At 40.8% G+C, this 72089-nt stretch overlaps 3 protein-coding genes and 1 long non-coding RNA gene across 4 annotated transcripts in view; 2 read left to right on the forward strand and 2 right to left on the reverse strand.

Annotated features, from left to right (window-relative positions):
* plekho1a (pleckstrin homology domain containing, family O member 1a) overlaps positions 1-1117 on the reverse strand; it is a 16147-nt gene extending 15030 nt beyond the window's left edge. Inside the window, exons 1-2 of the mRNA XM_061908532.1 lie at positions 1008-1117; positions 365-514 (exon numbers count right to left, since the gene is read on the reverse strand). Coding sequence (XP_061764516.1) covers positions 365-514; positions 1008-1034 — 177 coding nt within the window. The 5' untranslated portion in view covers positions 1035-1117. The remainder of the gene's footprint in view (positions 1-364; positions 515-1007) is intronic.
* The window catches only part of LOC133557774 (uncharacterized), a 33773-nt gene extending 12542 nt beyond the window's left edge, over positions 1-21231 (forward strand). Inside the window, exon 3 of the long non-coding RNA XR_009807845.1 lies at positions 19892-21231. This is a non-coding gene — a long non-coding RNA (uncharacterized LOC133557774). The remainder of the gene's footprint in view (positions 1-19891) is intronic.
* A 6797-nt stretch (positions 21232-28028) lies between these two features.
* Positions 28029-37777, reverse strand: vps45 (vacuolar protein sorting 45 homolog). The gene is made up of 15 exons (XM_061908534.1): positions 37535-37777; positions 37269-37403; positions 37108-37168; positions 35620-35699; positions 35471-35539; positions 35269-35406; positions 35085-35195; positions 34869-35003; positions 33594-33707; positions 31073-31240; positions 30837-30995; positions 30600-30707; positions 30368-30489; positions 30162-30293; positions 28029-30096 (listed from the first exon to the last, which is right to left on the reverse strand). The coding sequence occupies exons 1-15, from the start codon at positions 37625-37627 to the stop codon at positions 30015-30017; spliced, it is 1707 nt and encodes a 568-aa protein (XP_061764518.1). The 5' UTR covers positions 37628-37777; the 3' UTR covers positions 28029-30014.
* A 2894-nt stretch (positions 37778-40671) lies between these two features.
* pogza (pogo transposable element derived with ZNF domain a) lies at positions 40672-59691 on the forward strand. The gene is made up of 25 exons (XM_061908553.1): positions 40672-40852; positions 42003-42081; positions 42167-42273; positions 42373-42427; positions 42524-42649; positions 42731-42868; positions 44647-44723; positions 44802-44933; positions 45012-45280; positions 45372-45508; positions 45578-45678; positions 45779-45925; positions 53183-53317; positions 53389-53466; positions 53556-53647; positions 53876-54028; positions 54174-54233; positions 54307-54422; positions 57704-57752; positions 57842-58034; positions 58122-58430; positions 58507-58809; positions 58869-59066; positions 59137-59267; positions 59352-59691. The coding sequence occupies exons 2-25, from the start codon at positions 42006-42008 to the stop codon at positions 59569-59571; spliced, it is 3402 nt and encodes a 1133-aa protein (XP_061764537.1). The 5' UTR covers positions 40672-40852; positions 42003-42005; the 3' UTR covers positions 59572-59691.
* The last annotated feature ends 12398 nt before the right edge of the window (positions 59692-72089 follow it).

Raw genomic sequence — 72089 nt, forward strand, 5'->3', positions numbered from 1 at the left:
GAGTTAATGTTTATCAGTGTCTTAGTGCGTTTGTGTTTGTTTATCTGTGGCTGTGTGTTTGTGTAAAAGCGTGCGATTGTGTTATGGTGTTTATGTACCAGTTTGTATGTGATGGTGTATCAGTGTGCGATTTAATGTTCATCAGTGTGTGAGTGCATGTGTCAGTGTGTGTTTGTGAGCACTGGCTGCAGGCTAAGTTGTGTCACATGATCTTTGATTTAGTGGCACGTGTTGACTGTTCATCCAGCAGCCTCTCTCAGTGTGTGTGTGTGTGTGTGTGTGTGTGTGTGTGCATGCACATGTGTTGTGTACCGGCATGTACAAGACATCAGAGGAATGAGGTCACATGACCGAGGGTCCTCACCTCCTTGTCAGAGATGAACAGGTGGTCTCCTCTGAGGACCACGTAGCGAGTCCTCCACAGCTCCCTGAAGATCCCTCGTCCGCAGAACTTCCTGATCCAGCCCACCTTCTCTGGCTGCTGGGGTGCTGGATGTCCCGAGTCCTGTGGCCCCTGAGGGATGACATGGATTCACGTGCTAGGATGCAGGTGTGGGCTGTGTTAAGTGTTGCGCCCCCTGCTGGAGGGACCAGCCTCACACGACAAGCGACCTACTTTCATGACGTCACAGCTCCTTTAGCTGTTAGCTTAGCATGTTGTCATACAGCACATTCATAAAAGATCTACTTCAATTCCATTTGTAACCTAAATCCACATTTTTTTCTAAGCTGCTTTTAAACATGACATACAGGTATTCCATCAAGTAACTAATATATTAACACAGTGATCATATATTTATCACATTACATTACATCATTATAACTATAGCAGTGCGTGTAGATGCACAACAGGACCACTTGATTAGGTACACTAATCTAGTGATCCAGATGTTTCTGATATTTTGACCCAGCTGGATGACAGTGTTGTCATCTTTGTAGTGCATGCGCGCGCAATGATTGGTGTCCCTAATGAAGAAGATGCTGATGCAAGATGAAGGTGTGCCTACCTGTCCTCCGTGCTGGCTCTTCTTCATGCTCGCAGGATGCCGCTCAGCTTCTTCTTCTTCAGTCGCCTGTTGTCCTCCCTGCGCGCGCGTGTGCGGCAGATGCTCCCCCCCTCCCCCTTGGCGTGCGCGCACTCGCCACACGCGCACTTTAACCTACATTCCGAGTGCGCAAAATGGCGCCATCTCGCGGCGTATGTGCGTGCTTACGTGCCCTAACAAAAGGCGCTCGTTGTAATTACTGTTTAAGTATTAACAACGTGTATGTACCATCCATCCTTTCCATTTGTTTTTTCTTTATTGTTTGTTTTAGGTTTTAATTCACACTATTGTAAAAACAACAACAACAACAACAAAAAACAACAACAACAAAAAAACAATCTATCCTTCCATCCATCCATCATCTTCCGCTTATCCGAGGTCGGGTCGCGGGGGCAGCAGCCTGAGCAGGGAAGCCCAGACTTCCCTCTCACCAGCCATTTCGTCTAGCTCTTCCCGGGGGATCCCGAGGCGTTCCCAGGCCAGCCGGGAGACATAGTCTTCCCAACGTGTCCTGGTTCTTCCCCGTGGCCTCCTGCCGACTGGACGTGCCCTAAACACCTCCCTAGGGAGGCGTTCGGGTGGCATCCTGACCAGATGCCCGAGCCACCTCATCTGGCTCCTCTCGATGTGGAGAAGCAGCGGCTTTACTTTGAGTTCCTCCCGGATGGCAGAGCTTCTCACCCTATCTCTAAGGGAGAGCCCCGCCACCCGGCGGAGGAAACTCATTTCGGCCGCTTGTACCCGTGATCTTATCCTTTCGGTCATGACCCAAAGCTCATGACCATAGGTGAGGATGGGAATGTAGATCGACCGGTAAATTGAGAGCTTTGCCTTCCGGCTTAGCTCCTTCTTCACCACAACGGATCGATACAACGTTCGCATTACTGAAGACGCCGCACCGATCCGCCTGTCGATCTCACGATCCACTCTTCTCCCACTCGTGAACAAGACTCCTAGGTACTTGAACTCCTCCACTTGGGGCAGGGTCTCCTCCCCAACCCGGAGATGACACTCCACCCTTTTCCGGGCGAGAACCATGGACTCGGACTTGGAGGTGCTAATTCTCATTCCGGTCGCTTCACACTCGGCTGCGAACCGATCCAGTGAGAGCTGAAGATCCCGGCCAGATGAAGCCATCAGGACCACATCATCTGCAAAAAGCAGAGACCCAATCCCGCGGCCACCAAACCGGAACCCCTCAACGCCTTGACTGCGCCTAGAGATTCTGTCCATAAAAGTTATGAACAGAATCGGTGACAAAGGACAGCCTTGGCGGAGTCCAACCCTCACTGGAAACGTGTCCGACTTACTGCCAGCAATGCGTACCAAGCTCTGACACTGATCATACAGGGAGCGGACCGCCACAATAAGACAGTCCGGTACCCCATACTCTCTGAGCACTCCCCACAGGACTTCCCGAGGGACACGGTCGAATGCCTTCTCCAAGTCCACAAAGCACATGTAGACTGGTTGGGCAAACTCCCATGCACCCTCAAGAACCCTGCCGAGAGTAAAGAGCTGGTCCACAGTTCCACGACCAGGACGAAAACCACACTGTTCCTCCTGGATCCGAGGTTCAACTATCCGGCGTAGCCTCCTCTCCAGTACACCTGAATAAACCTTACCGGGAAGGCTGAGGAGTGTGATCCCACGATAGTTGGAACACACCCTCCGGTCCCCCTTCTTAAAGAGAGGGACCACCACCCCGATCTGCCAATCCAGAGGTACCGCCCCCGATGTCCACGCGATGCTGCAGAGTCTTGTCAACCAAGACAGCCCCACAGCATCCAGAGCCTTAAGGAACTCCGGGCGGGTCTCATCTACCCCCGGGGCCTTGCCGCCGAGGAGCTTTTTGACTACCTCAGCAACCTCATCCCCAGAAATAGGAGAGTCCACTACAGATTCCCCAGGCACCGCTTCCTCAAAGGAAGACGTGTTGGTGGGATTGAGGAGGTCTTCGAAGTATTCCTTCCACCGATCCACAACATCCGCAGTCGAAGTCAGCAGAACACCATCTGCACCATACACGGTGTTGATAGTGCACTGCTTCCCCTTCCTGAGGCGGCGTATGGTGGTCCAGAATCGCTTCGAAGCTGTCCGGAAGTCGTTTTCCATGGCTTCCCCGAACTCTTCCCATGTCCGAGTTTTTGCCTCCGCGACCGCTAAAGCTGCACACCGCTTGGCCCGTCGGTACCCGTCCACTGCCTCCGGAGTCCTATGAGTCAAAAGAACCCGATAGGACTCCTTCTTCAACTTGACGGCATCCCTCACTGCTGGTGTCCACCAACGGGTTCTGGGATTACCGCCACGACAGGCACCAACAACCTTGCTGCCCCAGCTCCAATCAGCTGCCTCGACAATAGAGGTTCGGAACATGGTCCACTTGGACTCAATGTCCCGCACCTCCCTCGTGACATGTTCAAAGTTCCTCCGGAGGTGTGAATTGAAACTCTCTCTGACAGGAGACTCTGCCAGACGTTCCCAGCAGACCCTCACAATGCGTTTGGGCCTGCCAGGTCTGTCCGGCATCCTCCCCCACCATCGCAGCCAACTCACCACCAAGTGGTGATCGGTAGAAAGCTCCGCCCCTCTCTTCACCCGAGTGTCCAAAACATGAGGCCGCAAATCCGATGACACAACTACAAAGTCGATCATGGAACTGCGGCCTAGGATGTCCTGGTGCCAAGTGCACATATGGACACCCTTATGTTTGTACATGGTGTTCGTTATGGACAATCCATGACGAGCACAAAAGTCCAATAACAAAACACCACTCGGGTTTAGATCCGGGCGACCATTCTTCCCAATCACGCCTCTCCAGGTTTCACTGTCGTTGCCAACATGAGCGTTGAAGTCCCCCAGTAGGACAAGGGAATCGCCCGGGGGAACACTTTCCAAAAACAATCTATTTCGGTGCATTTCCAATGCTACTCGTTAATTTTCGTTTTGTTTCGGCAGCCAAACACACTTCCGGTCTGTCAAACATTCTGACTATTTTAACCAATCAGATTATGGGGAATTCAAAATGCCCTTCCACTGTAACCAAGGGTCCCACAACAGTGGCGTGTCCAGACTTTTTTTCTCCCCCAGGGGTCTTACAGGATGACACCGAGCTAGTTCTGCAGGGGTGGCCCCCATATAAAAGTGAGTCTACCCAGATGCAGCTGTAGCTACTGTAATACAAACCTCATTTCCATAAGAGTTGGGGAATTGTGTTAGATGTAAATATAAACGGAATACAATGATTTGCAAATCCTTTTCAACCCATATTCAATTGAATGCACTACAAAGACAAGATATTTGATGTTCAAACTCATAAACTTTATTTTTTTTTTGCGAATAATCATCAACTTAGAATTTAATGGCTGCAACACGTGCCAAAGTAGTTGGGAAAGGACATGTTCACCACTGTGTTACATCACCTTTTCTTTTAACAACACTCAATAAACGTTTGGGAACTGAGGAAACTAATTGTTGAAGCTTTGAAAGAGTAATTCTTTCCCATTCTTGTTTTATGTAGAGCTTCAGTCGTTCAACAGCCCAGGGTATCTGCTGTCGTATTTTACGCTTCATAATGTGCCAAACGTTTTCGATGGGAGACAGGTCTGAACTGCAGGCGGGTCAGGAAAGTACCCACACTCTTTTTTTACGAAGCCAAGCTGTTGTAACACGTGGGTTGGCATTGTCTTGCTGAAATAAGCAGGGCCGTCCATTAAAATGTTGCTTGGATGACAACATATGTTGCTCCAAAACCTGTATGGACCTTTCAGCATTAATGGTGCCTTCACAGATGTGTAAGTTACCCATGTCTTGGACACTAATACACCCCCATACCATCACAGATGCTGGCTTTTGAACTTTGCGCCTATAACAATCCGAATGGTTATTTCCCTTTTTGTTCTGGAGGACACCACGTCCTCTGTTTCCAAATATAATTTGAAAGGTGTACTCGTCAGACCACAGAACACCTTTCCACTTTGCATCAGTTCATCTTAGGTGAGCTCGGGCCCAGAGAAGCCTGCGGCGTTTCAGGATATTGTTGATAATTGGATTTGGCTTTGCATAGTAGAGTTTTAACTTGCACTCACAGATGTAGCAACCAACTATAGTTACTGACAGTGGTTTTATGAAGTGTTCCTGAGCCCGTGTGGCAATATCCTTTACACACTGATGTCGATTTTTGATGCAGTACCGCCTGAGGGATCAAACATCTGTAATATCATTGCTTACGTGCAGTGATTTCTTCAGATTCTCTGAACTTTTTGATGATTTTACGGACCGTAGATGGTAAAACCCCTAAATTCCTTGCAATAGCTCGTTGAGAAATGTTGTTCTAAAACTGTTCGACAATTTGTTTACAATGTGGTGACCCTCACCCCATCCTTGTTTGTGAATTACTTAGCATTTCATGGAAGCTGGTTTTATACCCAATCATGGCATCCAACTGTTCCCAATTAGCCTGCACACCTGTGGGGGGTTCCAAATAAGTGATTGATGAGCATTCCTCAACTTTATCAGTATTTATTGCCACCTTTCCCAACTTGTTTGTCACGTGTTACTGGCATCAAATTCTAAAGTTAATGATTATTTGCACACAAAAAAAAGTGTTTATCAATTTGAACATCAAATATGTTGTGTTTGTAGCATATTGAACTCCGTTTGTATTTACATCTAACACAATTTCCCAACTCATATGGAAACAGGGTTTGTAGTTTACCAGGGTTACCACCACCAAATATGGAATGGATTTACCTGTAAGACCATTGTTGACGATAAACCATATTGCAAAGCATTAAGCTATTACAGTACTTTAGACAACTTGCAACAGTTGGCCCAACATTCGAATACAGTATGTAATTTTTTTTTATTTTGATAAAGTCAGATTGTAATATTCATAAACCTTTTATTTACACAACCCAAAACCAGTGAAGTTTGCACGCTGTGTAAATGAATAAAAACAGAATGCAATGATTTGCAAATCCTTTTCAACGTATTCAATTGAATAGACTGCAAAGACAAGATACTTAATGTTCGGACTGAGAAACTTAATTTTTTTTGCAAATCATCGTTAACTTAGAATGCAATGACTGCAACACATTGCAAAAAAGTTGGCACAGGGGCATTTTTCCCACTGTTTTAAATGGCCTTACTTTTTAACAACAGTCAGTAAACATTTAAGAACTGAAGAGACCTATTTTTTAAGCTTTACAGGTGGACTTCTTTCCCATTCTTGCTTGGTGTACAATTTAAGTAGTTCAGAAGTCCGGTGTTTCCGTTGTCGTATTTTACGCTTCATTATGTGCCACACATTTTCAATGGGAGACAGGTCTTGACTACAGGCAGGCTAGTCCTGTCCAGTAGCGGCACATTGTTTTTACTATGAACCCACGCTATTGTAACAGGTGCAGAATGTGGATTGGCATTGTTTTGCTGAAACAAGTCCATGAGCGCCCATGAAAAATATGTTGCTTGGATGGCAACATATGTTGCTACAAAACCTGTATGTACCTATCAGCATTAATGGTGCCTTCACAGATGTGTAAGTTACCCATGCCTTGGGCACTAATACACCCCCATACCGTCCGGATGGTTCTTTTCCTCTTTGGTCCAGAGGACACGACGTCCACAGTTTCCAGAAACAATTTGCATCAGTCCATCCTGGATGAGTTCGGGCCCAGCGAAGCCGGCAGCGTTTCTGGATGTTGTTGATAAATGGCTTTTGCTTTGCATATTAGAGTTTTAACATTCACTTACAGATGTAGCGACAAACTGTAGTTACTGACAGTGGTTTTCTGAAGTGTTCCTGAGCTAATGTGGTGATATCCTCTACTCACTGATGTCGCTTTTTGATGCAGTACTGCCTGAGGGATCCAAGGTCCGTAGTAACATCGCTTGCGTGCAGTGATTTCTCCAGATTCTGTGACACTTTTGATGATATTACGGACCGTAGATGGTGAAATTCCTAAATTCCTTCCAATAGCTCGTTGAGAAATGTTCTTAAACCGTTCGACAATTTGCTCACTCATTTCTTCACAAAGTGGTTACCCTCCCCCCATCCATGTTTGTGAATGACTGAACATTTCATGGAAGCTGCTTTTATACTCAATCATGGCACCCACCTGTTCCCAATCAGCCTGTTCCCCTGTGGGATTTTCCAAATAAGTGTTTGATGAGCATTCCTCAACTTTCTCAGTCTTCTTTGCCACCTGTGTAAGCTTTTTTGAAACATGTTGCAGGCATCAAGTTCCAAATGAGCTAATGTTTCCAAAAAATAACAGAGTTTACCAGTTCAAACGTTATATCTTTTCTTAGCAGTCCATTCAATTGAATATAGGTTGAAAAGGATTTGCAAATCCATTGTAGTCTATTTTTATGTACGATATACACAACATTGCTGGCAACAGAATAAATTAAAATATTAAAGAGTGCCTGTGCGAGTATTTTTCACAACAAATGAATTACCTGTACTGAGTAAAACTACAATCAGTGGAATAACAAAGGACTGAGATAACGTTCAAAACAGATCAATGCGCTTATTCTTGTGTTGATAGCCTATCTATCCATCCATTTTCTACCGCCTATTCCCTTTGGGGTCGCGGGGGGCGCTGGTGCCTATCTCAGCTACAATCGGGCAGAAGTCGGGGTACACCCTGGACAAGTCGCCACCTCATCGCAGGGCCAACTCAGATAGACAGACAACATTCACACTCACATTCACACACTAGGGCCAATTTAGTGTTGCCAATCAACCTATCCCCAGGTGCATATCTTTGGAGGTGGGAGGAATACTTTAAAAGGAAACTGCACTTTTTTTTAAATCTTTGGCTATCCTTCACAATCATTATTTAAGACATGATGACAGATATATTTTTTAAATGGATTGTAATTAGTAAATAAATGCGATCAAAGGTCTGCTTACAATGGAGCCTAAAGGAGCCGCTCTATTCTGACTTTAAAGGCCTACTGAAACCCACTACTACCGACCACGCAGTCTGGTAGTTTATATATCAATGATGAAATATTAACATTGCAACACATGCCAATACGGCCTTTTTAGTTTACTAAATTGCAATTTTAAATTTCCCGCGAGTTTCTTGTTGAAAACGTCGCGGAATGATGACGCGTACGCGAGACGTCACGGACTGTCAGGAAATATTAGCGCTGCACCACTCGCGGCTAAAAGTCGTCTGCTTTAACCGCATAGTTACACAGTATTTTGGACATCTGTGTTGCTGAATCTTTTGCAATTTTTTAATTTAATAATGGAGACTATAAAGAACAATGCTGTTGGTGTAAAGTGGTGTATTGCAGCTGTCTTTAGCACCGAGACACAGCCGATGTTTCTTTGTTTGTTGTGAAGCAGAGCGATCAAGCGAACATGTTTTCTCTACGTCAACCAGCATGTTTTTGGATGGGGAAATTGTGATATATATCTTACCGAAGACATCAGTGGATTATTCGTCGTCCTGCAGCAGCTGTCAAAAAAGGCAGCTTTGAGCTTGGTTCCTCGGCTTCTCTCTGAGACACTGCGTGTTCACCGCAGCCATCCGACCTTGAGGTATGACTTTACAATCTTTAAAATCTCACAAAAACACTATTAAAACAATAAGCAGATAAGGGATCTTCCAGAATTATCCTAGTAAATGTGTCTAATTACATCTGAAACGCTCACACTGCCGCCGCCCGCAGCCGTCGCGTTTTTCTTTTTTTTCTTTTTCTTTTTTTCTAGTCCTTCACTATCAATATCCTAATTCACAAATCTTTCATCCTCGCTCAAATTAATGGGGAAATTGTCGCTTTCTCGGTCCGAATTGCTCTTACTGCTGGTGGCTCCCATTATAAACAATGTGAATATGTGTGGATCCCTGCAACTCGTGACGTCACGCGCACATACTTCCGGTATAGGCAGGGTTTTCTAATAGCGACCAAAAGTTGCGAACTTTATCGTCGATGTTCTCTACTAAATCCTTTCAGCAAAAATATGGCAATATTGCGAAATGATCAAGTATGACACATAGAATGGACCTGCTATTCCCGTTTGAATAAGAAAATCTCATTTCAGTAGGCCTTTAAAGCCCTTAAAACCATCCAAACATCTCTATTAAGGTTTAATATGCATGCTGTAAGTATTTATGTAATATAGTAACATGTACATTTATAATTACATGTAATATTTACGTATTTTAATAATTTTAAGCATATCCTGCGCGTTTATTTAAAAAAACGCATCACAACGTTCTTTTGTATTTATTTTTATTTTTTCCCAACATCACTGATTACTACTAACTGCAGACTTCATGGGACCCAACAAACATCACTTACTGCTCAAGGTCTGCTGTCATTAGAGTGCCAATTTAGGATGTTCATATTTTCCAATTTAGATGAATAATGACTCATAATCTTCGTGGAAAAAAAGGGGGCAGGAACCAAATGTCTTTGTCATTCTCGCCTTCTCGGGTCTAAATTGGTTGTCAAAGTGTACCAACTTATTGGAATACGTTCTCGTCCTTCTATTGTGAAGTTGAGAGGCATGATTTATGATCTGAAATAAAGTTTGACAAGCAAGGACGCGAGGAAGCAGCTGATCAGTCAATTGTGTCAACATTGGCACACAAGCTCGTGAACACTGCGCTGTTAAAAATAGTTTGTCTGCGTTAGCGCTTATAATAACAATATCACTAATACATGGGTAATATTCAAGTCCATCCATCCATTTTCTACCGCTTGTCCCTTTTGGGGTGGCGGGGGTCGCTGGAGCCTATCTCAGCTACATTTGGGCGGTAGGCGGGGTACACTCTAGACAAGTCGCCACCTCGTCACAGGGCCAACACAGATAGATGACATTCACACTCACGAAATGTAAATAGAGTATTAATGGCGCTTTTTTGATTTTTTTTTATTGGGTTTTATGGGTGGAATAGAGGACCTCCTATTGACTCTGCTGCAAGCGGACTTTTATTAATGTTTATTTACATGTTAAAAATATTAAAATAAAAAAAATACATCCGTCGTCATGTCTTTCAGTATGATTTTGAAAAGGTGGCTAATTTCCCCCAAAAATTCCCCTTTAAACATGGCTGTGTAAAAAATATATTTTAACCAAAATGACCTACATTTAATGAAGGACCACAAACGTCTGAAACCTGGCTATTTATCGTCAGTCATCATCAACCAAAAAAGAATGCTTGCCACCTAGATATATGCACGCTGATTAGGATGTCCTTCCAACATGGAAATTACATTGAGATGGTCTGGACCAGGCTTGCAAGTAGGTCTGAGATTTTACCTGCAGCTGCTGACTCTTGTGCACCTACAACACATTGAATATTAGGAGTATGTGAACCATTTCTACCTTGTTTACTTCCCTGACGACTTCCTTAACATTAGAAGTTATTCAGAAAATACCTAGCCATCCATCCATTTTCTGTTGAGATCCCCAAGCAATTAAAATGTGTCAAATATGTCGAAGTTGTGACGATTACGTGGCATTGTGGTGATGCGGGTCGTTCTCTCAGAGATGCAGTCGGGCTTCGGACACAACGTGAAGGTAAGAAATACTGATTTATTTAACAAATAAAACAGGCTATGAAACAGAAAAACTTGCACAAGGCACAAACGGCAAAACGAACAGAACTAGCAGGGGAGCTAGAAAAAACAAAAGACCTAGCGTGGAAGCTGGCTGGTTGCGAACAGGAATACAGGATCGGAATCAGAGTCGTCACTGTTGTGAAACACAAACTAGGAAGCAAGGTCGAATGAACGAAGGAGGCAGGCTTAAATCAGGACAGTAATTACAAAAACAGGTGTGGGTCTGGAAACAAGTGGCAGATGAAACTAATAAGTAACTATGGTGACAGAACAAACACGGAAGTGCAACCAGGAACTAAGGCAAACATTAGCAGAACATAATACAAAAAAGACTCAAAACCTGAACATAATATGATCATAACATGACCCCCCCCCCTCCCCCCCTTAAGGGACAGATTCCAGATGTCCCAGAGAATAACTAAACACCCCCCCCCCACTATAAGAAAGTTCAAGAATGAAGGGAGGGTCACCAGGCCATGTGTCCAAGAATCTACTGGGGACAAGTCAGGTGGCAGCAGAGAATGGAGCGCCGCTGCCGCAAATGTCTAGGCGGGCGACCTCGGAAAATCCACATCCGTGGTGCACTTGGCGAGGCGGACGACTAGGGCACTGCCAAATCTGTTGTCGACGTGGAGGTGGGCGCGTCGGCGCCGTCATCGTGGCAGGCTTGGAAGCAGCGGACGAGGCAGGCGAGGGTGCAACAGACGAAGCAGGTTCGGGTGCAGGAGACGAAGCAGGCGGCGAAGCTTAGCGTGTAAGGCCAGCTCGAGGTCGCTGGGACGTCGTCAAGGTAACAGGCGTTGTCGTCGTGGAAACAGGCGCCGTCGTCGTCGTCGTGGAAGCAGGTGCTGGAGTGGAATCCAGCCTTAGGTCAGGTGCTGGAGTGGAATCTAGCCTTAGATCAAGTGCTTGAGTGGGATCCAGCCTTGGATCAGGTGCTGGAGTGGGATCCAGCCTTGAGTCAGGGGCTGGAGTGGGATCCAGACTTGGGTCAGGTGCTGGAGTGGGATCCAGACTTGGGTCAGGTGCTGGAGTGGTATTTAGCCTTGGATCAGTTGCTGGAGCGAGTCCCAGCCTAGGATCAGGTGCTGGAGTGGGATCCATCCTTGGATCAAGCGTTGGAGTGGTATCCAGCCTTGGATCAGATGCTGGAGTGGGGTCCAGCCTAAGGTCAGGTGCTGGAGTGGGATCCAGCCTAGGGACAGGTGCTGGAGTGCGATCCAGCCTAGGGACAGGTGCTGGAGTGGGATCCATTCTTGGGACAGGTGTTGGGGTGGGATCCAGACCTGGGTCAGGTGCTGCTGTGAAAACCAGATTTGGACTTGGACTAGGACTAAGACTAGGAATAGGACTAGTACTACGACTAGGACTAGGATTTGGAATAGGACTAGGACTAGGACTAGGACTTGGACTATGACTATGACTATGACCAGGCCTTGGACTAGGACTAGATCTAGGACTTGAACTAGGACTTGGACTAGGACTTGGACTAGGACCAAGACATGGACTAGGACTATGACTATGACTATGACTGTGACTATGACTAGGGCTCGGACTAGGGCTTGGAGTAGGGCTTGGACTTGGACTAAGATTTGGACTAGCTACAGGTGCTAGCCATGGTGCAGCTAGCCGTGGTGCAGGTGGAGGTGGCCTAGCTGGGGGTTGCATTTTGGCGGGCCGAAAGACAGGTAAAGGTGGCCGCGCAGGAGGTTGCGGCTTGGCCGGTCGAAAGACCGGTGGTGGTGGAGTGCAGGAGGTTGCGGCTTGGTGGGTTGAAAGACCGGTGGTGGTGACCTAGCTGGGGGTTTTGGCTTTGCGGGCCGAAAGACTGGTGGTGGTGGCCTCGCAGGCAGTTGCGGCTTGGTGGGTCGAAAGACCGGTGGTGGTGGCCTAGCTGGGGGTTGTAGCTTGGCTGGGCACAGGACCCATCACTAGCTCTCCTTCCCCCCTCAAGAAGCGGATCCCAGACGCGCTCCCTGTGGTCTGGGATTGTCCTTAAGGGTGGGTGGAGAGAGGTCAGGAGAGGGGTAGACTCTTACCCTTTTGATTGTCCAAAATGTCTTCTCCCAACCCCCACCTGAGGTTTGTTGGGAGGAATAGAAGGAAAGGCCACTGACGTGGGCGGGGCTTGAGTCCTTAGGAGCGGAGTCCAAAATTCAGGTGACTGGGATTGACTAGACTGAAATTTTGAAAAAATGTCATTATAATGTTTAATAGTAGAATTAAAGTCAATTGGAACTGGCTGAGAGACAGAATTTACAGAATTTAAAAAAAGTTGTTCCTCTCTGACTTCATCACCGGTGGACGGGATTACGTCATCGGGGGGCGTCAACGGAATGACGTCATCCGTGCCGGTCTCCAGCTGACTGATATACCATTCAGTGAAATGTTTGGCGATATGTGAGATGGGATTGTGGTTGGCTGACTTCCAGAGGGAAGAATTGCGGGGTTGGAGCGTCTCTGTCACGAGGCAAAGCCCCGGCGTGGCGCAGTGTGAGAGTGGCCTTGCACAACCCGAGGGTCACTGGTTCAATCCCCACCTAGTACCAACCTCGTCATGTCCGTTGTGTCCTGAGTAAGACACTTCACCCTTGCTCCTGAAGGGTGCTGGTTAGCGCCTTGCATGGCAGCTCCCTCCATCAGTGTATGAATGTGTGTGTGAATGGGTAAATGTGGAAGTAGTGTCAAAGCGCTTTGAGTACCTTGAAGGTAGAAAAGCGCAATACAAGTACAACCCATTTATCATTTATCATTTACTTCCGCTTTCGCTGACGCGTGCGAACTTGCTGAGAGGGGACATCACCGGGACCAGCGGGACCAGAAACCCACCAGGTCCCCATATCATGTCTTCGTCCGGCGTACTGCGGAGCGTCTCTGCCTCCATCACTCGGAGTTCCTTCCACGTATCTTGGTCGACTTCTGAATAGCCCGCAGCGAGAGAACATCCGTTTACTTGCTTCCTACTGGGATGATTACGTGGCATCGTGGTGATGCGGGTCGTTCTCTCAGAGATGCAGTCGGGCTTCAAACACAGCGTGAAGGTAAGAAATACTGTTTTATTTAACAAATAAAACAGGCTATGAAACATAAAAACTTGCACAAGGCACAAAAGGCAAAACAAACAGAACTAGCACGGGAGTTAGAAAAAACCAAAAGACTTAGCGTGGAAGCTAGCTGGTTGCGAACAGGAATACAGGATCGGAATCAGTGTCGTCACTGTTGTGAAACACAAACTAGGAAGCAAGGTCGAATGAACAAAGGAGGCAGGCTTAAATCAGGACAGTTATACAAAAACAGGTGTGGGTCTGGAAACAAGTGGCAGGTGAAACTAATAAGTAACTATGGTGACAGACCAAACAAGGAAGTGCAACCAGGAACTAAGGCAAACATTAACGGAACATATTGCAAAAAAGACTCAAAACCTGAACATAATATGATCCAGGCAGTGGATCATAACAGAAGTGTGGAGAGTGTTTTGCATATTACCCATCAGGCCTAGTAAATGGGTTAAATTGGTGTATTTTTTAATTGTGTAGATTAGTATTAGACATTTTGTTATAATGTCCACATACTTCAGTGGGTATGATGTGTGTTTTTACATCACATAATTAATGTTATGTGTTGGTTTTCGATTAATTGGACCATAAATAGGAAAGGTTGTCCAAATTAAAGCGTTATAATGTGCAAGCTCTACTACAGTAATACACATTGTAAATCATAACCTTACCCATCGGGTGACTGACGGTGTCTCCTAAACCATGTTTTAAAAATAAATTTTGGATAGTCTGCGGGCTGTTGTTTGGGAACCCCTGAATTAAGCAATTCTTTGGTGTAACATAAAATAGAGCTGGAGTGGTACGAGTACCATAGTTTGAAAAACTGCTTCAAATCATTCCGCCTCTGAGTGGGGTTGCACCTAGGGTGGCCTATCAGATTCCAGGGGTGGAAGGTGTCGCTCCAGGCCTCTCTCTTGACACTCCACTGGATCATTGAGACCGTCAGACAGACACTTAAAATCAGTAAAGTTGTCATTTATTTGAAAAAAAACAACATGGTTTTTAGATGTGCATAGGGTGCTCATGCTTGATCCCATTCCCAAAACCGAAGTCAAACTATGAAGAACGTATATATACACACACATATACATATATGGGGCCGACACAGATAGACAGACAAAATTCACGCTCACATTCACACACAAGAGCCAATTTAGTGTTGCCAATCAACCTATCCCCAGGTGCATGTTTTGGAGGTGGGAGGAAGCCGGAGTACATGTCGGGAACCCACGCAGTCACGGGGAGAACATGCAAACTCCACACAGAAAGATCCCGAGCCCAGGATTGAACTCAGGACTACTCAGGACCTTTGTATTGTGAGGCAGATGCACTAACCCTTCTACCACCGTGCTGCCCCCATTTTGCCTTTTCCTGCTCCTTTTTTGGACAGAAACTATTTTCTTTTCTTATTTTTCATTTCTTTTAATATTAGTTTTGTTTTTTTCAGATGACTATATTTGTATTAGAGATGCTATATTTGTGTTTGAAAATGAAGAAATAAAACTGAAACATAAAAGGATGTCATTGTGGCTTTGGACGATCAAAAATAAATAATAGGGATATTTGAAAGTGAAGTCAATGTATTGGCTTATTTTTGGGCATTCAGCTTGACCCTACAGTGTATCCGGAAAGTATTCACAACGCTTCACTTTTTCTACATTTTGTTATGTCACAGCCTTATTCCAAAACGAAAGCCGTTCATTTTTGCCCTCAAAATTCCACAGACAAAACCCCATGATAACAATGTGAAACAAGGTCTTTTAATTTTTCAAATTCATCCGAAATAAAAAAATAAAAAAATCACACAAGTATTCACAGCCTTTGCTCAATACTTTGTTGATGAACCTTTGTCAGCAAATACAGTCTCAAAGTATTTTTGAATCCGATGCCACAAGCTTGGCACACCTAGCTTTTGGCAGTTTCGCCCATTGCTCTTTGTAACACCTCTCAAGATTCATCCGATGGGAAGTGTTGGTTTTCATCTAGGACAGGGGCGCTCACACTTTTTCTGCAGGCGAGCTACTTTTCAATTGACCAAGTCGAGGAGATCTACCTCATTCCTATTTATAATTTATATTTATTTATTTATGAAAGAGACATTTTTGTTAACAAGTTAATGGTGTTTGATGATAATACAAGCATGTTTAACACACATAGATTCCTTTCTTTCATGAAGACAAGAATATAAGTTGGTGTATTTGATTCTGATGACTTGCATTCATTGGAATTAGACAGTGGTGCTGATAACGTCCGCATTTTCAAATGGAGGGAAAAAAAAGTCCTCCTTTCTGTCCAATACCACATGAAAGTGGTTGGATTTGGCATCTCATTTGTCCAACTTGCATACTCGTTTTCAAACACTTTGTTATGAGAGTAGCATATGTGTGTGGCCCTTTAATGTCTGGCAGCAGGTGAGTGACGTCAGTGACTGTGCGGGTGGGCAAGCAAGTGAGAAAGCGGTCACTGAGGGCGGAGGAGAAATACATTGGAATCAAACTCCGTAGCTTGCTAGCTTGTGCACGCTAGCTTTCTGAGACTCTTATTTTGTTAGCACAGGCAGGATGAAACAGGTCTTTTATGGTGAAGACAGGAACTGTGCTGTCGGTCTTTAGAGTTTTGACAGTAGGTACGGAGTCTCTAGAAATAAAATGTGTTTCTCTGCGTCCGCCCTGTTAGTGATTTTTTTTCTTAAATATGAGCTCGCAGCAGCCAGCGTCATCTCACAAGATCCTCGGGTGCCGAGAATGTCAAACAACTGACGAAAGTGAAGTCTTGGTATGATTGATGATTGCTCATTTTTATGTATATTTTTTAATGCCTGGCTTGAGATCGACTGACACACCCTCCGAGATCGACCAGTCGATCGCGATCGATGTAATGGGCACCCCTGATCTAGGATGTCTCTGTACATTGCTGCATTGATCAATAGGCCCTGTCTACATTAAGCCGCATAACTCCTTAAACAAGCTAACCCATTGTTTAAGGTTCCCCTCCTTGGATAATTTTTTACACGGGTAAGTGCGCTGTGTATTTCTATAATCTCCGGCTCTTAACTTTGTATGGATTCATTGATCGTTTACAAACTGAGTTCGGAGAGGAAGAGAAGTCAGAAAGATTGCGCCCCACACAGGAAGTGACGCCAGAAAGAATGTGCCACAGCCAGCTTCATAACCAGAGATATCTTATAAGATGTCTATGTTCATGACAACTGGTTTCGTAACTCAAAGCCTAGTCTAGTCAGGGAAGTGACCAAGAACCCAATGGTCACTCTGTCAGAGCTACAGAATTCCTCTATACTTAAAATAATGTGTAATAAAAAAGAATAGATACCAAGTAGACAATAATACAAAAGTAGACATTTACACTTGTTTAAACCTGTGACGTGAGGGCATTGTGCATGTATGCATGTGTGTGTTTGGGAGAAAAGTAGTGGGTGCGGCTGTGGGTGGGGTGTTCTAGCATGTGTGGTATTTCTAGAAGTTGAAGACAGCTGAGGGGAGAATAAGAGAAGATATGACACCAAAATTCAATTCAACCAAATACACCATCCAGTTTAAGTATGCATTTATATTTTGGATGGTCTGTGACTTCATGTCATTTAAGTTAATGGCTAATAGACAAATACAAATAATGTGTAAATTGTTTCATCAGACTTATAGTTAATAATGCACAGTTAAAAAAACGTGTACATTTTTATTTGAGATAAATTGACAAAAAAATAACTTTTGAGATAAGAAAATTGTACATAAATGAATACTTGAAAAATTGGTATTCTCCTAAGAAATGTACATCTATTAACTCAAACTGAATAAGATCTTTAAGAGTACATTAAGAAATACAAATTAATTAATACTTAAGGAAGAATGCATTAAGATTTACAAATCAAATAGACGTAGTTCAAGTAAAAGAGAACTATAAGACAATATCATGCTTTTAATATAGGGAAAATAATTCATAAACTTGTATTTAAGACAAAATTACACATAATTATACTCTTAGGATAAGAACAATGGTTCATAAACTTTTTTTAAACCAAAAACTGCCCAAATAAAAAATTATACATTTTATTATAGAGAAAATATAGTAAACTTGTATTTAAGATGCAAGTATTCAAAATTATACTTTTAGAATAAGGATAATTGTATATAAACTTTTGTTTGAGTTATTTTAAGTGATGCGTAACTATTATAACACAAATCTGTTAGCAACAGTTACAAAAGCAACGTTGGCAATACAAGGCGGCGCAAACGAAACTTAAAGGCCTACTGAAACCCACTACTACCGACAACGCAGTCTGATAGTTTATATATCAATGATGAAATATTGACATTGCAACAAATGCCAATACGGCCTTTTTAGTTTACTAAATTACAATTTTAAATTTCCCGGGAGTTTCGGCTTGAAAACGTTGTGTAATGATGACGTGTACGCAAGACGTCACGGGTTTTTAGGAAGTATGAGCGCTGCGCACACACACAGCTAAATGTCGTCTGCTTTAACAGCATAATTATACAGTTTTTTGGACATCTGTGTTGCTGAATCTTTTGCAATTTGTTCAATTAATATTGGAGAAGTCACAGTAGAAAGATGGAGTTGGGAAACTTTAGCCTTTAGCCACACAAACACACGATGATTCCTTGTTTAAAATTCCTGGAGGTGAAACTTTCCTATGGATCAGAGCGCGGTCAAGAGAACATGGATCCCGACCACATGTCAACCAGCAGGTTTCGGTGAGAAAATTGTGGTTAAAAAGTCAGTTCTTACTGGAGAAAAGCTGAGCTTGTGCCGTCCAAGGCTGCCGTCGACTCCCCTGAGACACCCTTCAGACTATCAGGTACTATTTAACTCACTAAAACACTAGCAGCATAATAGAAAGATAAGGGATTTCCCAGAATTAACCTATTAAATGTGTCTAAAAACATCGGAATCCGTCCCAATGCAATCGCGTTTTTTTTGTGTGTTTTTTCTAGTCCGTCGCTATCAATATCCTCAAACACGAATCTTTCATCCTCGCTCAAATTAATAGGGAATTTGTCGTTTTCTCGGTCCGAATAGCACTTTTTTGTTGGAGGCTCCCATTAAAAACAATGTGAATATGTGAGGAGCCATCAAACATGTGACGTCATCGTCTGCGACTTCCAGTAAAGGCAGGGCATTTTTCTTAGCACCGAAAGTTGCAAACTTTATCGTGGATGTTCTCTACTAAATCCTTTCAGCAAAAATATGGCAAGATCGCGAAATGATCAAGTATGACACATAGAATGGACCTGCTATGCCCGTTTAAATAAGAAAATCTCATTTCAGTAGGCCTTTAAATCCATAAAATAAAATAATTTATTGGTTTTCCATGGCACAAAAATAAATACAATTTTCTTTAGGGCAAGAGTATACAAAATTATCCTTTTAAAAATAAAATTAATAATTCATAAACTTTTATTGAAGATAAAACAGCTTTTTTTTCCTTTTACAATACAATAATTTTTAAGAAGGAAAAATAGTAAATAAAAATTTATTTAGGATAAAATTCTACTTTTAAAAGAGTTCAATTTTTTTCTTTAAGACAAAAACATACAATTAAGCAAAGTAGTATAAAAGAAGACTTGTTGATTTGTTAAAATTTGCTTACATTTTAATTGGAAAAAAATTCACTTACATTTTCACCTTGCAAGATTATGAGCCTGTTATTACAAAACAGCCTTGGTAATACAAAAAGGAGTGAAGAAAATCCCTAAAATAAGATAATATATGGGTTTGCCCTAGCACTGACATAAACTTTTGTAATTTGGTTAAAATGCTGTAAAATAGTGGTGTAAAAGCACTATTTACCTGAGATAAAATTAAAAGATTAAAAGATGGTGGAAAGCTTTAAAAACTACAAGTTGCAATACCGACCTCTGCCTGTTGGAGTCTTAAATCATTATGAGGTATAGACTACAACTAAAATGGTGGATGTCTTTTAGAACTACAAAACTGAATGACGGCCAGATTTCATGGACACCTACTCCCGGTTTTAGTTCCGGTTTAGACCATAGCCACTACATGTGGCCTCATTTCCACTGACCACCCTGAACAAGTGGTTTATTTATGCCACGCCCCTTTTAACAACACCCCCCTCCATCTCGTTCCCTCGCTGACCCTCCCTAAAAGATGTGGATGATTACTATACATCTATCTATATCTTCTACTGCTTATCCCTTTTAGGGGTCGCGGGAGGGCTGGAGTCTTGCCCAGCCTGGACAAGTCGCCACCTCATCGCAGGGTCAACGCATTCACACTCATGACTGTCGTTTGTTACTACTTTTAATTTTGTAGTTATTTCCCCATATTTCTACACAATAAGATATAGTAACCCTTGCGAGGAAAAAAAAAATATGGAGTGATTTTTTTTGTCCAGTTCATACTTTACTTCATTCATTATTGAAATATTTCTTGCCAGTTTATGTTGTATATTTTTAAAAGAGATTTCCAGTTAATTTTCTCATCTTATTACACCCAGAAATGTTGGATTGCAGGACATTTCCTTGGGTTCAAATTCAATGTTATTTTGTTGATGGAGAAATGTGACTACAATTTTTTTTTTACGACGTAAACTTGGTCTGTTGGGGTTGTGAACATGCTGGCACAAAAATTTTTACTTTTTCGCACTTTATTTTAAATGTTTTCATATATAGCATGCATATTTGGCATGTTATGGTGACCTAAGTGTGTAAAAACAAGTTTAAATTTTTTTTTTAGTTTGTACTTTTATTTTATAGTGATTTGCATTTTAAGTTATATTAGAGCTGTCAAAAATATTGAGTTGACTCATGCGATTCATCACAAAAAGTGATCACATTAATCATGTATAAACACAGATTAATCACAATATTTGCAAGTTATGAGCAAAAAAATGCTGTGCATTCAAGTAAAACATTTAAAACATGCTCACGGATGACATTTTGACAATAAAACTACATTTGTGTTAAAATATTGGAGTCTTTAATTACATTTTTTTTCAATCGCAAAAAAACCCCTTAACGATATTTCAGATACTTTTTCTAAACTTAACAGACTCACACCTACAAAACACAATTGGTCAAAAGGATCATTTCTTTCTAAAAAACACTTGTTAAAAATATACTGACACTTTATTTCAAAATAGAATATTTCTCTACACACACTAGTTTAGAAATCGGACTCCAAATTGAAATATTCTGTCATAAAACTGTCATGAGGGCAGTTCTCCTGCCTTTTTCCCTCTTGTGTCTGTAAGTCTCCTCCCCCATCATCAGTTGCAGGTGTGCTGCCAGTCATTCAAGCCCACCCGCGTTTAATCAACCACCTGACTTAAACCCTGGATCTCCATCCAGCCAGTGCCAGTTCGTCTGTTGCCAAGCTCACTTACTCTGACCTTTGCCCTGAACCCTTTGTTATTCTTGTTTTTTGTATTTCCTCGGGTGGTGGACCGACTTTTGACCTGGTTTTCCTGGAGCTGATTTTTCGTTACTACAGATTTATTTTCTCCAGTGGCTTTTTGTTATTAAATATCAATTTTTTACTGATCTGCATTTGGATTCTTTTATTGAGATCACAACAAAAACACTTATTTTCACTGCACTAGGTACATGCAAGCAATCAAAGTACACAAGGTTTCAAAATACTGGCTATCGTTGAAATTACAAAAACTGCACGGTCTTTTATGTTTCAGTTTTACATGCAAAACATGCAATCCGCCATTTTTACACAAAAATTATTTGGTTGTAGTGTATGTCCACACATCATGTTCACAGTCAAATAATTCACAGTCAAAATATTCACAGTCAAAATATTCAAGTAAAAAGCAAATATGATTTTTTTCCTTTATACCACATGAGGTACAGTAGAAATACTGTTTACAATATGATAGAACAGAGACATGCTGAGAGTGAACAAAATACCCATGAAACACACAAGAAGAGTATTTTTTGGGGGGGAGGGCTACTAAAAAAAAGCACAAAACTGCTGTGTAAAATCTCAGCGGTTTTCAAGGTTAGGTCACATGATTTCATCAACATCGCATCAGATACTATCCAAGGCAATGCACCTGGAATAAAATCGCCTGAATATGACCGATCCAGCCTTGGCAATCATCAACTTTGATTTTCCTGCAGCCAGCTTCCATGGCTTCAAGGAGGGACATCTGATCATGTGGCTGATGTTCATAAGCCTTCCACCTCCGTGAAGAAAATAGCAGCTCAATGGTGTTGAGGAAAGGTGAACAGGGCGGAAGGAAGTGACGTGCCAGTCTGGGGTCTACTTCAAACCATGTTATACTTTCTTGCGAATGATAGAAAACCATTGTCCCAGGTGATTACAAAGGTCCTCATGTTTTCACCACCCCCGATCCTGCTCTGGAACCAGGCCCTGGTGGAGATCATTGAGAAAGGAAAGGAGACGCTTAACATTGGGTCCAACCTGACATCTGTGAAGGACTAATATTAGCAATTGCTGCACACATGGGAATGATTGCCCCTCTCAGTCCTGGCACATCAACTGTGGCCCTATTTCTATTTACATTTCGTGCACATCCACACCTTTTGGCCAGATTGAATCCTGCCTCATCTATGTACATTAATTCATAACGTCACTTCCTGTTCATGAGAAAGGACGCAAAGAAAAAGGCTCCGCTTTTGCTACCGGAGTTTTTGTTGAGTTTGAATATTTTGACCACTGACTTGCGATCACAGCCAAAGGAGAGTCACCTGGCATCTTCGACCTGATTTTGGTCAGTTGATAAGCACTGATACGCTGAGATAAGGCAAGTTGGAAGAGCTGTTAGCCGCAAGCCATCGGAGCCTTATTGCAATTCAAAGCGGTTGCCTAACAACCAAAAGCTACGGCGAATTTACAGCTGTTTTAAAGTGCTTCCAATGTCGCAGAGTGATATAAGTTGACAGACTGACACCTAAAACTGATCCGTGAACAACGCAAGGTACGAATTTGTTGAAATAAACAAGTTAAAAATGCCGTAAGTCGCTAAAGTAACTGCCGTTTAAGACACAAGAGGCAATGAAGTCATCGACCTGCCGCGATGCCAAAAGCTAAAAGGAGGACTGAAATCCCGAAACGTTCGGTGTCAGCCGATACAGGACACAACTGGGACCAAGATTTGAGACTGGACACAGGACATGATGGGATTTAAGAAGGGGTACTACTAAAAATACTCCATTAAATGAAAGAAGAAATGAAAGAAGTAAAAAAAGATCTGAAAAAAGCAATAACAGAACACAATCAAGATGTGAAAAGTCTAAAGCAAACTATAGAAAGTTTGCAAATTAAAATCATCACCAGAAAAAATGAAGTCTCTGATATGTGCCAACAAATGAAGATCTTTCAAGAATAAATGGGCCAACAAATGAAAATCCTTCATGAAGATAACTACAGGCTGTGGAATATCATAGATGAAATGAAGCAGGATATACAAATGAATGATATCATCGTGACAGGGCACCGAATTAAAACAAGATCCTATGCTAAAGCTGTGAATAATGAAGGTGAACCAGATGAAATGGAAAACTTCCTGCAATCAAAGCAAATTGAAATCGACATTAATACCATCGAAACATGCATCCCACTGAACAGAAGAAACAACAACGCCACTCCAGTCGTGCTCGTGAAACTCCTAAACAGAAAATCTAAAATGGCATTGCTGAGACAGGGAAAGAAGCTGAAGGGAACAAATGTGTACATGAATGAGAATCTCACAAAACGTAATGCTGGAATCGCCAAGAAAGCACGCGACTTGAGAAAGCAGGGAAAAATCCAGGGAACTTGGAGCGCCAACTGAAAAATCTACATCAAGCTGAATGGAGGTCCAGAAGCAGGAATACTTGTTGTCAATGACATCAAGGACCTGGACAAATTTTAACGTTTACACAGCTTCCACAACAACGATGACAATGGACTCTGACAGAAAATAAGTACCTAAATTCTACATCAACACGACTATGCTCCAAGGGACGACTAAAAAAGAAGACCAAAATTCAGGAATGTATCCATCTACACATATAGAGATTATTGAAACAACATCAAAGATTGGTGAACAAGAAAATATGGAACTAAAAAACTTCTGCAACAAAAATAACAAAAACCAGGATTTGGAAAATGATATAGATCCAGATACAAATTGTTTTCCCACATTAGTAATAACTTTTTTTTATTACACAGATGAGCAATACAATAGCATCATTAAAAGTGATAACAAATTGTCAATTATTCATTTTAACAGCAGAAGCTTGTATGCAAACTACAACAACTTTTTGGAACACATCAACGAACCCTTCAAAGTGATTGCCGTCACAGAAACATGGATTGATGATAAAAAAATAAATAGATTTTAATCTGGAAGGATATGAACTAAACTACATCAACAGAACCAACAAAAATGGAGGAGGAGTAGCTGTGTACGTGATGAAGAACCTGAACTACAAAGTGGTAAAAAAAACATGTCAATTGCTATAGATAATATCTTAGAATGTATTACCATTAAAATATGTCAGGAAAAAAGCAAAAACATATTCATCAGTTGTATATGCAGATCACCTAAGTCAAGTATAGAAACATTTGAAGAATGGATCAAGGCAACTTACATGGACAATGGTAAAAAAAAAAATGTCTTATGCGGTGACTTTAATATTGACTTATTGAACCCTAACAAGCAAAAGTCTATACAATGTACAGCATCAGTTTATATCCTAAAATCACAAAGCCAAACAGAATCACAGGACACTCTGCCATGCTTATTGATATTTTTACCAATGATTTTGATAATAACACTACAAGGGGTCTACTTATAACCGACGTTAGTGATTATCTGCCAGTTTTTACAATATATGATGGAAACTGCGGAAAAAACATGGAAGACAAAAGGACATTTTGAAGACTGTGCCCAAAGAGGATGATTGCTTCCAAAATTGAGCTACAAAAGCAAGATTGGGACAATGCATACAATGAAAAAGAGGTTGATAAAGCATATGAACATTTTTTAAACAAGTTCATAATACTTTACGACGAACATTGTCCATGGAGACAACTCAGTAGTAAACAGAGAAAGAATAATCAACCATGGATGACAAAAGTATTAAAAAATGCTTGTAAGAAGAATACACTATATAGAAAATGTATAGCACAAAGAACTACAGAGGCAGAAGTTAAATACAAAAAGTATAAAAACAAGTTAACAAACAGTACGATCATGTAGAAAAGAATATTACAGTGAATTATTGGACAGGAACAAAAATAATATGAGAGCAACATGGGGCATTCTCAATAGCATTATTAAAAATGGCACCAAGAGGGATTACCCCCAATACTTCTTAGACGGAAATAAACATAATGACAACATAAAGGAAGTAGTTGAAAGCTTTAATAATTACTTTGTAAATATTGGACCCAAATTGGAAGAAAGGATTCCAGACCCAGTTTCAATTGAGGACTATAATGATACCATAGAGCGAAATCCCAACTCCATGTTCCTCAGTACTGTGACACAGGAGGAAATAGTAACAAACGTGAAAAAATGTAAATCTGAGACTTCAACTGATTGTAACGGAATTGATATGGAAATGATAAAAAGGGTTATTTAAGAGATCTCAGGACCATTAATGTATATTAGTAACCTATCATTTCATACAGGTACATTTCCAAACAAAATGAAAATAGCTAAAGTTGCACCAATTTATAAGTCTGGAGACAAACATCTATTTACAAATTATAGACCGGTTTCTTTACTTCCACAATTTTCTAAAATCATCGAAAAACTGTTCAATAACAGATTAGAGTTTCATAAATAAAAATTGAATACTCGTAGAGAACCAATATGGATACAGAACTAATGTTTCAACTTCAACAGATTTAATTGAAATTACAGAAGAAATTACCAATGCAATAGACAGTAAAAAAATGTGCGGCAGCAGTGTTTATGGATCTAAGTAAAGCATTTGACACAATTAATCATAATATTTTAATCCAAAAACTAGAACGATATGGCATCAGAGGGTTAGTCTTAAACTGGATAAGAAGTTATCTAACGAACAGGAAACAATACGTGAAGCTAGGCGAACACACTTCTACAATGCTAAATATAACCTGTGGTGTACCTCAGGGATCAATACTAAGACCTAAATTATTCAATTTCTATATAAATGACATTTGTAAAGTTACAAGAGATTTAAAGTTAGTATTATTTGCGGATGATACAACAGCGTTTTGTTCAGGAGAAAACACACAGAAGATAATACAAATAATAACAGAAGAAATGAACAAATTAAAAAAATGGTTTGACAAAAACAGACTATCATTGCATCTCAGTAAAACTAAAATAATGCTATTTGGTAACAGTAGAAAAGAAAGTCAAACACAAATACAAATAGACGGAATAGAAATTGAAAGAGTATGAAACCAAATTTCTAAGTATAAAGATTGATGATAAATTGAACTGGAAATCTCATGTAAAGAATATACAACATAAAGTGGCAAGAAACACGTCAATAATGAATAAAGCTAAATATGTTTTAGACCAAAAATCACTTCATGTTCTCTACTGCTCACTAGTGTTACCATATCTGAGTTACTGTGTAGAAATATGGGGAAATAATTACAAAATTTACACTTCATTCACTAACAGTGTTACAAAAAAGATCAGTTAGAATAATACATAATGTTGGATATAGAGAACATACAAATCCTTTATTTATTGAATCAAAGACACTGAAATTCCACGACATAGTTAATTTGCAAACAGCTAAAATTATACACAAAGCAAACTATAACCTGCTTCCCAAGAATATACAACAATTCTCAACAAAAGAGGAGAAATATAATCTTAGAGAAAAATGCAACTTAAAATATTTGTACGCACGTACAACACTTAAGACCTTCAGTACATCTATATGTGGAATTAAACTATGGAATGGATTAAGCATAGAAATCAAACAATGTACTAATATGATCCACTTCAAGAAACTCTTCAAACTTAAAGTGTTTACAAAGTACAAAAAAGAAGAACCATGATAAACATTCTGAATTTATTCACCCATTCATTCTTTCATTCTCAAAATAATCTTATCTCATCGTATGGAATAAAACTTACTTCAAAAATTATTTATTCATTTATTTTTATTGTGATTACTTATGGAGTATATTGTGAAGACATTGCGAACAGGAAGTGAACAAAACTTTTAGCAACTGTTATGTAAAAGAAAAGGCGTAGGATTAAATAAGCTCTGCTTCTTCCTACTCCTTTTCGAACATGTTGAAAAGAGAAACTGGAAATTGTGATGTATCATGTTGTATGCTTGCATGTTCGAAATAAACTCAAACTCAACTCAACTCAACTCATGAGGGGCCTGGTTGGCCTCCAAATCCATAACTCTCTGAGACAAAGTTTATGTAAGTCTCATCATTGTATACCATACTGTACTGTAACCCCTCACTGTGTAGGTTATCTACTTGCAAAGTGCACGCAAAGCTTATAAAACTGGACATTGAATTGAAAATATAATATACTGTACCTTTCAAAGGGAAAAGTATACAACTGCTTCATCACCACTCTGTTTGGACAATGTCAGCGTAATGGCTGACATTGATACTTTCGAAAAACCACAAGGGCTTCACGGTTGCCTAACAATACGAAGGTCCTGACTAATCCTGGGTTCAATCCCGGGCTCGGGATCTTTCTGTGTGGAGTTTGCATGTCCTCCGCGTGAATGCGTGGGTTCCCTCCGGGTATTCCGGCTTCCTCCCACTTCCAAAGACATGCACCTGGGGATAGGTAGATTGGCAACACTAAATGGTCCCTCGTGTGTGAATGTTAGTGTAAATGTTGTCTATCTGTGTTGGCCCTGCGATGAGGTGGCGACTGGCGCGGTAGGAAATGGATGGATGGATGGATGGATGAAAAAACCTCAAATATCACTAAAACATTTTTTGCGCTCTCATTGGGGTGGTTTTTGAGTTGTTAAAATATTGAAATTTTTATCAAACATGATGGAAACACTTTTTGCGCATTTACAGGGCGCCTATGAGGACACGGCAGGCGGGCCTTCTTGGTCTTGCTTCCTATCGGTCAGCCGGGCCATTTCACTGGTCCCTTCCCGGCAATAGAGGCCGACACGCAGGCTCAGAGAGACCCACACACCCGAACAAGTCTCAAGTGGGCCGAAAGGACGTTGCCTTTGAGCGATCACTCGCTGCCTTCGTCTTCTATCACGGCAACAGCAGTGGCTGCAAAATCTTTCTCAAAGTGGAGTCTCCTCATAGGATGACATTTTACAAGAATTACGGCTCGTGACGTAAAGCAAAACACCATTTAACTGAAACAAAAGTTGCAAAAGTACTTTATCGAAATTTTTGAAATGTTGCTTTTATTTTGTGAAAAACTGCAATGGAAACGCAGTTTGTGAGAAGCATTCTTTGGAGAGAGAAAAAATCCACATGTGCATTGCTGCGTGGCCTGATTGACATCTCAAGTGAGAATAAAAACAATGCATGTAAAATGCAATAATTACCTGTTGGTTTGTTGAAAGATTTGTTATAACGGAGGTAACCGTTGACCCCGCAGATTGGGATCACAGAAAGACCGTGGTTGATTACAAGGTCAATGATATTGGCGTGCATGTCCTCATGGACTAATGTTCTTGCAGCCCTAGGAATGCCACCACCATGCATTCTTACACCGCTACCTTTCCCTCTCATTTCGGCCTGCACTTCTCACTGGGCCATTTGTTGTTACTCTTCCTCGGCCAAACATTAAAGTGTTTTGTCTTTTTCAAAAATATCCCTATTCAAAGTTCTCCTGACCACTGCCACTGAGGCAATTTACCCAATATAAATGAGCTGTGTGCCAATTATTCAATTGTCTGTTTATCAGCTGAGATATGTTTTTGAACTGATATCATTCCAGAAACATAGGTTTTTGTACTATATCTAAGATTTGAAATATTGTTTGCTTTTGCGGGATGTTGTTTGTTGACATTTGTGAACAATACAAAATCATTCCATAATTTTGTTGGGAGGTATAGCTTGTCTGTTAAAAAATGTAAGCATTGTGGAAATGTGTTCACTGACTGCATATTGTGTGAAAATGACATGAAATGCGTGCATGGTATGGCTACTAAAGACGGATGCTGTGCTACATATGTTTAAAGTTTTGAAAATATGACAACTGGTTGGACAAAGGGTGTTAGCAACTGAAAAAACTGTTATAACCTGTGATAAGTCCTGATTAATCAAAATTCAAAGGTGTGATTAATCTGGTTTTAAAAAACGGTTTAACAGCACTATGTTTAATGCTCAAGTACAATAAAAGTTATACTTTAAGCCTGCTTAAAAACCTAGAGCTGCCGAACAATTAAATATTTAATCACATTTCCCTCAGCAGTTAATCGTGATTAATCACAGGTAAATCTTTTTAATCTTTAATAAATTTGCTTTAGCCAGATAATGGCCACGTTTTAATACTATGAACATGGGTGAGGACAATTTGTTTGCTTTATTGAAATGTTTATTACATTATGCTTTTTAAAACCAGCTCAACACAAAATTGACACAAACACTTTTTAACTGAAGAAATAAAACATTATGTGTGGTGCCCGGTGTCGTGCCAGATTTTGTATCCCCGGCTGCTAGAGCACTTGCATTAAAGGGGTGGAGCTACACTTCTGAGTTTACATGCCAGTTTGGCGCATTAACAACACAAAATGTGGATGATCTAATCTGTGATCCATCCATCCATCCATCTTCTACCGCTTATTCCCTTCGGGGTCGCGGGGGGCGCTGGAGCCTATCTCTGCTGCACATGGGCGGAAGGTGTTGTACACCCTGGACAAGTCGCCACCTGATATTTTACATAAATAAATGCTTTTGGTGTTCTGTATTTTATGTGTTATATAAGTTAATGTTATTCATATCGCTGCAGTAATACAGCAATGCGAGCCGCCTAATAAACACTCTTTATGGAGGATTATTAACCAGAACATGTTATAAGGGGAATATACAGTACATATAATTTCAGCCTGCCAGAAATTATGTTCCGTTCTATAATTTTCAATTGGTATAGGTATCTATGGAAAAAAAAAAGTGCCGTTAGAGGACATTTTTTGACATCGTTTTTACTCCGTTAATTATGACAGCCCTAAAAATACAAATAAAAACACCTATACATTGCACTTAACGATGTGAAATGTTGTCATTGATTCACATTAAATCAACACAAAAAATTATAAATACAAGAAGAATATTTGCTTTTCAGCCATTAGAGACACTATTTCACGACAACGAGGAATGTCGCTTTTGTGTTTGAAGTTGCTCAGTGTCGGTTGCTACGGCGACCGCCGCCATAGGCTTTGTCGCCGCTGCTACTCATCGCGGACATCACTTCCTCCAGGAAACTGAGAGAAGGAGAAAGAGGAGTTTGGACCGCCATCAGACAGGTTTTTACTCTAAGTGTGGATACCTCTTAGTGTTGAGCACGCTGCTTCCTCCCAGCACCATGCGTACACCCGGCGTGCTGCGGTTCATGTTGTAAACAGTCAGAGCTTCTTCGTAAGTGGCACCTCCGATCACAAACACCACTATGTCCTGAGGTCTGGGGTGTCACACGCACACACATAGGTGAGTCATGTGACGCATAGTCATGTGAAACCATATGAGCACAGTTACCTGTCTCTGAGGCTGCTTGCTCCAAGATAAGGAAACTGACTGTCTTTTAGGCGTCCTTTAACCAGCTGATCTAAAGTGTCGTGAAGAAGAGGCTGATGTTGTGTGTACACGTTCTCCACACCCTGCGCGCACACACGCACACACACACACAACACACACACATAACACACAAACACACACAGGTGTCACATGACCCACAGAACACATTCGCCATGGTGACAGCGGGCCTAACCTTGAGGCCTTTGAAAAACTGCTTGGTGATGGCCACAGCATCTGTTGGCGTGATGAGGTCACTTCCTCTCACACGCTTCCCGCCGTACTCCACCATACATGACACCATCTGACACACAAGCACACACACTTGAGTGACATCGTACAAGGGTAGAAGTAATGTTTTAGGAAGTTTTCAGTGTTTTTGAAGTCACTTTCTCTCACACACACGCACACACTACAGCGATGACATCATCACCTTGCGGTGGCGATCTGACACGCCTCTTCGGCTCAGCTCCTCTATGAGAGCGGGAAGAATGCTGCTGCTGTGGCGCTCGTACCTGAGAGCGTAGAGCATGACCAAACGAACGGCGTCCAGCTCAGACAAACGGGGGTTCTGAAGCAGGCGACGCACGCTCTGAAAAAACCCCACATACACTTTTAATTTGAGAAGAAAAAAGCTTCCTGCGTGCGAAGAGACATTTCAGCGGTCACCTGCTGAGCGCTGGAGTGGTCGTTCTGACCTGCCAGCTCCTGCTCCACCTCAGACACCTCCATCAGATGACGCTCTGACACCAGGCGGGACAGCTCGCCCACCACCGTCACGTGTTTGGACACGGTGCCTGACATCTTCTTAAATTGGGGGTAATTGTCCACGAACGCCTAGCGGAAGGAAGTGGAAGGGGAGGGGTCAGCAGATAAAGACTTGGTCTGCGTCTCAAATTTAGTTGTCCTGTAAATTGTAAACATTCAGTGCAAAAAAAAAAATGGCAGATAGGATAGAATTTTCCCCATCCCACAATGTAGAAATTACAAAGTTGCAGAGCAGATTCACTTACCAAAAAGTAGTAGTAGAAATTATAAAACTAATATTACGCACTATTTTATCAAAACTGTTTTCATCCCGTATGGTCAGCTAGGATGATTAAGCCACATGCTATTATTTATATAAAGGAATAAACACGTAAACATTAACATTACTTATTATAGTCAAAACAGCTTGCTTTTGTTACGAATATTTACCACAAGAAAGAGAAGTGTAAAGATGAACAAATTTTATATTAAAATGTAATGGGGGATCCTACAAATTTGGTTATCAATACAGGACCAAGTAGTTATAGGGGCAGTATTGGTGGTCCCATTACTTTTTGTAAATAAAAAACAAAACAAATGATTTTGTAGTAATACAAGGAAAAATAATAACAAATCAACAGAAGAGTGGGTGTATGCAAAACAATTTTCTTCAGCTAAACAGAGAACCAAAATCATTGTCTTTGGCTCAAAGAAACAAAGATATACTATTATTAGTCACCTTGTAACCTAACCATGTTAAAAATCTATAATAATGGACTCAGGCTTCAACTTTAACAGCAACAATAAGTCAATAACATCATCAGCTTTTTAACCACCTGAAAAACATTGCCAAAATAGGAGGAATAATGTCACTATCAGACTTAGAAAGAGATGCCTTTGTCTCCAGCAGGTTAGACTACTGTAGTGGCCAGCTGCAGTTCATTCAAAATGTTGCTGCTCAAGTCCTGACTAGAACCAGAAAATATGAACATATTAGTCCAGTACTTAGGTCACTGCACTGGCTTACTGTTGCTAAGAGAATATGTACACTTTAAATCAGCTTTTCTTGTGTACGAGTTTTTTCATGGTCTTGTACCAAAGTACATTTCTAACATGTTAGAGCCACATCAACCATTTCGAGCTCTGAGAACCTCAGGGAGTGGTCTCCTGGTGCCCAGAGTCAGGACCAAATATGGTAAAACTGCGTTTCAGTTTAATGCTCCTAAAATCTGGAATAGTCTTCCTGAAGATGTGAAACACGCCTCAACGTTAGCAATGTTCAAATTCAGCCTGAAAACCCTTTGTATTAATTGTGCATATGACAACTGAAAGTCTTTTATTCACAGTATTTGATAGGTTTTAATTTTAATTATGATTGTTTTTATGATGACTATTTTTTTATTTGAATTTTAGTTATGATTTTATATTTTTATTTTTGCCCTCTTAATTTTCTGTAAAGCACTTTGAATTGCCTTGTGCACGAATTGTGCTCTACTAATAAATTTGCCTGGCCTTGCCTAGTGACACTATACTATTGCTGTTTGGACTTTGGATCGATACGCACATGCCTAGTATTTTAAATTAAGCAGCCTGCTTAACAATTTGGGTGCTTATATTTACCAAACGAAACATGTAAGTAAAATATGATTTTTTATTGATGATGTCTACTAATCTTTGTGGCCCTAAAGTCAGAGAAGTTTCTTATGTGCAAAAATTAGGACTGAAGTGGTTGAAGGTGTATTTTCATTTGCACTTTAATTTTATTGATAGTTTATTTAAGAAACACGTATTAATCATTTGGTTAAAATGTATGTATTTTAGTACTGTGTAACAGAAAAGCTTCTTAAAGAAGAATTTACAGGTCTGTGAGAGCCAAAGATATTCCTTGTTTGAAGTGACCAAATACTTATTGTCCACCATAATTTACAAATAAATTATTTAAAATTCCTACAATGTGAATTCCTGGATTTTTTTTCCACATTCTGTCTTTCACAGTTGAAGTGTATCTATGATAAAAATTGCAGACCTCTGTTATCATTTTAAGTGGGAGAACTTGCACAATCGGTGGCTGACTCAATACTTTTTTGCCCCACTGTATATACATGTAACACACATATATATAGCTTATATAAGCTAGTGAACACAGTGCTGCTGTAAATAGTCTGTTTGCGGTAGCGCTTATACTAATAATATCACATATACATCGTTAATTTAGGTTGCAAAATTAAATGGAGTATTTGTGGCGGTTTTTGGATGGTTATTTATTGGGGTTTATGGGCGGAATAGAGTACCTCTCATTGGATCCATTGTAAGCTGACTTTTATTTACGTTTATTTTTTAATTAAAATGCCATTTTTTTTTAAATACATATGTCGTCTTGTTATTCATATTAGTTGTAAAAGATTGGCCGAATTCCAAAAAAGTGCAATTCCTCTTTAAGTACCTTCATGTCAGAAATAGACTCTAGCTTCTGCTGGCCTTTTGGTCTTTTCTTCTGAAAGTCCTCCATCAGGTTCTTGATGTTGGTGCCAATCTCGCCAAAGTTCAAGTACAGGTTCTTGAAAAAAAAAACAATTGTGTCCCTTTAACATTCAAATATAACTAATCAACAATGAATTCAAATGTATTTTTGCTATATACCAATTTATAAAAGACTTGCAGGTCCTTATTATTATTTGGGATTTAAACAGAACACTGTAGTTGTTGATCGTCCCAAATGTGAAGTGACAAATTAGTTACATTCAAATACAATCGTACAGCCAAAAAAAGTTTCAAGAGTAACACCCGAGGGCCTTAAAAAAGTGGGCAGGTCATCAAAAAAGTGCTCTTTAGAGTAGGGACAACAAACTGACTGGACAAGCTGGTAAAGAAGGCCAATAACATGGTGGGTTGGAGCTAGACTCTCTGAAGGTGGTATCAGAGAGAAAAAGTGTAACAGAGCTCCTAGCCATTATGGACAACACTTCCCACCAACTACACTTGGACCGTGCGGAGAGAATGAGCACGTTCAGTGGAAGGCTCAGACTCCCAAAATGCAACACGGAACGACAAAGGGGGTCCTTCATACCGACAGACTCTATAATGCATATGTTCCTTCTCGACTGCACTTAAATGTAGAATATATGTATAATATATTTATATTATAAATATAAAATATCATATATGTTATATTATGGGCACCACGGTGGAAGAAGGGTTAGTGCGTCTGCCTCACAATACGAAAGTCCTGAGTAGTCCTGGGTTCAATCCCGGGCTCTGGATCTTTCTGTGTGGAGTTTGCATGTTCTCCCCGTGGCTGCGTGGGTTCCCTCCGGGTACTCCGGCTTCCTCCCACCTCCAAAGACATGCACCTGGGGATAGGTTGATTGGCAACACTAAATTGGCCCTAGTGTGTAAATGTTGTCTGTCTCTCTGTGTTGGCCCTGTGATGAGGTGGCGACTTGTCCAGGGTGTACACCGCCTCGATTGTAGCTTAGATAGGCACTAGCGCCCCCCGGGACTCCAAAGGGAATAAGCGGTAGAAAATGGATGGATGGATGGATGTTATATTATTTATTATAATTATTGTCTATTGTGAGAGAACTGTGGTGCTGAATTTCCCCCAGGGATCAATAAAGTACTTTCTATTATATTTTATTCTACTGAAGGTGTAAAGTCATTTGCTTTCACTGAAGCCTAACTCACTGGAGGTAACAAGTCAAACTTTGTGGGGACTCACGTTAGCGTAAAACTCATCATTCTCGGCGGACAGGACCACCTCACGCAGATCTTTGCTGATGCCGGGAACTCTGGACAGGTCGATGCGGTTGTTGTTAATACCCAGCAGCTCGTGCACCATGGCCTGGTAGGTCCACTGTAGTGTGGGGGGTCACAAACACAAAAGTGTCAGGTGAGCCGTGCTGGGCTGAGGTAATTGCGTGTCGCAGTGCATCACCTGGTTGAGCAGTGGCGTGATGGCGTCATCACTGCGGTCCAGGATGAGCAACAGGGGCGGGACTTCAGTTTTTCTGAAGTCGAACAGCTCGTACTCTTTGGTGATTATTTGCTGCACAGCCAAAGAGAGGAAATGTCAATGGTCACGGTGAGGTAAGTGGGGGAAAGAGGATGCTGAGAAAAACCTTAACGCTCTCGGCCAGACGTTTGGACATGTCTGAGGACAGTTGGTAGCGGATCATAGGACATTTCTTAAGGGCCAGCAGGACGGAGGTCAGGCCCTGTGTGCAGCGGGACAACATGGATGGCTCCCAGCTTCGCCCCTGTCACACACACACAAACACTTGAGGATATGCATTAGACACAGCATTCTACTAATGCACTTACCCTGGCCACGCCGTGCAGGTTGAGGGAGAACAGGTGAGGATTGACAGCAATGAAGTCTCCGTAAAACTCCTGTGGACGCATACATTCATTCACACACACAGGTTAGCGCCATGTTGATGGATATGAAGCAAACATGGGGTTGGACTCACCTGCACTTCAGCGACCACCTCCTGTTCGTCAGCCTCAGCAAGAGCTTTGATCTCACTTTTGCTGATCACATTACTGAAGTCTGACACACACACAAACCACACACAAGTAAGAGTGTGAAGAGCACACAGTCGGGGTGTAACGATTCGTTTTAACAATGATTCGGTACAATACTTGTGGTTGTCGAAACGATTCAGGGATGGTATGGTATTATTTTTAGAACGATATGATGCAAAATGGTTCAGTAAGTTCAAATCGATGCAGTAATTTTTTTGCAAAACAACTCAAGCAAAATACTGGATACTGCATGTAAAGCATCCGATACACCTGTTATTTATTGTAAGTGAATTATGAATAAATGAACTGTGGATACACACAAGCAAGTAAACAACAATTAATGGCCAATGCATTCACATCTTATTTCATCAAAGCGCAACTAACACTTAAGGTCGAATCAACAAGAGGAAACACATTTTAAACATTCAAGCAATTTTCAATAAAAGTGCAATAACCAACATTTTAACAGTAGCTTTACCTGCTAAATAAAGTTCCCTGATCCGGCCATATAGTATCTGTTCTGCATGCACACGTTGCCAATGACGGACAGTGTCTCAGGTGTGTGGTAGCATGTATGCTCCCTCATCCCAAGTTGATGGCATTGGTCCCTCGCTTCCTAATTTCCATTGCCTCCTTGATCAATCTCTGGTATTTATCTATTTCTCATGAAATGTCTTCTCCTAGTGTTCCGAGAGTCGATGCGTCGCGGTAACTTGCACCACTGTCAATTCCATTTTGTCGGCCCCGTCTTCTGTGGTTTAAAGTTGTGTTGCGGCTTTATCATTGTGTTGTGTCATTTGTATTTGTTGTGGCTTTAGCAATTGTGCTGTTGCTGAAAGTTATGATATTGTAAGTGGAGAAGGACAGACAGTCGGAGATACACTTGTAGACGCTTTCTTAACAAGCGGTAACAAACTTAGGGAGTCAAAACTCACATATACACAAAAGTTGCTGTTCGTTCATTCGTTTAGACACTCAGGGCACAGACACCCAAACTCTTGCTGGACTCAGTGAACTAGTCTGCCACTCTCGCACTCATCACACACAACAGCACCACTCTTAAAGACACACAGACACACGTCACAGATACTACACTATTTTCTTGTAGCGTTTGTTGCAACCTTTTTTGGCCACCGTAGACATTTTGTTGTGATGATGCCACAGATGGTAAAATAGACTTAATGTTTTAAATCATTATTGTCACAAGTGTTGAACTTCAAGCAAAGCCTGCCATTCTTAAATCCAATATGTTCTTTTTTCTAGTATTGTCGACCGATTCCCTTTTAAAACTATCTTGGATTGATACCTATCTCTTGGAAAGCAAATTTGCACAGATCAATATACTCAAAATTTAGGAATATAAACCAATCTATCGTTGTCGATCAATCGTTACACCCCTCGTGAACAGCGTACAGAGATGTGTGTGTTCTTACAGATGAAGTAGACACTGTACTTTGGTCTCCTCAGCTCCTGAATGAGATTTTCCACGTTCTCCTGCAATGCAAACACGCCTCCTGTTAGTCTTCTAGTCTATGTTAATACTACGAATATTATTACAGTGCAGTACTGTGGTTGCAATAATTATAAGGCGTACCTTAGTCGGTCTGAAGAAGCAGATGGCCTTCAAGTGTTTCATACTTTCTCTGTTTTGAGAGTCAATGCGCTCAAAAAGGTAGACCTCCTTCTGCAGGATCTCAGATTGTGTGTACACCATACTCACTATGCTGGTCTACACACAAACACACGCAGAGTCAACATGAGGACCATCGATGAACGTTGCCTTATGAATACATCTTGTATGTAAATATTGTTATGTTGAAATGCAAAATAGAATTTAGATTTAGGGTGATTGTGCCCCACCGTCTCCTTGTCCATGAGCAGCACTTTCATCCCTGCCCCGCTGTCCTCGATCATCTTGGAGATGTATTGTTTCACCGCCAGCGTCACGTTCATGGCTTCCACGCTGGTTCGACAACTACCGCTGAAAGTGAAATTGTTAAACGAACAAAAAGCCGTTAATTCGCCTACAAAACCTCCAGTAGCTGTTAAGGCGACACCACCCGACTACTTCCGTGTTGACGATGACGTCGACTTCTTCGTCGCCACTTAGTCACGTGACTGGTGCTCGCTAGCATAGCCGGCTAACACGAAGTAAAATCGAATGTATTCAAAGTATTCCCTATAGCGCTGCAAGTGCTTTATTTAGTATTTGTTTTGTTTCACACCCACTTTGTTATAGATGTGCTCTATATGTGTGTTTTACCTTATGACCAGACAGGCTTTAACAACGCCGTGCAGAACTGCCACGCACTGCTAGCATAGCTAGCAAACAAATTGCTCTTTCGAGTTTGATGAAAATAATCCTCACACTGAACTCGTCCTGATTTTGGAGACAAATTCGTCTTTATGTTGTTCTGTTCTGCTTTACTATTACATGTAGTAAGAGATATCGTTGTTTCCAGTGGAATTGCTAATTAAGTCACTAGGCTACAAAATAAATCAACTGTGCATCAAAATACAGGTTCAATCATAATTTACAATAAATAATGAATTTCGAAAGGCTGACTGCCACGCAAGCAATGAAATGATATTCAAGTAACTTTTTTAACTAGGTTTTGGTTCCTTTTTCCATTGTAAAGTTCTCAAGAATAACACGTTTATTGTTGTAAAAATGCGTGCTCATAATTGTTCACAATCTATAATGGAAGTTCAAACGAATATTTGCATACAGTTATGTTTTATTATTATAAATACGACCAACAATTAAAATGACAACATAAAGTTAAAGCATCTCAAAAATGTCAAACGAAAAGTATTGTATTGGCACCTGTAATGGCAATATATTTAACAATGTATTTATATAACCTGTATTTACTTGTTATGGATAATATCTAAATTTTACAGATAAGTCTTGAACTTGCATGTATTTTTAATGTGAACTCATAATGAGTTGAGTTTGAGTTTATTTCGAACATGCAAGCATACAACATGATACATCACAATTTTCCAGTTTTCTTTTCAACATGTTCGAAAAGGAGTAGGAAGAAGCAGAGCTTAGTAAATCCTACCCCTTTTCTTTTACATAACAGTTGCTAAAACTTTCTGTTTACTTCCTGTTCTCAATTTATTCACAATATACTCCATAAGTAATCACAATAAAAATAAATAAATAAATAAATAATCACGGTGGAAGAGGGGTTAGTGCGTCTGCCTCACAATACGAAGGTCCTGCAGTCCTGGGTTCAATCCCAGGCTTAGGATCTTTCTGTGTGGAGTTTGCATGTCCTCCCCGTGACTGCGTGGGTTCCCTCCGGGTACTCCGGCTTCCTCCCACTTCCAAAGACATGCACCTGGGGATAGGTTGATTGGCAACATTAAATTGGCTCTAGTCTGTGAGTGTGAATGTTGTCTATCTGTGTTGGCCCTGCGATTAGGTGGCGACTTGTTCAGGGTGTACACCGCCTTCCGCCCGATTGTTGCTGAGATAGGCGCCAGCGCCCCCCGCAAATCCTAAAGGGACTAAGCGGTAGAAAAAAGGATGGCTGGATAATAATAATAGTTTAACGTATTTCCTTGAATTGCCACAGGACATATAGTATGCACCTGCCTTGAATTACTGCCGGGTCAAACTCGCTTCGCAAAATAATTAGCGCATGCCTAGTATTACCGCCTGGTCAAACTCGTGACGTGACGTCACGAGTGACACTTCCCCTGTCATCATTTTCAAAATGGAGGAGGCCGATTTCCATCCATCCATCAATTTTCTACTGCTAATTCCCTTTGGGGTCGTGGGCGGCACTGGTGCCTATATCTCAGCTGCTCTCAGGCGAAGGGCGGGGTACACCCTGGATGAGTCGCCACCTCATCACAGGGCCAACACAGATAGACAACATTCACACTCACATTCACACACTATAGTGTGTATAGGGACCATTTAGTGTTGCCAATCAAGGGAGGCTGATTTCAATACCGGTAATTTGAAATCGCATAAAGGGAAGAACATTAAGAGCTATTCAGTAGGATTTAAGGTCCAAGCTTACATCACACTCAAATTTTTACTGCGTGCCTTTGGTAAGTGCCGGAGTAAAAAGGTTTTAAAATAATTAGCGCATGTTTACTTTTACCGCATGCCTTAAGGCAGTTCATACTCCAACAGGCTCCTTCAGCTTCCTTCCCGCACTGTGCGATTCAAGAACTCCTTCATTTCGCACTCCATCCAGCTGTATAATCACTCCCCATACAGCAATAGATAATAACCGTCCATTACCTGACACCCTCTATGTCAGCTACTTCTCTGTTTTTAATGTTTATACCGTATTTCCTTGAATTGCCGCCGGGGCGCTTATCAATTTAAAACCTCTTCTCACTCCTGCGCTCACCAAACTTGGTAAGCGTAATAATAATTGGTGGAGTAAATCATATTTCATATGATGAGATAAGTAGAGATTATTTTGAGAATGAATGAATGGATCGATGAAATAAATTGAGAATGTTTGTCATGGTTCTTCTTCTTTGTACTTTGTAAACACTTTAAGTTTGAAGAGTTTCTTGAAGTGGATCATATTAGTACATTGTTTGATCGCTTTGCTTAATCCATTCCATAATTTAATTCCACATACTGATATACTGAAGGTCTTAAGTGTTGTACGTGCATACAAATGTTTTAAATTACAGGGAAATAACGTTACAAACCAATGGAAGCTTTTAGTCTGAGTCACTCTAGGATGTAGTTTTATAAGCGCTGGATGGATGAATGTTTACATGCTAATCACAGTTAGCTCATTGTATAACTCGGATTCAATATTGACAATGGAGCGGGTTGAGACGCTGACATTGTGTATAGTGTAGCGCAGTACTCTTTTATACATGTTCTTCTCCCCGCAGACACATGTTAATGCCACTCAAAATATATGTTTTAATCCATTAAAACTAGTGTAAATGGTGTTTAGCTGTTAGCCTAGCTCTGTGGGCTACGGTAGCCCCGCCCAGCAGGAGCAGGAGCGGAAGTAGAGAGCCAGCAGCCATGAGAGCCTCAGCCAGCGTGCCTGCTGCTAACTGCTAGCCGCTAGCTACTTGTCAAAGCTCACTTTCTTGCCTTGTTTTTGGAAAAGACGGCACTTTGCAGTAAGAATCTCACTCAAATAAGACTTTATTCCAAACTTTAAAGCTGAAGAAAAGGTAAGCAAAATTATGGTTCACTTTTTTAAACGGTCATTTTCCAAGAGTTGTAGCAGTTTAGATGCTGTGCTAGCTGGTTAGCCGGTTAGCATAGGCAGCCGGTTGAGAAGGAGGGAGGCGGAGGGGGGGGGGGACACATTGGTATAGCTTGTTTACAGTGGCTCCTTTTTGACAAAATGTAATAGAACGTACATTAACATTCATTAATCACATTTATTTGGCACACGTTGTATGATGAGCGCACTGTAGTTAACTTTGTAACATTTTAACCACCTAGCTTAGCTTGGTCACTTTAATGTATTATATTTCATTAGCTTGAGCTAAAGCACTCTGTTACGTTACGTGGTGAAGTATTTATAGTATTTGTTCTAGCAAGCCAATAACAACATACATTAGCATTCATGGACATTAATATATTTAATAATTAAGCGTAAAATAATAATACATTGTGGAACAATTTACTAATTAATTGTTTAGGGCAGGGGTAGGGAACCTATGGCTCTAGAGCCAGATGCGGCTCTCTTGATGACTGCATCTGGCTCTCAGATAAAACTTAACTGACATTGTTTAACACGTTAAGTAATGAATAATTCCGCTGGTAATCACAGTGTTAAAAATAACGTTCAAATTATAAAACATTCTCATGCATTTTTATCCAACCATCCGTTTTCTGTCGCACCTGTTCAAGATGTCGCATTTAATGGTAAGAAGCTATTGTATTTATTATTGGTTAACTTTTTGAATAACAATGTTATCAAAAAAATAAGAGACTTATTATACTCAAAAAATGTTGGTTTTACTTTAAAATGCACGCATTTAGTTGTATTCAGTGTTAAAAAATATTATGTGGCTCTCACGGAAATACATTTTGAAATATTTGGCTTTCATGGCTCTCTCACCCAAAAAGGTTCCCGACCCCTGTTTTAGGGCATAGACAAAAACATCTATTTTTTTAAATGTATGCCACTTTTATTGCTGGAACTTTACTTTTTGTGAATATATTCGATTATATATTTTGCAGACTGAAATACTGTCAAGTCGTTGACAGATTATATTGATTTAGTTAAATTAATTTAGTATATTGAGCTCTGGTGCTGATCAATATTAATTTTCTGATGACACATATCTATATCACATCTTTGATGGGCAGACGATGGAGTCCATGGTTGGTGATTTCGACTCACTGATGGAATATGATGAGGAAGAAAAGACAGAGTTGCTTGACAAAGGTGAACATTTTGGGTCAGCTGACCACACTGCAGGTGTTCTAAAAATGTCAGCAGCATACTTATCAGCCAGTTTGTGTTCCCGCAGAGGAGAGTGTAGATGTGGAAGATGCCCCCCCGCCAATAACAGTCATCCCCATCCCAGTGCTGTCGGTCAACAGCTGCAGCCCCTCCACACTCAACAACACAATAAAGGTGATTCTGCTTTTGTAACTTCACACACTCTGCCTTCAACACATTTGTCCATTATCTTGTAACCTTCCTCTTCTGTGTTTTTTATTTCATGTGTTTCAGTCATCAGACGCTCTTCTCAGCTTCTTCGTCAATGGTTGCCATGTCCACCCTGCGGGTTAGTGCCCATCAGTCATTGGTTGCTGGTTAACTTCCTGTCAAACGTGACATCTTGTATAGGCAGCGTGTAAATAAGTGTACCGCTCTCCTACAGGGGGCACTACAAAGTTGAAGCTGCACTTTCATCCTGGCGGGACATGCAGCGGCTTCGTCACGGTTCACGTGATGCCTTCTGCCGCTATCGCGCCACCTGCGTCTGATCCCACCCTCATCATCACAGGTACGCCTGTCGTTGTCCATATTCATGAGCATCGGCACAACAACCTATATGACCTAGCTGTCTTATGTGTTTGTGGTCCAGGTGTGGTCTCGGGTGAAGCTGCTCAAAAAGTTCTTAATGAACACAAGTTGAACAGCATTACCCAGAAGCCTCAGCTCGATTCCTCTACTGCCAACATCACGAGCAGACCTGCAGCTTCCAAAAATTTTATACCCAGAGGTTTGTCTTAACATTTTACTTTTTTTCAGCTGGTGGAAAACTTTATTTTTATTACTCTGTAATTACACTAATCTTGCATTCACTGCTGTTAATTAGTTCCAGACCTGACCGCGATAAAATATTTCCTGCGATGTAGGAATCTTTTATTATAAATCAAATATTTTCATAGCTCGAGCATTATAGAACTGTTTATTACCTTCTTAATAGCTTTTTCAACATCATGAGTGCCCTCTAGCCATAAAATACCACCCTTTTGTCACATTTAAACACTTTTATTTCAATATAGTAATGCTGTTTGAAGCTGAGCCAATCAGTGGCCACAGCACTGAACAAGCGTTCTCTGATTGATTTGGTCTCATCTAGTGGCCAATACTACTGTAGTGTTGATATTTTTGGTCCATTTAGCCATTTTTGTTCTTGAAAATGCTTAATTTACGGCAAAATATTGTAGAATTTACTAAAAATAAACAAAACAAAAATATGCTATGAAGTGAAGCACAATGTGGTAAGGAACGACTGCACTCCCTAAATGTCTCATTCTTGTTCCTTTTGACAATGTTTACACTGCAGGTCAAAGTGGCCCAAATCAGATTTTTTTTTAATCAGATTTTTTCCAGCTGACTTTTTACTCTGCAAATAAAATGAAAACAAAGGAAGTTGACCTAGAGGAAGTCGCTACTACTACAAACTCAAATATGAGTCGTCACACCTTGAAAATGTGTGTTTTTTCACGCGAAAATAAATTAAAGTATATAGTGTAATATATTTGGTAGGGTTCTAATCTTTTTGTGGTAGTTTAGTAGAGGAGACACGGACATCAGCGTGAATCTACGTGAGCTTCATTTTTCAACTCGCATGTAAGCAAATGCGAGTTGGTAGAGTGGCTGTGCCAGCAATCTTAGGGTTACTGGTTCAATCCCCACCTTCTACAATCCTAGTCACATCCGTTGTGTCCTTGGGCAAGACACTTCACCCTTGCTCCTGATGGGTCCTGGTGAGCGCCTTACATGGCAGCTCCCGCCGTCAGTGTGTGAATGTGTGTGTGAATGGGCGAATGCGGAAATACTGTCAAAGCGCTTTGGGCTCCTTTTAAAAAGGGGTAGAAAAGCGCTATACAAGTACAACCTATTTACCGTCTACCATTCATTTCAACAATCGCTATTTCTCAGAATCAAAGTATATATGAATAGATAACATGTAGCCTATTATTGGCGCACTATTGACAAGGGATGCACCACAAATTTGGTCGTCATGAATAGACTTTGCCCACTGAAACTGGATGTTGTGATGAAATATCCACTTCCACTGGCGACTGCGTCTTTCCCGGCACACATGAGCGACATAGCTCGCCGAAAGCTGATGAAAAAAACACAAAATGGTTGCATTGTGTTTGGACTGAATTCCTTTTGAAAAGATCAGATTCTAATCGGATTCAGGACTACCTCTCGATGTGGAGTAAATCTGATGTGAAAAGATCAGGTTTGAAGGAAAAAAAATCAGATCTGTGTCACTTAACGTCAACAAAATCAGATTTGGTGTGCAGTGTAAACATGGCATTTATTTTGATTACTGTGGCAGGCTCTCTAATCAGTAGTTGAGCCTGGATTGATTTCACCTTCTGGTGGTCAATACTATTAAGCTTCCATTGCTTCAAGATGTCTGATAGGAACATAAAATAATATTTTTCACCATTTATTGTCGTTGACCAATTTATCATGTAGCATGTTCTTGTTTCTGACAAAAATTGTGTGTGGGTGGGTATGTGTGTGTATTTTTAGGTACCGACCGTCCTTTAAAGTGTCCGGTATGCTCCTCTCACTACAAACTGAGTGTAGAGCTGCGAGGGTTCATATGTGTAAGTCTAAGCTGAGATCCCTCTGAGTACAAGAGAAACAGACATCAAATGAACCTACTGTCTCCCCCGCCTTCCCAGCTGTGCAGTCCAATTATCACAGAGAGTCTGCAGAAGCTGAAGAAACAACAGCAACAGCAAAGGAGGAAGAAACACCGGAGGCACAAGGAGAAGGCCAACAAAGTTTCCAGGACTCACAAAGTCGCCTCCTCTGTCAGTGTGTTTGCCATGAACATATCAAGGTACAAACTTGTTTTAAGATATAAGAAACATGATGTCCTTGTCCCTCAGGTTGACGTTACCTCGCCGCTCCACCAGACGCCCTGCCTCTCTGATGATGTGCTCCCAGATCAGTTGTCAAGCCCCTCCGCTCCCAGTACCCCCAGGCTCATCCAGGAAGAACCAGAAGCCCATCCTTGCAAGCTTTTCATCATGGTTGATGACTTCTACTATGGATGTGACGTGGGACGTCGCCACTTGGCTGAACACTTGCATGGAGCCAGACACGTGGGACCTTATCGCTGCATCCACTGTCATGAGACACTACCCAACAACATCAAGTCAGATATACACACACTTGAAATCCCCATCGATGTCTTTACTCTTCAACATTCTGTAACTGGATCCTCTTTGCTCCGCATCATTTTTCAGGTTGATGTCGCACATGAAGCTGCACGCCACCAAGATGGACGCTGTGTCCTCTTGTCCTCACTGTTTCCGTCACTTCAGCTCTCTGTTGATGCTGCAGTGCCACATGGATGCCGTCCACACTCAGTACGAGTCCACTGGTTAGTCTCTCTCTCACAGACGCACAAACTAGTATGCAACAAGCAAACAATCCTGTGTTTGTGTTGCAGCAAAGTGCAAGATCTGTGAACTTGATTTTGTCAGTGAACCATCCTTGTTGATGCATTTAAAGACCACTCATAAAGTAGGAGAGATGCCCTACATCTGCCAGGTGTGACACACACACACACACACACACACACACACACAAAGTCAAATGTCTGAAAGAGCACTCTCTACAATGTGCATGTGTTGACCCCTGTGTATTTTAGGTGTGTGACTTCAGGTCGTCGTTTTACTCAGACGTGTGGAATCACTTTGAGGAAGTTCACGCGGACACCAAAAACCTCATGTGTCCTTACTGTCTGAGAGTCCTAAAGAGCAGTTCCTGCTACCAGCAGCACTTTGCCAAACATCAGGTATACACACACGCCTCAGCTGCATCACATCTCAAACTGTTTGTACATCGAAGTGAATTAAGCAAACTTTCTTTCATTAAGTGCTGTGATGAAAACATTTATGAAGTGATTTATGTTTATAACATGCTTGGGCGGTATGGCTCGGTTGGTAGAGCGACCGTGCCAGCAACTTGAGGGTTGCAGGTTCGATCCCCGCTTAAACCATCCTAGTGACTGCTGTTGTGTCCTTGGGCAAGATATTTTACCCACCTACTCCCAGTGCCACCCACGCTGGTTTTAAATGTAACTTAGTTATTGGTGTTAAATACAGGTGAATAAACACAACGTCTATTTCGGGTCACAATTTTTAATAAACTGCCTCACAGAGGAAAAAACGTTAACACTTTTTCCTTCCTGCCCATCAACACTGCCCATGCGTTAACCCAGTATCCCGCCCATAAACACTGCGCATGCATTAACCCAGTATATGGAGAAACATGTTAAGAATCTCCCTATCTTTTATAAATAAATATAAATTAAATAGCACATGTTTCTTGAGAACAAATACATGTCTTTTTAAACAACAGAAACAATACAATAGACTTAGGTAAGAACCCATTGTCCTTCACTCAATGCTTTCAAAAGCATCAAGGGTGATGCCCCCTTTTGTACCTCCATATGGAAGATTTCCTAATGAAGCATTGCTGAATACAGTTAGGTTTAAAGCAGTGATTCTTAACCTTGTTGGAGGTACGAAACCCCACCAGTTTCATATGCGCATTCACCGAACCCTTCTTTATTGAAAAATAAAATGTTTTTTTGTTTTTTCTTCAAATTCAAGACAAAGTTGTATGTTTTTGGTAAGACTTTAGTATGGGGAACATATTCTAAGTAACAAAAACTTAATTTAGAGTTATTTGGACACTAGGGTAACATATTCTAAGTAATAAAGACTAAATTTAGAGTTATTTGGTTAGGGTTAGAGTCAGGGTTAGAGGGTTAGGGTTATAATAAGCCCATGCCGAATAAGGCATTAATTAGTACTTAATAATGACTGGTTAAGAGCCAATATGTTACTAATTTGCATGTTAATAAGCAACTAATTAATGGTGAATATGTTCCCCATACTAAAGTGTTACCATGTTTTTTTTTACTGGTGCACAAAATGAACCGTGCATGAACATCACCTTGTTCAAACAAAACTAAGACAGTGCATAAACTCACAACAAATTACACACCTGCAAATCAATCAGCTGTTGCCAACAGGGAGAAATTTGGATTTACGCGATGAGTCGGGTGTGTTTTGATCTCCGCCGAACCCCAGAGGTCGACTCACCGAACCCCTAAGGTTCAATTGAACCCTGGTTAAGAACCACTGGTTTAAAGGATTAAAATGTTGAAATTTTAAAGTCACTTTTTCAGCTTTCAGTTTACGAACTAACTTATTAGCATTGTGAATTGATTGCACAGTCGCATTCTCTAGACTAGATGCCAGACCACAAGAATCAAACATTACATCAGGTCTTGTCTGTTTTGCAACCCACAGTATCTGTCCTATTTTTGATCTGAGTTGTTCTTTTTCTGTTTCATTAAGAGGAGCATCTCTTTCTAGAGCACGGACTGGCTGTAAGTGAATGGGGTGCAGACTTTCAATGTAGCTGTGCTGATGCAACTTTACAGAATCATTAACAGTTTTAATATCCATTCCCAAATAGCAGAAATTGTCATGTTCCTCGCATCCCACTTGTAACCCAGACTTCAGTTTAGGGATCAGTTTTTCTGAAAAGTTTGATGAGTCTGGCCACAAAAAATCATCTACATGACATGCGAGTACACCCGTCACTATGTTTTCATCATCCAGCCAATAAAATACTGCTGGGTCTACCTGTGACACTTTACCACCTGTGCTCAGCATGATTTCCTTCACCTTGTTGTACCAATAAAAAGATGCATCAGCAAGCCCATACACACACTTCTTTAGTTTCCAAATAACCCCCTCACAGTTAGCTTCTGGAGGAGTGTTGACATAAATGTCTCTCGACAACTCCATACCCTGTAAAAAGGCAGACTTGATGTCCATAGAATGGACTTTCCAATGATTTTGACAAATTACATTTAGCAATAGCCTTAGAGATTCAGAAGCACAGGTTGGTGAATCTTTTTGTAAATGTTTTAAATTAAGTTCTTCAAATCCCCTTGCTACAAGTCTGGCTTTGGGTACAATACCAATGTCACTTTCTTTGAGACTACAGACCCACCTAGTGTAGATACACTTTTGTCCTGTATTTTCAGTCTCTTCAAAAACATTATTGCTTTTCCAGCTTTCTATCCCTGCCTGTTTGGCTGCATCAAATAATATGTATTTTGTAGGGGTGTAACGGTACACAAAAATTTCGGTTCGGTACGTACCTCGGTTTAGAGGTCACGGTTCGGTTCATTTTCGGTACAGTAAGAAAAAAACAAAATATACATTTTTGGGTTATTTATTTACCAAATTTGTAAACAATGGCTTTATCCTTTTAACATAAACAATGGCTTTATCCTTTTAACATTGGGAACACTATAATAATTCTACCCACGTTAATCAACATTAAACTGTCTCAAGTTGTTGCTTTGATTAAATAAAATGACAAAACCTTTCTTCTACATATAAAAAATGCAACATTAAACATTTTCAAGTCAACTCATCATGCTTCATTTATTACAGCATTTGGGAAGCCTGTAGTTGACTTATTATACACACACACACACGCACGCACACAAACACACGCACACACACACGCACGCACACACGCACAGCAAAATGAGCTAACGTAACGCTAAAAGCTAATTAGCGTTCACCTCAACCCAAAACTATGAGAGAGCTGAGCTGCAGTTTAAGTTTCTAGAAGGTCAACGCACTGCTGATTGGCTTTGTATGCAACCAATCAGATGGTTGTGCTGGCGGGACAATGCTGAGTGCTCACTGCTCAGAGGCAGCTGCAGAGCAGCTTAAGACTTTAGTTTACAAACTCGTTCGATACACCCTCGTACCGAAACGGTTCAATACAAATACACGTACCGTTACACCCCTAGTATTTTGTTATGAGTACATCAGCCTCCCTGACTCCTGACTCAGTGTTAAGATGCTTTACACATGACATGTCAACAGCCTCTTTTAGTCCAGTACTGCCATCAGGCTCAATATGCTGCACATTATACCAGTTTTTATAGGTTCCCGTTGCTTTACCTGCTCTACTGGGTACTTTAGCCTGACATGTTACACTTGTATCTCTTTTAATGAAAGTTACAATCTCTCCTGTTTTTAACTTCACATTAGAAGCTGGGACAAGATTATCACAGGCACTGTGATTCATTTGAGGTGCATCACTGTGAATTACACCTTCACTTGTGTTTCCCTCTCCATCACTGTCATGTTCACTTTCACCGTCTGTTTTTTTCATTATCTGAGCTACATGTTGGTCTGTGTAAAGCATCTGTGTCACTATCAACGGTTATTTTCTCTTAATGTTTTTCACATCCTGTTTCAGTGTGACCATTACTTTGTGTACATTCCCTGTCTTTAATCTGTGTGTGCACCTTATTAAGTCGTGAGTGATGAGCTCTAACTAGAATACCTCCATGTCTTACAAACACAACAGCTCCATCTTGAGCAATCACCACTCCTGGTCCCTTCCACTCTGCACTATCTCCTCGTTTATAGTAAACCTTTTCTCCTGTCTCATATTTTTAATCTGTGTATCTAAGATGTTTTCTTAATGCCCTTCTTATCCTCTCTTAACATTCAACTTCATTGAAAGCTTTCCTTGAGGCATGCAAAGCTGATATGTGTTCTCCTACTCTTGTGCTCACTGTAGTGCCCTCTAGTGCAGGTAGCTCATTTAACAATACATTGGGAAGGTTAGGATTTTGACCAAATACCAGTTGATGTGGACTATAACCATGTACACTGTGCATGCAGTTCTTAGCCATTAAGGCCCAGTCCAAGGCAGTGCTCTAGTCACAATCTTTTTCCTGTTTAACTTTCTGGACAATGTTTGTGAGTGTCTGATTATGACGTTCCAACAGTCCGTCCCTCCATGGGCTGTATCTTGCGGTTGTCTTGATCTCGATATTGAAGTTTTCTGCCATGTCGCTGAACTCTTTATTGTTAAATTCTCCACTGTTGTCACTGAAGAGCTTTTTGGGAGGACCATGGACACTTATTCATGTGTGGATGAAAGAGTTGACAATTACAGAAGATTTCTTGGTTTTCACAATATTTCCAGCGCTGAAATGTGTGAAATGGTCCATTATATGTAAATACCAAATGCCTGACTCAAGCTTGTGTAGGTCCACCGCCACAGTTTCATTGTATTCCGAAGCAAGAGGCAAACCAACAGCGGGCTCGGGCTTTGTCTTCCTATATCTTTGGCACGTGTCACATGCATCCACTATTTGTTGCAAAATATTGAGACAGACCCTGTCTTTGTTCCCTGAACTTTGAATTAGCCTATGCAGGCAATCTGCTGATGCATGGCCAAATTGTGAAGTTTGAGGAGGACCTTGTTCTTCTCAATATTGGATATATTTTGTTACAATCAGGACTTCATCATCAGCAAATAAATCTTGAATCTGACATTCCATGTCATCTTTGTCTCTTATGTCAACACAGTAGTGGCCTAAGCTGGTAAACTGAAGAGGTATCTGCTGCTTAAACATCACTGCCCTGTCGTTTTCTATGTCTAACATAGTTCCTGCCTTTTTTAATGATGTTTACTCAGCAGGAGTAGAATATAGACTTTGACAACTTCTGCCTCAATGTTACACTTTGTCCATCCTATTTTAGCAAGTAGATGCACTTTTCTGGTGGAATGAATCACATTTCCATCTCCAAAACGAAACCGTCGGTTGCTAGACCTTTCTGTACTTCTGAGCTTATTTACCTGCTTTTCATTGAGATTATCTATAAAACTTTCAAGCCACTTTTCTCCACACACTGTGCGAGTGCAGGCGGTGTCTATGATTGCTGGGCCTGCTGCTTAGGTTATAAAAATCTCAGCTTTAGACTGGGGATCATTTGTTAACAGCGTGATATTAACGTCATCCAAATTGTCATTTTCAGTCAATCTTACTTGTTCGTGCTTTTTGTGCGGGGCAGTCCTTTGCCCAGTGGCATGTGCTTTGACACACGGCACATTGTGATCGTTTACCGTACTTATCCAGTGGGTTTGTACCCGGTAATGGCGTCACCGATCTTTGTTGTCCACGTTGAAACGGTGTGTTCCGTCTTCCTCTCCATTCTGGCTGTTCTGTGAGGAAAGCTGCATCCTGGTTCAGTTGTATCTCGCTTGACGTGCCCGAGAGCTGACTTCATTGACGAGAAGCTTAGCTCCGTGTTAGCAGTCAGTGCTAGCTGCCTGTCTTTCTCATCGAGGGAGGCTGTGTCAAGAAGTTTAAAGGCTAACACCGCATCAGGGAGTGTCATATGGTACATTTTCATCTGGTTGTAGCGCTGTTCGAAGTCAATAATATAGTCCACCATTGAAACAGAACTTTTTGGTGATGCGGTCGAAGTATGTGTACGCTTCGTATGCGCGATCCTTTTCCTCTTTTAGGAAAACGTCATCCAGTTTTGCAAATAATGCCTTCATACCGTTGTCATTGTCCAACTCCTCCGCAGATATCTCCATTGCGATTTCTCTGGCTCTCCCTTCAAGTCCCAAAGCCACAGCCAGTACTTGCTTTTTCTTATTGAGTTCTGTAACCCGCATCCAAATGTTAACTTAATTTTTCCAGCACTCGTAGGGCTTGGACTCGTCAAACCTCGGTGGCATTTTATAGTTTGCAGCCATCCTCAACCATCCTCTGCTACCAATGTTAAATACAGGTGAATAAACACGATGTCTATTCCGGTTCAGAACTTTTAATAAACTGCCTCACAGAGGAAAAACCGGAAACACTTTTTCCTTCCCGCCCATCAACACTGCGCATGCGTTAACCCAGTATCCCGCCCATAAACACTGCGCATGCATTAACCCAGTATATGGAGAAACATGTTAACAATTGGGTTTCACAATGTAAAGCGCTTTGAGTCACTTGAGAAAAGCACTATATAAATATAATTCACTTCACTTCACACTTCCATACTCTACATCATGAATACAATTTTAATGCTACCCTAAGTGTTGAACGTTATAGACGACATACAATATAAATTATATATATGTTTGTCCCACAACAGAGTTTATTGCTATAATTATATTGCGACAAATAATGTTGACACATTCTAGCTGTCTGCAAATTTGACAGCCACAAGCAAAAGAACAATTTCTCAATGCAATGTAGCGTCTTTGGCTAATATCCCTCCACAGTGCAAAGCGACTTTTAAGTCAGCAATCCTTGCCTCCATGGTGGCAAATTAAGTATGTTTTCTTTACAAGTGTCATCACCGTAGAAAGAGGAATGGTTAAACATGCTACACTACACACCATATGCTGACTGCTGAGCTAGAGCTTTTGAACTTAAACAAAGGTGGGCGGATCAATACAAATATCAATTGTAATGATACAAAGTATTGTATTAGTTTGTGCTCTATACTACAGTGTTTATCTAAATATTTTTGATGAAGAAACAAATATTTTGTCATTTTTGTTATTGTTTACAAACTCAGGAAATCAGTCCCTGGACAAAGTAGGACTTTATTGAGCAAAAACCAAAGGGTTGAAATCAAAGCCAATAATAGGAAATATTTGTGATACTTAATTGATATTTTTAAACGACCATCCTTTGTTTTTGTTTAATCATAATTGTGATAAATGTATTCATTTGATAATCTACAAAATATAAAGGATCAGTATCAGCATTGATTTGACCAATACTTTCCCTGTAACTACTTTGATCAATATTCAAATTTGAAGTATCGCCCAAAACTAATGCTAAGTATCCAAACAACAAAAAAATAAGTGCTCATTACATTTAAAATAGTAATGTAAATAGAACCATGTTACAACAAAAAGTAACAATAAATTAGCAAGTAGATTAATAATGGTTTTGAGGAAGTAGCAACTAGAAATTATGCAATATGTTACTGCATTCATCAGGAGTTAAATTAATAGCCTTTGTAACCCATTTTGAAAGTATTGTATTATCATTTTACATACCAAAAATAATATGTCATGATGTATTGTGTTATTGCAGGAGACTGCAATATATATTGCAATCTATATTTTAGGCCATATCACCCAGCCCAAGCCTCCAGATGTTTCAACCTTCTGTTTATGGTGTGTGTCTTTGCAGGAAAAAAATGTACTTGGCTGTGATAAGTGTCGTCTTCACTTCCTGTACGTCAAAGAGCGCTTGCAGCACAAACGGGAGCACCACTGCACACACATCACACCTACACAACTCAAAGGACTCAAACCTGGAACCAAGGTACTCCTGGTACTTTTTTAATCATGTGAAGACCGCCACAACATTTTTTAAGTGTGTTTGTGTGGGTGTAGGTGACTGTCAGGATGTACTCGGCACTTGCAGGAGTAGTGGGTGAGGATGTTCACTCTAAAACACTTGTCCCTTGTAAGGTTAGTGTGAACACTATCTTGTTTTCCAACTCTTAAATAACGGCTGTTTCTCTTGCTCAGTAAAGTGTCTTTGCTACCCTGTGCTGCAGGTGGTAGAAGTTGGGGAGGCCCTACCCTCTCAGGAAAGTCTCAAGAAGAAACCGAGGGAGAGTTTGAGACACTTGTTATGCAACCTCAGCAGGTACACACACAAACATTCAAGTAAACCAAATATGCAAAATGTTGTTAATTTTCAATGAATGAATCAATCAGGTTTCACTGCAGTCCTTATTCCCTAAATCTTCTTTATCTGAACAAGACATTTTGGATAACTGTGTGTGTATAGTGGCCCCAATACTTTTGTTTATTTATCATTGTAAGATTGTTGTTGCATTCCAACATTTTATTTTGTTTTTCCCTATTGTGTCAGCGATGAAGATGACGACAGCTGTCCTTTCCGTCGTTGTGTGGAATGTCTGAAGTCCATCGAGAAGTTCACCGCTCACTTCCCGTCTATGGTCTGCTGCTCGTTGTGCACATTTACCACGTGCTGCTCCAATGCCTATGCCAACCACATGATTAGGTAAGCATGTCATCTTTTTCACTCAATCACACACACACACACACACACACACGCACACACACGCTCACACTCACTCACACACAAGCACCATACTTTTGTTTTAGTCCTTAAGTCATCTGCATGTTTTTTTCATGTGTCCTGACAGAGAACACACCATCTCCAAAAAGATGCCTCACTACGACAGCATCTTTCAGATTCACACACGGTCAGCCAGCCAATCCGCATTCTTTTGTTAGTCAAAGAAGACACTATGCTCATTCCACCTGTGTATGTGTCAGGCTGCAGGAGAAGTTGAAGTGCTTGTCGTGTTCGTACGTCACCCACATAGGAGACAAGATGGCCGCTCACCTGATTGAGCAACCAGAACACCTGTGCGTCATGTCAACACACTCGAGTAAGACAGACTACTACACACATATTTGTTTATGGAGGTTTATTTTAAGATTAATATCTGCTATGGGAGAAAGTCGTTTTCATTCTGTATATAATGTGAGGACATTATTTTCAGTTATTCAGTTATGTTTCTTATGCCAAAACTAATTCAACCAACGGGTGGTGCCAACTGTATAGTTTGGTATTGTGTACACGTTATCCTGCACCAAAATTCTTCGATTTAACACTATACTGTAATTTTTTAGGCTAAACTATTGCTGTATTTCTCAGTACCAGCAAAAACGTTCATCTCGTAATTATGTACTAGGATTGAAATTAAAACCAACCCGTAACACTTGCGTGCACAAATAGCTTTGGGTGCAAGCTTATAATAGCTAATAAATTGGATAGTTAGTGTAAGCAATCATTGAATATGCGATATCAGAACAACAACACTGCACATTAGGGGTGTAACGGTACGTGTATTTGTATTGAACCGATTCGGTACGGGGGTTTTGGTTCGGTTTGGAGGTGTACCGAACGACACGGACATATTAAGTAGCGCACGTTTTGTAAACAATGCACACCGAGGCACTAGTGGTGCAACGGATCAACATTGATCCGTGATCCGTTCGGATCAATATCTTCAGTTTGGCACACACGTGATCCGCGGTCTGATTTATGAAAAAAAAAAAAAATTGTTTTTTGCACAGCGTAGTAATGGCGAGCAGAGTAACGGAGGACCTTGAACACCCCGTGCCATTTAATCGGTGTGTTTATAGGTGCAAACTCCATTGTGCAAAACGAGGGTTTTAAACACATGCTGAAAGTGTTTCAGCCACATTACGACATCCCGTCGTGCACCAACTTCAACGATAAGATTGTGTCAGATTTTTATGAGCAAGAGAGGAAAAAAGTTGTGGACGAACTATCCCGAGCGTCATCTGCTGCGGTCACGACAGAAAGGTGGAGGTCCAGGGGATTTATGTGACCATAAGCGCTCATTTCATCACAGCAGAGTGGGAGATGAGAAGACACGCCTACGTGACTACGAGAGTCACCTTGTGCAGGCACTGACACAAGCAGTGGAGGAAAGGAAAAATCCCTTATTATGTGGCACTGTTTTTCATTAATTATGTTAAAAAGAAGAAATTATGCCTTGTGCACTTGAACTAGATTTTATATATTTTAATTTAATAATTTAAAAGTGTTACAAAACAAAACGGCAAAACGTCTGTTTATTTGTCTTGTCTTTTTTTTTTTTTTTTTTTTTTTTTTGCTGATCCGAAAAAAATTATCCAATCCGTGAGTTTTTTGATCCGTTGCACCCCTACGAGGCACCATGAACTTATAACAGGTTGAAATACTTATTGGGGTGTTAGCATTTAGTGGTCAATTGTACGGAATATACTGTACTGTGCAATCTACTAATAAAAGTTTCAATCATTCAAAAAAACAACAACACACATCATGCTAGTAACAACTGGGCTATGATGGACTGACCATACCTCCTCTTTTCACCGGACATGTCCTCTTTTGCGGGGCTGTCCGGGTGGAGTTTCTTAAATGCCTCAAATGTCCGGCATTTTAAGTTAAGGTTGCGTGTATTTTCAATGTACGTTCAAGGTTAAGAAGGGGTTTAAAACAAGACAATTTGTGCACACAGCAGCATTCGTGAGGCAGGGACAGAGTCAGACAGAACGAGTGAGTTATGATAAACATGCATGTGTCGCCAGGCTCTGATTTATTTTTTTAATGTCTATAGCAGGGGTGCCAAAAGTGTGCCCCGGAGGCCATTTGCGGCACACACCTAATGTTTTAAAGGCCCATGGCACATTCTAAAAATACTATTAAAATAAACAAAAACATAAACAAAAGTGAAATAAAAAAGCTTAAAGGTTAAATATAATTTAGAACAAGTTGCAACGTTGTCTAATTAACAAAGCTGTTTTTTTTTTCAAACTGTCATTGCTCAAAACGAATCAAAATCGATGTTATTATGAATTATTGACCTATCCAAGTTTCCGATTACTTCACATCAAAATATTTTTGGTGGAAGATTTAGCAAATTTGTTAAATAAATAATCAAAAAATGTATATTTTGTTTTTTTCTTACTGTACCGAAAATGAACCGAACCTTGACCTCTGAACCGAGGTACGTACCGGACCGAAATTTCTGTGTACCGTTACACCCCTACTGCACATTGTTCTTGCTTTTCTTAGACTGCTTTTGTATGTGTGCACGTGTTGACCAGACAGAGCGTGTGACCGCCGTAAACACCAATCATTTTATTTGAGCCGGTGAGATTTTCTCATGAATAAACGTAGTCACTGTGAATAATATAGACAATTGTAAAACAAATGTGTTTTGTTAAACCACTAATGGTAACATAACCTGGTAAATGGTGTTCTTGTTGTATTCTTTTTTTATGTAACTGTGAGCAAATTGCAAATAGCTCCTTTAAAGGAGCTGTTCTTTACCTTTTTGACCTCGGAGCCCAACTTTTCCATTACAGAGCAGCCTGCTCAAATTTTAACACTGAATTAGTACTCGCATTCTTGATCCTAATCATGTTCAATAATTATATCTAACATACTTACTGTCTAACATCTGTTAAACAGTTTAATATGTTTTTATTTATTTATCACATAAACCTTATGCTTAGGTAAGGCTGATTGCAAATACAAGCAGTAACCAAATACATTGCATAAAAAGGACTTCTAAATAACTGACAAAAAATACATTTATAACAATTATGTAGTGCTGAAATAAACTACATATATAATGAATATGTTTCTGAAATAGACTGTCAATAATATTCAAGTGCAAATGAAAACACACCTTCACCATTTAAGTCAAAATGTTTGCAGTTAAACTTCTCTATGACTTTTGTTTGTATTTGTTTGAAATGTCATTACTGCCACAAATGCTGTAAAAGTGTATTACAACCAAGTACAAACATACAAACCATAGCTGAGACACATATATTTTTTTTGCGGCTCTAAGAAACAGTGCTTTATATTAAACAAGAGAGAATACTTTTAAGTTAAAGTGCTCAAAAGTTAAGGTACCCCTGTGTTGTAAATTCCACATTTCTAAAAAGACTAAAGCCATTCCAACATGAAAATATTCAGCCCATATAAAACATTCAGCCTATTGTTTTCCAATGTGTTAAGTTTTTCATGCAGCTTTTCAGTTCAGCTTCGGCTCTTCAATGTTCACACACTATTTCTACACAAATTTTCTTCTGTTGCTGTTGTTGTGACTCGGAGATGAAGTCATGAGATGTTGTGATGTTTCAGAAACCATTCTAAACGCTGATGACAATCCACCAATGCAGAATTCTGACAGGTAACTTCTGTCACTTATCTGTTTGCTGTTTCAGCATCTTTAGCACTTTAACTAATTGCTTTCTGTTGCTTTTTTTTTTTTTTTTAAAGTGTGGCATTATCAAGAGATGTAGGAAAAGCCTTCGTCCCCGTCCACCTTCTGTCGTCCCATCAGCCCAACCCCCAGTTGTCAATCAAGGCTCTCACCGCCCCCTACGCCTTGTCCTCTCCTGCCGCCATGACGATTAAGTTCATGGGGCCCTGCCCACCGCCTGAAGAGTTGACGGAGAAAAAACAGAAGGCGGTAAGTTAAGGTCGTCACAACAAACACAGCCACCCTTTTTAAGCTGCCGACAAGAGAGCTAATGATTGCCACATGGTCTCTTTGCAGAAGCTTTCGTCCGTGACGCCGCCTTTGCTGCAAGAGCAACTCCTGTCTTACGATGAGTGGGAGTGGCGTGTGGCAATGTGGGTGCTGACTCGGCGTGAGCAGCAACTGCAGGTCAGCAAGGAGGTGTTGCTGCACACCGGCCAAATTGCGGCACGAGGCAACGCTCGTGCGGCAGAGAGTTACCGGCGGGTCGTGGACTTCCTGTTGCATGACCCTCAGCCGACCAACAAACATGGCCACCTGCCCAGGAAGCTGTTGTTGGAGGTCATGGAGAAGAGCCGCACCTTCATCCTGTCTCTTTGCTCACAAGTTAGTGCAGACATTGAGATACACCACAGCGTAGCATAGCAGCTTGTCATGTGACTTGTCCTCCTGTGACCATCAGATCCAGAGCGCAGCTCTTCTTCCTCACTGCGTGGGTTTCATGGACGAACTTACCATCTATGTGAACGTGGACAAGTTCTCCAAACAGAACCCAGCAGCCTTCAGTCTGCTAGGTTTGCCTGGCGAGATGCCGCTCTTTGACGTGGTTCTGTCCGCCATGTCCGATGGAACCTCCCTCACGCCCATGCTCTTCTATCGAGGAGAGCCGATGGACATCCCGGCAGAATTCCCAGACAACGTGCTGCTGGAGGCGCGGCCCGGCGGCTTCACTGACACCTTGCGCCTCCACACATGGATCCAAAAGGTGCGCCGTCTATTGGTGGTAGACTCACTGTGATGTCATTACGCTGCCTCTCTCTGCAGGTGTGGCATCACCGCCCGCCGTCCAAAAAGTCCAAGTCCCTGCTGATGCTTGATGTCTATCGAGGTCACATGACGGATGAGTTTAAGAGCGACCTGAGCGCCGCCTCCACAGACCCTGTCTTCATTCCTGCGGGGTGCTGCTCCCGCCTGCAGCCGCTGGATGTGTGCGTGAAGCCCGTTCTGCACAACTTCTTGCAGGTACACACAAAAAAGCTTAAATCTTTTGGAACTTTCAGGGCTTGAATGTAGTCTGCCTCTGCTCCTACAGTCCCGCTGGAATAGTTTGGTCTTTCAAGGAGGTTTGGAGGGTCTGAGTCTGAACCAGCTGGCTCTGACTTTGACTTGCTGGCTCAGCGAGATGTCGTCCACTCTGAGCTCAGACGCAAACATCTTGAGAAGGTTTGTAGAGCAGGAGAGCTCTTATCTGACTCTTTGCTTCAGCCTTTCTGGTCCTTATCGTATGTTTCCCTGGTAACCCCTCAGGTCTTTCGCCTCGGTGTGTCACCTGCAGAAGGAGCAGAAGGACGCCGACGTGATGATCCAAATCCTGACTAGCAAGCTCGTCCAGCCTATTCTTCCTTCTCCTCCTCGATCAGTGCAGCTGGTGCTGGTTCTACAAGACAACAACCAAAGCCTGCACCAGAACCACAAGTCACAACTGGATCATGGTGACGCCAACTCTAACCAACAAATGAAGACGTAAACTGTCACTTTGGCGACACCTGGTGGTCTTTTGTTATTGTTCAATTATGGACTTCATGTTAATTCTGAGAATTAATGTTTGCTTTTATGTTGCAGCAAATAAAGAGAATGTTTAATGTCATCACTTTGATCAATGTTACTATTTGGAATCAACATGTGAACATGGGTCTAAATTTAGGGCTCTTCCAAATCCCTCAACTTGGCAGAAATGTGCATTAGAACCATCTTTCAAGGTGGCACATATTGTTTGTGCACTTCAGTCCAGCCCTGGAAAAAAATGCGGGTCTGAGCAGGGAGAGTTGGAGCCTATTTCACTTCATTGTAAGTGAAATATTTCTATTTTGCATCCGGAAAGTATTCACAGCGCTTCACTTTTTCCACATTTACAGCCTAATTCCAAAATGGAATTAATTCACTTTTGTCCTCAAAATTCTGCACACAATACCCTATACTGACGGAAACACTTTTTTAAAACTTTTTGCAAACTTATTAAAATTAAAAAATATCCCATGTACATAAATATTTACAGCATTTGCTCAATACTTTGTTGATGCACTTTTGGCAGCAATTACATCCTCAAATGTTTTTAAATATAATACCACATGTTTAGCACACTTATCTTTGGGTAGTTTCGCCCATTCCTCTTTGCAGCACCTCTCAAGCTCCATCAGGTTGAATGGGAGGCGTCGGTGCACAGACGTTTTAAGATCTCTCCAGATATGTTCGATGGGATTCAAGTCTGGACTCTAGCTGGGACACTCAAGTACAGTTGTCCTGAAGCCATTCCTTTGATATCTTGGCTGTGTGCTTAGGGGTTGTTGTCCTGCTTAATTCCCCAGTCTGAGTTCAAGAGCGCTTGGGAGCAGGTTTTATCCAGGATGTCTCTGTATATTACTGCAGTCATCTTTCTCTCTATCCTGACTAGACTCTGAGTTACTGTTGCTGAAAAACATCCCCACAGCATGATGCTGCCACCGCCATGCTTCATTGTAGGAATGGCTTTGGCCTGGTGAGGAGCGGTGTCTGGTTTCCTCCAAACAAGATGCCTGGCATTCACGCCAAAGAGTTCAATCTTTGTCTCATCAAACCACAGAGTTTTGTTTTTCATGGTCAGAGAGTCTTTCAGGTGTATTTTGGCAAACTCTAGGTGGGTTGCCATGTGCTTTTTTTACTAAGGGATGTTTTCTGTCTGACCACTACCATACAGGCCTGATTGGTGGATTGCTATGGTTGTGTCTCTGGAAGGTTTTCCTGTTTCTACAGAAGAATGCTGTAACTCTTGACAGCGTGACCATCGGGTTCTTGGTCACCTCCCTGACTACAACTCTTTCTTCCCGATCACCCAGTTTAGAAAGCCGGCCAGCTCTACGAAGAGTCCTGATGCAAAAATTTCTAAAAAGATTTAAAAAAAAAAAAAAAAAAAATACATTGTCATTATGGGGTCTTGAGTGTACAATTTTGTGGACCAAAATTACCGAATGCAGCTGAGATAATGGATGGATGGATAAGCAGTGGTGTGTGGTGAACTAAACACCAGGTGAGGCATACATATTTTTTTGTTTTGTACTTAAATTCATATCTGCAGCTCTAGTCAATTTATTTAGGTTGCACATTAGAGTTACTGGGAAAAAAAGGGAGTAATACACTTTCATAAAAACGTTATAATGATATTATGATAAATATATTTATTTAAATAGTTTTTGGACCCATGGGTTCAAAAACTATTTGATAAAGTTGTTATTAAATACTTTTTGTTCCCATTTGCTTTCAACAAAATAAATCAAGTATTGTGAATGTATCTTACCTTTCTGTATTTGTATCTGAAGCAGCAATAGCTATCCTCCATGAAAACATACTTTGTATGACCAGATTCATTTTGTCTTAAAGTCCAGTTTAGAGAAGTATTTCATCTTGGATAATCTTCCATATTAGCAAAGGCATTCATTTAATTGCATTTAATTCCAAGAAATTAAACAATATTTTTCCATCTGACAAAAAACACTCACAAACGCTGGCTTACTCTAATAAAAATGCCATGTTTGTTATAAATACAGCTAAAAAAAAAAAGAGAAAAGAAAAAAATGCTGGCTTCCTCTGGAGAGACCTGTGTCTGCTAGCTTGAGCGCCCCCACATCTCCCAGTGTGGCGAGTCAGAGTACTGCTGAGGCACTGAACTGCAAGTTGACAATATATTGCCTCCTACCTTGAGGCAGAGGTACTTGCTGCCTCAAGACCTGCCTTTTCCACGTGGCAACAAGCATGCGCCCCTGCCCGCACGTCCAATACACACTGTGTGTAGCCGTGGAGGCCCCCTCTGTGTCTGCCTCACTTCTCATCTGCTGCATTGTTTTGATCAGGAAACATGGAATTTCCGCGATTTTGACCATGAAAATTATCAAAATATACAGGAACCACACCAACATCACATAGAAAGCATAAACCTAAAGAGATATTTTAAAACATGTTTTATTTTATTACTTCGTTTTGGAACATCTCATGATTAAGCCACCTGGTGGCAGGTGAGGCACTGCCTCACTTGCCTCCCCTGGCAGCACGTCACTGTGAATAAGGGCTGTAACATAGCAAAATGTGGAAAAAGTGAAGCGCTGTGAATACTTACCGGGTTCACTGTATGTCCCATTTTCCATCTATTTATTATCTATGTTGCTAATCCGGTTCAGAACCACAAACTGGAGCCTATCCCAGCATGTTTTGAACTTAATTTGGGTTTTCCATCAAGTTTGTAGAAACCACTTATCTTCAAGGTCACAAGCTGAAACAATCCTAGTCCATATAGCAAATGACACCATTTTAGTTTAAATCAAATTGTTTTCCAGTTGCTGTGAAGAGGGGGGCGGCTTGTGCAGGGTGTACGCCGCCTGCTGCCTGAATGCAGCTGAGATAGGCTCCAGCGCCCCCCGCGACCCTGAAAGGGACAAGCGGTAGGAAATGGATGAATGGATGTTTTTCAGTTATCCAATATCTATGGCACTTTTCTTTTTGGTCGCCAGGAAGATGAAGCCTCTCCCAGCTGACCATGGGCTAAGGGCTAGAATGTGATGTGATCATTGCATCCATCTAATGTATATTCTCCTTTCTCTGGTTAGAGTTGCTGGGAGGCGGGAGCCAATACCAGGATGTATTTGGTCTTACGTCACCTTAACACTCGCTTGCTTGGGGAGTGAAAAGGACGAGAGAGAGAAGTGAGTACATTACATCTTTAAGAAGTGTGACTACGTGCTTCACATCCCGGCTGACTAATTCTTTTCTCAGTCGTCCGTCAGGTAATAAATTTCATGTTTTTGTCTTTTTCTGGACTTTGTTGACATTTTAAGAATTCCTGAGCACTGCTCGGCCTCTTTATTAGGTACTGTAAGTGTACACACTTCAAAATTAATTATGTCTGTGCAGAAATGCTCAACATTTTTAATGCATTTTTCATGTGTTTATTAATGTACATTGCCTCCTGTAACTAAGTAAGGCATGCACAATATGAGTGACACTTCTGAGCATGATGCAGTGCAGGACCATGTTAGGTACTTTTTAATAGTGTCATCTTCGGCAAGAAAGCAACTTGTCCTGCTGTATTTGGCGACGTCAAAACTTTTATTGCCCTATTTATAGTTTGGCACTTGAAAAATCTTCCTTAAGTCAGCAGTGTGGAGGATGGAGGTTCTTACTCTGAGGACTGTACGCGTGCTGTTTAAAGTAACGCATAATGTACCTCCTGTTGTGTAAAGTGTCACATCCTTTCAGCCAGCACATAAAGATTGATGAGCACATTGTTTATACTTCTCAGATTTCCTCAGTCTGGATTATTTCCCTCTGAACTCCTTTCAAACAAGAGGGGTCATTCCTCAGTCATTTACTCTTTTGACATCATCGCAGTTATAATAATTGAAAAGAAATAACAATTGTATGAAAGGATGCTGAATAGATGTGTTGTTTGTTATTTAACCACTAAAAGCGCTGTAAGCACGAAATTGCCAGAGCAGTGAACAGAGTATGGCCACCTAAACAAGAGCCGCAATCTTTGCTACCAAGGACGTGTGCGGCTGTGTCCGGAAGCATGCAATTACTGTCGTTTTGACGTTAGAGCGCCTGACGAAATAAACCGAGATAATAGATCTAAATGCAGTACTAAACATACAGCAAATGTCTTTTATTCTTGTAGTTTTTTATAGGCCTCTTCCTTCAAGCTTGTTTTGTTTTTTGAAAAGCTGGAAATTGTATTGCAACAACTCAATCTTGCAAAATAGGTGATGATAATGGGTGACTTAAATGTTAATAAGGAAGTTAACAATGTTAGGAAACATTTGAAAAAGGTTATGGATGATATGGATATGACTCAGGTAATTAATGGCCCTACAAGACTTACAAACTCCACCAGCACCCGGATTAATTTAACTTTTACTAATATGCCAGAAAGGATCTGGAAGTCATTCAATATCACAATCTATAATGGTCACAAGAAAATTAAACAAAACGTGCTTTAAACCCTTGGCCGCTATTAAACTCTATAGGACAGTGGTTCTCAACCTTTTTTCAGTGATGTACCTTTGTGAACATTTTTTTAATTCAAGAACCCCCTAATCAGAGCAAAGCATTTTTGGTTGAAAAAAGGAAAAAATAAGTAAAATACAGGAGTGAATACCCTGCATTGTCTGCAATGCAGTCCTTTACTATTGCAAATATCACTGAGACTAAAGTAAGCGACTTAATTCAATCACTCAAACCATCTAAAGCTAATGATGCTTTTGGATCTAGGTTCAGCTCTTGCCACTCCTATTGCCTCAATCATTAATCTTTCAATTTCATTGGGTCGCTTTCCGAAGGTCTGGAAATCTGTTATTGTTACACCTGTATTTAAATCCGGTGACTCAACTTCTCTGCATAACTACTGCCCAAAAAGCATTATTCCAGCCATTTCAAAAATTGCAAAAAAATGAAAGAGAGCAGCTCCCCCTCTCTCCACGCCATGCAGTTTGGTTTCAGATTCAAGCATTCCACTGAGATGGCTACATGCCTCCTTATTGAGAAAGTACAATTATTTCTTGATAAGGGTGGAGTTGAAGGGGCGTTGTTTTTGGACCCCAGGAAAGCATTTGATACAGTAAATCAATCTGTTCTTCTTACCAAGCTCTCGAAATTTAACTGCTCTCAAAATGCTGTACACTGGATTGAATCGTATCTGCATGATCGAACACAATCTGTATCAGTTAACAACTGCAGATCTGACTCTCTTAGGCTAACCTCCGGAGTCCCTCAGGGGTCAATATTAGGCCCTCTTTTGTTTAGCCTCTATATTAATGATTTGCCCACTGTTTGTCCTGAAGCTGAATGCTTAATGTATGCAAACAACTTGGTTTTCTTCCTTCATGGTCACACCAAAGCCATTGTCGCTGCGAAACTCACTAAAACCAGATCCTATGTTATAACTTAGTTGCAGGAGTGCTGTCTGCAGCTAAACAGTTCTAAAACTGTGGGCATGTATGTAACTAAAACAAAAAAAGTATCATCTGACATATATTAATGGAGAAAGAATACACATTTTCAGCCAATATAACTATCTTGGGTTAAAAATAGATTCAGAGCTTTCCTTTAAAGCCCATATTGGCAAATTGTGTAAAATAATCACGTTTAATCTCACAAATTTTCGTGCAATTCCAAATGAAAAGTCAACTGAAGCTGCAAAATTGTATTTGCATTCGATGTTTTTCAGCAAATAGGAGGGGTTAGTGCGTCTGCCTCACAATACGAAGGTCCTGGGTAGTCCTGGGTTCAATCCCGGGCTCGGGATCTTTCTGTGTGGAGTTTGCATGTTCTCCCCGTGACTGCGTGGGTTCCCTTCGGGTACTCCGGCTTCCTCCCACTTCCAAAGACATGCACCTGGGGATAAATTGATTGGCAACACTAAATTGGCCCTAGTGTGTGAATGTGAGTGTGAATGTTGTCTGTCTATCTGTGTTGGCCCTGCGATGAGGTGGCGACTTGTCCAGGGTGTACCCCGCCTTCCGCCCGATTGTAGCTGAGATAGGCGCCAACGCCCCCCGCGACCTCACAGGGAATAAGCGGTAGAAAATGGATGGATGGATGGATTTTCAGCCACTTCAACTATTGCCTTACCAGCTAGTCTCAGGCTGGTCAGAGTTAAAAAAAAAACCTTTGTAAATCTTGTACAAACAAGCAATTAAGGTTATGGATACAAAACCTCTGCGATGAGGTGGCGACTTTTCCAGGGTGTATACCGCCTTCCGCCCAATTGTAGCTGAGATAGGCACCAGCGCCCCCTGCGACCCCAAAGGGAATAAGCGGTACAAAATAGATGGGATGGATGGATACAAAACCTAGGCACTATCATCACTGTGCCATTAAAAAAAATATATACCGTATTTTAAACTAGGACAGTCTTCACAGATTTGGAGGCTTAAAAGTGACCTATAAAGTACTGCATGAATTGGCTCCAGAGTTCATCAGCCAAAGAAACAGCCGTGAGCGTATCACTGGAGGCTCTGTCAGAGGTGATTGTTATATTCCTCTGCACAGGAGCACTTTCAGTAAGTCGGCCTGGTCAGTAAGGAGTGGAAATGTGTGGAACTCAGTACCTGAGGAGGTTAAACTGGTCACAACTTACAAGGCCTTCACAAAGATGTTTTAAAATGTGGCTTATCTACGCTTACAGCTGCCAGCACTAAAACACGAGCCTGTTTTGAAGCTAAGATAAATGTTATGCTGTGACGTTGTATTTTATTTTTTAACGTACTGTCTATGTATTGTGTGTGTGTTTTTTTTTTCTTTTTCTCTATCTTTCTTTTCTTTTCCTTTTAAATTGTATTGTAACTGCCTTTTTTACATCATGACCAGGGGACTACAGATGAAAACTAGCCTTCTGGCTATTTCTGGCTTTTTTAACCATGTGTAGTCATGTGTTTTATAAAACTGCATTGTCCCTTTTGAAATAAACTAATCTAATCTAATTATCTAACATACATTTACTATAAAACATGCTTTTATTTCGTCAAAGTATAATTTTGCAGCCCTATCTGATGCGCTCTGCCTCTGCATTCATGCAGTGTTTAGAGCATCCTAATGAACAATGAACATACACAGAATAACCAAAAACTTAACTTATTGCTCTTATAATGTCAAATCATTAGTTTTGGACCAACGATGCTGGAGAAATTATGACTTTTGTGTTACCATGAATTGATTAACGTGGACCCCAATTTAAGCAAGTTAAAAAACTTATTCGGGTGTTACCATTTAGTGGTCAAGTCTCCCGTCTAAAGGCAAAACCTAGTAACTCACCTCTAGCTGATTTTGAGAAAACAAAGGAAAACCAATCTATCTTGATGCTCTCTTACAAAGATCTACAAAGTCATCAAACATATAGATGTTTTCTTGAGCTTTCAATTTCTTGCCGATTGAGCCATGGATTGAATCTGCTCTCATGAACGTGTGCCCTTTCTCCAGATATTTTATCACAATCTCGGGTGGGCCCCATTCTGCGTTTGCACATTGGGCAAGAGCCGTGTACAGCGTCCAGTTTTTATTTTGACCTCCACAGTTATCTGCCCAAAAGAGTATGCAAGGGGAAGAATCAAGAACAATACATTTAATGAAGGTGCTTGCAACGTCCTGGGCCAATCTTCCAAATATCCCCTCTTGCCATAATATCACATAATCAGGTTGACCGTCGGCCCCCATCCGTGCAAATGTCTCATTAAAGACAATAAGGCGACTGACAAAGAAGCTTCGATTGGTCCCTTGAGATACTAGGTTTTTCTGTTGTATCTACGCAGTTATGTGGTAGTTGCTAGGTCCTGCCATGCGCGTAACAGCTTACTTACGGAACAAATTACAATATCGCATACACTAATGTAAAGCATATCACCTAGGAACTCCAAAATGATTATCAGCTCAGTTTTGACCAAAATTTAGTTACTGGGTTTTGCCTTATGATGGGAGAAGTGTAAGGAATATATACTGTACTGTGCAATCTACTGATAAAAGTTTCAATCAATCAATCAATCAATCAAGTAAAATGTGGTGTCTGCCTCCAGTGTATTGTTTGTAATCACTGGACTGCCTGTGCTTTTAGACTTAGACAAACGTTATTGATCCACTATAATCTGTTATTACACCCCATTTGGTTCTGTTTACTCTATGTCAACTCCATCCATTTATGTTGGAATTTATTTTCCACTGTTACTGAATTGCATTAGTTTGGTTTTACTAGAGATTCAATGAAAGTCTTTTTTTGGTCAAACTATCTCTTTCATTTTTTAATTTCTTCTGTTATTATTTGTATTAGCTTCTGTGTGTTCTCTTCTGAACAAAACGCAGATGTTGTGCATTGCGTCTAACTCACACGAGACACTGTAATGTGCAGCTTTCCACCTTTTACCTTTTCTTCCCATACTTGTCTTCTTTCACGGTTGTGGGGAAAGTGATGTAATTGCTTTCCACAATTCACGCAGGAGGAGCAGCCCCATGCTGTCAAACGAGGCATTTTTACACAGCGAAAAGCTGACAAGGAAGCGTTGCAGACACATAGTCGAAGTTTGTAGCAGTCATGTGAGTGACCTTTGAACAATCATTGTGTAGAGCGCCTGAAACCGGGTTGGCCATTCTTTCTCTATCCACGACTCTGTATATTGCTATACCAGTCACATTAATTCATCTATCCATCCATTTCCTACTGCTTGCCCCTTTTGGGGTCAATGGGCGGGCTGGCGCCTATCTCAGCTGCATTCAGGCGGAAGGTGGTGTACACCCTGGACAAGTCACCTGACCTCATCGCAGGGCCAAAACAGATAGACAGACAACATTCACACTCACATTCACACACTAGGGCCAATTTAGTGTTATTAGGGAATAATAATATTATACAATACTTGAAACACAACTCAAGGTTAATCTTAATTATTAGGACTCATTAACTATCATTAAGATTACTTGCAGTATAGTATAGTGGGGTGTGTTTATATAGTATTGTATTCTTTCAGAGTTTTGGGGGTTGGGGGGGATAGTTTTTACCTCCATTTTAAATTGTACACATTTTAGTTCCTATAAATTGTTAAAAGTGTAACCCTTAACAATTGATTTGAATGTTTTATTATCATCATCATGCAAATACTTTTTATTTATTATGTTCCTATTTATTTGTACCTAAAAATAAATAGTTTGGTTCATCTGCTCTATTTTAAAGGGCCTATCCTAATAAAACATAAACATGATATTTTACAGTAAATGTTTGTGATTCTTGAATGATTATAATATATGTTTTTCTTTATATAGGTGGAACTAAAAAAAAAAAGAATATTGTGCAAAGGTTTATTGCAGCAATTATAAATACATAGTGAAACTAATATATGACAGAGTGCATAAGGAAAGTATTCACAATTGGATAAATAATTTTTTTGTCCTCAAAATTCTACACACAATACCACATAACAACAATGTGAAAAAGTTGTTTTAGAAATGTTTGCAATTTTTTAAAATCTTTTTAAAAACTAAGAAATCAGTCTCTGCCATGAAGTTCAAAAGTGAGCTAAGGAGCATCTTGTTTTAACTGATCACCCTTGAGATGTTCCTACAGCTTAATTGGAGTTAACCCGTGGTAAATTCAGTTGATTGGACTATGGTTGAAAAGGTATGCACCTGTCTACAGTGGGGCAAAACAGTATTTAGTCAGCCACTGATTGTGCAAGTTCTCCCACTTAAAATGATGACAGAGGTCTGTAATTTTCATCATAGGTACACTTCAACTGTGAGAGACAAAATGTAAAAAAAAAAAAAAAAATCCAGGAATTCACATTGTAGGAATTAAAAAAAATGTATTTGTAAATTACGGTGGAAAAGGCCCTGCGATGAGGTGGCGACTTGTCCAGGGTGTACTCCGCCTTCCGCCCGATTGTAGCTGAGATAGGCACCAGCGCCCCCCGCCACCCCAAAAGGGAATACGCGGTAGGAAATGGATTGAATTATGGTGTAAAATAAGTATTTGGTCACTTCAAACAAGGAAGATCTCTGGCTCTCACAGACCTTTAACTTCTTCTTTAAGAAGCACTTCTGTCCTCCACTCTTTACCTGTTTTAATGGCATTTGTTTAAACTCGTTATCTGTATAAAAGACACCTGTCCACAGCCTCAAACAGTCAGACTTCAAACTCCACTATGGCCAAGACCAAAGAGCTGTCGAAGGACACCAAGAAAAGAATTGTAGACCTGCACCAGACTGGGAAGAGTGAAGCTACAATAAGCAAGCAGCTTGGTGTGAAAAAATCAACTGTGGGAGCAATTATCAGAAAATGGAAGACATACAAGACCACTGATAATCTCCCTCGATCTGGGGCTCCACGCAAGATCTCATCTCGTGGGGTCAAAATGATCATGAGAACGGTGAGCAAAAATCCCAGAACCACACGGGGGGACCTGGTGAATGACCTGCAGAGAGCTAGGACCAAAGTAACAAAGGTTACCATGTGTAACCCACTACGCCGACAGGGAATCAAATCCTGCAGTGCCAGACATGTCCCCCTGCTTAAGCCAGTGCATGTCCAGGCCGGTCTGAAGTTTGCCAGAGAGCACATGGGAGAATGTCATGTGGTCAGATGAAACCAAAATAGAACTTTTTGGTATAAACTCAACTCGTCGTGTTTGGAGGAAGAAGAAAACTGAGTTGCATCCCAAATTCCTACAATGTGAATTCCTGGATTTTTTTTTCACATTCTGTCTCTCACAGTTGAAGTGTACCTATGATGAAAATTACAGACCTCTGTCATCATTTTAAGTGGTAGAACTTGCACAATCGGTGGCTGACTAAATACTTTTTTGCCCCACTGTATGTATATTAGGTCCCGCACTTGACAGTGCATGCCAGAGCACAAACCAAAAATGAAGTCGTAAGAACTGTCTGTAAACGTCTGAGACAGGATTGTCTCAAGGCACAAATATTGGGAAGGGTACAGAAAATATCTGCTGCCTTGACGTTCCCAATGAGTACAGTAGACTTTATGATCCGTAAATGTAAAAAAATTGGATCCACCAGGACGCTTACTAGAACTGGCCGTCCAAACTGAGCGAACATGGGAGAAGGGCCCTAGTCAGGGAGGTGACCAAGAACCCGATGGTCATCTGTCAGAGAGGTACAGCATTCTTCTGTGGAGAGAAAAGAACATTCCAGAAGGACAAAATGTGCCTGAAAAACTCTGACCATGAAAAAAACAAACTTCTTATGTCTGATGAGACAACGACTAAACTCTTTGGCATGACTATCAGGCATCATGATTGGAGGAGACCGGTGCCTGGTCATCACCAGGACAATACCACCCTGACAGTGACGCATGGTGGTGGCAGCATTATGCTGTGGGGATGTTTTTCAGTGACAGGAACCGGCAGACAAGTTGTGATTGAGAGAAAGCTAAATGCAGCAATGTACAGAGACATCCTGAATGAAAACCTGCTTCAGAGCGTTTTGAACTCAGGCTGGGGCGACGGTTCATCTTTGAGAAGGACAATGATCCTAAGCACACAGCCAAGTTGTCAAAGGAATGGCTTTAGTACAACTCTGTAAATATCCTTGAGTGGCCCAGCCAGCCAGAGCCATTTTCAGAGAGATCTGAAAATGGCTTTGCACTGATGCTTCCCGTCCAACCTAATGGAGCTTGAGAGGTGCTGCAAAGAAGAATGGTCGAAACTGCCCAAAAATAGGTGTGCCTAGCTTGTAGTATCATATTCAAAAACACTTGAGGCCGTAATTGCTGCCAAAGGTGCATCAACAAAATATTGAGCAAAGGCTTTGAAAACTTATGAACACATGATTTCTTAGTTTTTTATTTTTAATAAATTCGCAAAAAAATATTTAAAAAACACTTTGTCATTGTGGGGTATTGTGTGTAGAAGTTTGAGGATAAAAATAAATACATTCAATTTTGGAATAAGGCCGTGAAATAACAAAATGTGGAAAAAGGAAAGTGTTGTGGTACTTTCCACCAGCACTGATGGTTCATACAATGCAACTCAAGATATTTCAAGTCTTTTTTTAAACATTTGATAAATAATGCTTACAGCTTATAAAAAAAAGCAAATTGAAAATCTTGGAAAAATTGGGGTTTTAAATAAATGTAAAACAGGATCATCAAAATGAAAATAAAGAAAGACTGGACATATCTCACTTTACATGTAATGAGTTTATATCATATTATAGGTTCACATTTGAAGTTAAATTGCACGATAATCACATGTTTGGAGTTTCACTGCATATATATATATATATATATATATATATATAGAGAGAGAGAGAGAGAGATGGATAGAATGTGTGAAATAGTTCTAATAAAAGTATGCTGTAGTGAGGGACATTTTAAAAATCTAACAATTTTGGTTCGCTGCCAGAGAAAGTTAAAATTAAACATTACGTTAAGTTGTATGTTTTTCTTTTTAATATTTGTGACTTTATTATGTATTTTTTCATTATTATCATGTATATTGGTGGTTTGGATGTGAGCTTACTCGA

Source organism: Nerophis ophidion, linkage group LG08 (genome assembly GCF_033978795.1).
Source record: "Nerophis ophidion isolate RoL-2023_Sa linkage group LG08, RoL_Noph_v1.0, whole genome shotgun sequence".
Taxonomy (NCBI): domain Eukaryota; kingdom Metazoa; phylum Chordata; class Actinopteri; order Syngnathiformes; family Syngnathidae; genus Nerophis; species Nerophis ophidion.

Bases quoted from the DNA above. Each gene is read 5' to 3' on its own strand.
- pogza (XM_061908553.1), top strand. From the start codon at position 42,006: ATGGAGTCCATGGTTGGTGATTTCGACTCACTGATGGAATATGATGAG. The intron at 53,318-53,388 runs GTACTCCTGGTA...GTGTGGGTGTAG, and splicing joins GACTCAAACCTGGAACCAAG to GTGACTGTCAGGATGTACTC. The intron at 54,423-57,703 runs GTAAGACAGACT...GTGATGTTTCAG, and splicing joins CGTCATGTCAACACACTCGA to AAACCATTCTAAACGCTGAT.
- vps45 (XM_061908534.1), bottom strand. From the start codon at position 37,627: ATGAACGTGACGCTGGCGGTGAAACAATACATCTCCAAGATGATCGAG. The intron at 37,169-37,268 runs GTACGCCTTATA...TTTGCATTGCAG, and splicing joins GCTTCTTCAGACCGACTAAG to GAGAACGTGGAAAATCTCAT. The intron at 30,996-31,072 runs GTGACCGCTGAA...GGGTTTTTTCAG, and splicing joins ACCACTCCAGCGCTCAGCAG to AGCGTGCGTCGCCTGCTTCA.